This window comes from Mobula birostris, chromosome 7 (genome assembly GCF_030028105.1).
Source record: "Mobula birostris isolate sMobBir1 chromosome 7, sMobBir1.hap1, whole genome shotgun sequence".
NCBI lineage: Eukaryota > Metazoa > Chordata > Chondrichthyes > Myliobatiformes > Myliobatidae > Mobula > Mobula birostris.
In genome coordinates this window covers 179,205,894-179,277,982 of record NC_092376.1, presented here as the reverse complement: position 1 = coordinate 179,277,982, position 72,089 = coordinate 179,205,894, and the positions used below count along the sequence as shown (strand labels likewise).

Sequence of the window (72,089 nt, the reverse complement as noted above, 5' to 3'; positions counted from 1 at the left end):
ATGAAATCCGGAAACCATGCCGATTTTGTCCTATCTTGTCCAGTGTCACCAGGTACTCCATAACCTCATCCTTAACAATTGACTAACCTCTTCCCAAACGCTGAGGTCAGGCTAGCTGGTCTAGAGTTTCTGTTCAGCTGCCTTCCTCTTTTCTTAAAAAGTGGCGTGACATTTGTAGTTTTCCAATCCTCTGGCACCATGCTAGAGTCCAATGATTTTAGCAAGATCATTCGAATAAAGGGGCCACGGCACAGGCTCGGAAGAACCTGCAGATTTTTTTTTTAAACTCAGAGAGCTTCAGCGTGGGCAAAACCCTGTCAGCACCGAGGACGGCTTCAGAAGGTGATACCTCAGAAAGTCAGCATCCATCACTAAGAACCCCTATCACTCAGGCGTGTCCCTCTTCCCATTGCTATATATATATATATATTTGTTACTTCGTTTTATAGTTTAAAATATATTGTATTGCAATGTGCTACTGCCTCAAAACAAAAAAAAAATGACGACATATGCCAGTGATATTAAAATGGATTCTGATACCTATTTATTAATCACCTTCAGTCATTCGTCGATCGTTATTACTGCATATTGAAATATACGAAAACTACGCTCATGGTATCTACTGAGTTGTAATATACTGTATATATTTTAAGCCGTTCCTATGACTTTCCTTCATAATGACGTAACACGCACACAATGCTGGAGGAACTCAGCAGTCCAGGCAGCACCTATGTAAACGAATAGCCAGTCATCAAGACTGGAAAGGAAGGGGAAAAGTCGGAGCAAGAAGGTAGGGAGAGTGGAGGAAGAAGTACAAAGTGGCAGGTGAAATCGAGAGAGAAGACTGCAGCGTAAAAATTTGGGATGCTGATTAGTGAAAGAGATAATAGGCTGGAGAAGGGGGAATCTAATAGAAGACATTAGGGCATGGAAGAAATGGAAGGGGGAGGATCATCCTCCAAATGCCACCTGGAATGACTGGTTGGGGCCCTGAATGGTAGTGAGGTAGGAGGTGAAGGGGCAGATATGCCACTTATTCTGATTGCAATGATAATTACCGGTAGGGAGTGACAAGTGGACAAGCAAGTCGCATATGGATCGATCCCGGCTGGAAGTGGAATCTGCAGGGGAGGGAAAGATGGCCTTGTTGGTTAGAAGTGGCGCAAACTACTGCGAATTATGTGCTGACGCAGAAGCTAGTGGGGTGGAAGGTGAGGACAAGAGGAACCCTATCCTAGATGACTCTTCGGGAGGATGGGGCGTGGGCAGGTGTGCGCGAAGTAGAAAAGATGCCGATGAGGGTAGCGTTGATGCTGGAGGAAGAAAATTCCCTTCTTTGAAGAAAGAGCACATCTTAGTTGTTCTGGAATGTAAAGACTCATCCTGAGAGCAGATGCGGCGGAGACGGATGAAGTGAGAGAACGGGATGGCATTTTACAAGTGACAGGGCGGGAAAGTCCAGATAACTGTAAGAGTCAGTGGGTTTATAAAAAAAAAAACACATTAGTAGCTATTCTTTCTCCAAAGATGCTGATAAAGAGAGCTCAAGAAAGGGGAGAGAGGCATTGGAAATGGACGAAGTAAATTTGAGAGCAGTGTGGAAGGTGCAGGGAAAAATGATGAAATCGATGAGCTCAGCATGGTGCAGGAAGCAGCACCAATGCAGTTGTCGACGTAGCGTAGGAAAAGTTGTGGTTCGATGCCGATATAGGCTTGGAACATGGACCGTACCACATAGCAACGAAAGTGCAGGCATAGTTGAGACCTACAGGAATGCGTATGGCTGCACTTCTGGTTTGCAGGAAGTGGGAGGAGACAAAGGAGAAATTATTGAGGGTGAGGACCAGTACCACCAGACGGAGGAGGATGGTGGTGGAGAGGAGCTGTTTGGGTCTGTTGTCTGCAGAAAGATGCAGAGAGCTTTAGGACCTTCCTGACTGGGATGGAGGTGCATAGGGAATTAGACATCCATAGTGAAAATGAGACTACTTGTGCTAAAGAACGCACAGTCATTGAAAAGATCAAGAGCGTGTTAAGAGTCGCAGATGTCGGTAGGTATGGAGATGCAAGTTCAGTGCGGCTGGAGCAGGCAAGAGTAATGGTGGCAGACTCAATGTCGACATCATCCCAGATTTGACGGCAAGATTAGCTGTGGATCTCCTATTTCATTACAATCCCGTATTAATAGAACGGCCTGTCTCATCATGTGCTTGCAAGTACTCAGAAACCATATACTTAATAATCAACTTCAGTATGTTCCGAACCATTGAGTTCAGACTAACTGGCCTATAATTTTTTGTTTCTTTGTCTACCTTCTTGAAGAGTGGTGCGAAATTTGCAGTTTTCCAGACTTCTGGAACTAGTATAGAATCTAGGGATTCGTGAAAGATCATTATTTAGAACTTCACAATCCCTTCAGACACCTCTTTCAGAAACCTGGGGTGTCCCCCACTGGTTCAGGTGACCTACCTACCTTCATACCTTTCAGTTTCCCCCCCAATAAAATCTCTATAGTTATGGTAACTTCACACACTTCATGACCACTGACACCAGGAACCTCCTCCATACTGCTAGTGTCGTCCACGGTAAAAATTGATACAACATACTTATTCACTTCGTCCGCCATTTACTTGTCCCGCATTACTACCTCTCTACCATCGTTTTCCAGCGCATCGAAATCGACTCTCACCTCTCTTTTACACTTTATGCGTCTGAAGAATCTTTTGGTATCGTCTTTATTATTATCGGTTAGCTTACTTTCATATTCCTTCTTTACCTTTTTCTAAAATTGTTAGCTGCTTTCTGTTAATATGTAAAAGCTTCCTAAGGCACTAAATTCCCATTAATTCTTGCTCTATTATATGTCCTCTAATTGGCATTTATGTTGGCGCTGACTTCTCTTGATAGCCACGTTTATGTCATCTTATTTTTAGAATACCATTTCCCTCCTCAAGGTCGAAGGAAAAATCGTCTTCGCTGTTTTAGCAAGAAGGATGATATCATACATGGTAGAAAACCAATACATAGATATGGCAGTGCAAAAGGGAGGGATTCCTGGATTCTCAGGATGTGTGGAACACACAAGTGTTATATCCCGGCTGTTAAAGGAGGCCAAGGCAACCGAAGGGAACCTGACGGTTGTGTGGTTGGAATTAGCCAGTGCCTATCGTACAGTGCCGCACAAGCTCATTGAGACAGCACTGAAACACCACCATATCCCGAAGAAGGTCACCAGGATCCTGGGAAACTATTTCGCGGGATTCACCTAAGATTTAGCGTGCAGGACAACGGAACATCATGGCAGCGAGTACAGAAGGGTATTGTGACTGACTGCACTATATCAGTAGTCCGCTTCGTCATGGCCATGAATCTACTTATTGAGGCTGGGAAAAGAGAGACCAGAGGGCCAAGGACAGGCACGAAAATCAGACAGCAGCCAAGAGAGGATTTATGGATGACCTTACAATTACAACCACAACACATATCCAGGCCAGATAGGTACCCCAGGCAATGGACGAGACAGCCACATGTGCGCGAATGAAATTTAAACCTGCCAAATCAAGGTATTTGGTGATAAAGAAAGGCCAACTTACCCAGAAGTTCACCTTGGAGATCCAGGATGACGAAATCCGGTCTATCATAAGAAACCCGATCAAGTGCCTAGGGAAATGGTATGATGGCAGCCTGAAGGATGTCAACAACAGCAGAAGCCTGGAGCAACAAACAACAGAGAGTCTGGTAAAGATGGACAAATCAGGTTTACCAGGAAAGTTTAAGGCATAGATCTTACAACATGGGCTCCTACCCAGACTAATGTGGCCAGTGATGCTGTACGACATCGCCCTGTCGACGATCGAGGGCATCGAGAGGAAGATAAAACGGTATCTGAGAAGGTGGTTAGGAGTACCGCAGTGCTTCTCTTCCACAGGGCTATACAGCAAGTCAGCCAAGCTCCAGTTGTCTCTCTCCTCAGTTGTAGAGGAATTTCAGGCAGGGAAAGCACGTCTCATCATGACCTTCAAAGACTCCAAGGACGGCAAGGAAAGTGAAGCAGGAGTCAACATATAGACAGGGAGCAAATGGAAGGCCACAGAGGAGGTAGAAAATGCAGAGTCCCGACTTCGCCACAGAGACGTTGTCGGAATAGTGTTTAAGGGCAGACAAGTCCTAGTATGTGAGCCAACAATCAGGTGGAGGGAGGCCAACCCTAATGGCAGGCGGCACGTGGTCCAGCAGGAGATAAGGAAGAAAGAGGAGGAGGCTAGATATGTGCGAGCAGTGGAGATGGGGAGTCAAGTGACCTCGACAAAGTGGCAAACAAAACAGAGAGCGTTGACATGGGACGACATATGGAAATATACATCTTTCCAACTCCAGTTCTTACTGAGGGCTGCGTACGATGTATTAGCAACTGTAACAAACCTGCAGAACTGGGGAATAACAGAAGACCCAACGTGCCATCTGTGCCAGAAACCAGCCAACCTGGAACATATTCTTTCTTCATGGCAGGTTGCCCTTTCCCAGGGACGGTACAGATGGAGACACGACCAGGTTTTGAGAGCACTCGCCCACACTTTCGAGACAGAGAGGAAAACGGACCATAAAAAGGACAGCCAACCAAACTTCATCAACTTCATCAGGACCAGGGAACATGCTGCAGCGAAAAACAGGCGTAGAGACAGTATCCCGAGCATGGCAAGGGACTGGGAGATGAAGGTCGATCTTGAAAAGAAACTGGAGTTCCCACCAATAGTAGAGACCACACCTCGTCAAGACGTTCTACCCATGTCAGAGAGTGCAAAGAAGCTCGTGGTGACAGAGCTAACAGTACCATGGAAGACCCGATGCCAAGAGGCCCACGAGAGGAAGCTTGCGAGGTACGAAGACCTGGTGGCAGACTGCAGGCGGCAAGGCTAGCAGACGTGGAACTTCCCTGCCGAAGCTGGGACAAGAGGATTTCCCGCCATGTCATGCTGGAAGATGATGGCAGCTTTAAGGATACTAGGGAGAACCAGGAAGAGAGCTGTTAACACCATGGCCCAAGCAGCAGAGACAGCATCCAGTTGGCTTTGGCTGCAAAGGGACGATAGTAACTGGATGTCTGACCATCGGGGGTAGAAGAGTGATTACCTTCTGCTGTCCCACTATCCCGAGGATGTTCCGGTTTGGGGATGAAATGTCTGAAGATGGATGGACCCGGCTGATGACTCGACGGTCCAGCAGCGGAAACATCACAGCTGTTTAAGGTAATGCTTCCTTTGGTCACTATGTATATATTCTGTGCCTTCTGAATTGCCTCCAGAAATTCCAGCTGTTGCTGCTCTGCCGTCATCTCTGCCAGATTTGTTTTTCAATCAATTCTGGCAAGCTCCTCTCGTGTCTTCTTAATTCTGTTTACTCCACCACAATACTGATACATATGACTTTAGCTTCTTCTTCTCACGTTTCAGGGTCAATTCGATCATATTATGTCTACTTTTCCCTAAAGGTTGTTGGTCACGTGGCCAAGTGGTTAAGGCGTTCGTCTAGTGATCTGAGGGCCGCTAGTTTGAGCCGCAGCTGTGACAGCGTGTTTGTGTCTTTGAGCAAGTCACTTAACCACACATTACTCTAGTGGCTGTGCGAGGAGTGGCGCCCCACACAAATTTCTAATCTGCGCCTTGTAAGGCATTTAAATGCCCGACGCAGGCCTTTCATGGTCTGAGTCGACGTTCTCTCCCTCCCTTAAGGTTCTTTTACCTTAAGCTCTCAGATCAATTCTATTTCATTGCACAACGCCCAATCCAGAATAATTGATTCCCTAGTGGGCTCAACCACGAGCTGCTGGAGTCCGCCTCTTGGAATCCGGCATCAACCTGATTTTCCCAATCTACATGCATATGAAACATATCATTACTATTGTTACATTACCCTTTTGGCACACATTTTTTTTATCTCCAATTGGAAGTTGTAGACCACATCCTTACCACTGTTCGGGAGTCTCCATAAAAAAAAACAAAAAAAATTAACAACTCCCACTTAGGGCCTTTTTACCCTTTCACTCCTTGGCTCTATCCACAACGATTCAAAACCTTCCGATCCTCTGTCACATCTTTCTAATGATTTGGTTTCATGTTTTACCAACAGAGCAACACTGCCTACTCTGCCTTCCTGATCATCCATTTGATACAATTTGTATCTTTAGATGTGAAGCTCCCAGCTATAATCTTCGTTCAGCCGTGATTCAGTGATGCCTTCAAAGTCATACATGCCAATTCATTATTGAGCTGCAAGTCCTCGCTGTTTTCCGTATACTGCGTGCATTGAGATACGACACATTTGGTCCTATTTTTACTCTTTTCAAATGTGTCCGCCTTTCACGTTGCAATTCATCCAGTTAATAGTATTTTCCCCCATCATCAGCCTCTCATTGCTCGGAATCTCACTGCCTCTGTTGTTAAAGCAACTACCTCAGCTTCAGCACTGTCACACAATTCCAATTTCCCTGCCACGTAAGTTTATATGCACCCGAACAAATCTTGCTAATCTGCCCGCAGGGATGTTTTATCACCTCGGGTTCACGTGTAACCCATCCATTTTGTACAGGTTATATCTTCTCATGAAGAGATCCAAATGATCCCTAAATCTGAACCCCTGCTCCCCTGCACCAGTTCCTTATTCACGCATCCTCCTGTCAAATCATCCTTTTCATTACCTCACTGGTATGTGGCACGCACAGTAATTCAGAGATTACTACTCTGGAGGTCCTAATTCACAGCTTTCTATCCAGCTCCCTGACCTCTCTCTCTTCAGAATCTTCTCACCTTGTCTACCTATGCCATTCGTGCCAATACGTACGAGATTTCTGGCTGCTCATCGTCGCCCTTGATAATGTCATTGACACGATCGAGACATCACTGATCTTGACACCAGGGAGACAACAAACTATCCGAATGTCTCTGTCGCAGCAACAAAACCTCACCTCTGTTCATCTGACCAACGATTCACCTATCAAAGCTGCAATCCTCTTCACCTCTTTGCTCTTCTGAGCGACAGCACCAGACTCGGCGCCAGAGACCTGGTCAACGTGGCTCACCCATGGTCAATCGTCGCCTCAATATTATCTGAAGTTATATACTAATGATTGAGAGGAACCGTCTCAGCTGTACTCTACACTGGCTGTGCATTTCCCTTCCTTCTCCGAAGATGCACCCTGTTACATGTCTCGTGCAAGCTAGGTTGACTACTTCGTTGTAGTACATGTCTGTCGCCTCATTGTTCATCTCGTTTGAGTCGAAGGTTATCAAGCTGCAGCTCCAGTTCTTTAATACATTCTCTCAAGAGCTGCAACTCGGTGCACCTGGTGCAGAAGTGTTTATCTGGGAGACTGGACATCTCCCAGGCATCCCCCATCCCATACCGTCTACAAAACACTGCCTCTGAAGTCATTCTTGCTGAACTACTATGACATAAAAGATGAGAAATGATCAAACAAAAACGCAGAGACAGAGAGAGCGAGAGTGAGTCAGTGAGTGAGAGAGAGACAGATAGATAGATGGGGGAGAGAGAGAGAGGAGAGAGAGGGAGAGCGAGAGAGAGAGGGAGGAGAGAAAGAGAGAAAGAGAGAGATAATGAATCCTCTTGCTGTTTTGTCACTTCTGTTCTCAGAGAAACTGCCGCAAAACTCTGCCTTTAAAATCTCGATCGCCGTCCTAATTAAAATGTAACTCTTTTTACGCACCCCTGACGTGGGTTTTCCAGCTCAGGGACAATTAGCTCGAAGCACTGCTTTTGCAATCTTGACCGTGTATCTGTCTGAAAGTTAGCTCTTTTTACGCACTGCCTCTTGGTGACTGTTCGCTCACCAATTTAGAGAGACTGCCGCGAACCCTGCCTTGAAATTTACGGCTGCTATCCTGATTAAAATTTAGCTCATTTTATTCACCCTTGACGTGAGAGTATAGAAAGAGCTGTCAGCGCAGGCGTTGCATGCGAGTTTGATTTCAATATTAAAGAGAAGATTGGATATGTACATGGCAGCTAGGAGCAGGGAGGGCAATGGCCACTGTGCAAATCGACGAGAGTAGGCAGCTTAAATGGCTCGGCATGGATTAGGTCGGCTGGATTATGCTGACAGGTTTCCCCCGCCATACGAAGGTAGAGCGTTCCTATGAAACGGTTCGTAAGCTGAAATGTCGTAAAGCGAAGAAGCAATTGCCATTTATTTATATGGGAAAATTTTGTGAGCGTTCGCAGACCCAAAAATAACCTACCAAATCATGCCAAATAACACATAAAACCTAAAATAACAGTAACATATAGTAAAAGCAGGAATAATATGATAAATACACAGCCTATATAAAGTAGAAATACTTTTCCACAATCATTGCCGGCACTGTTCCCCGTCGCGAAAATCTCACGCAAGCGGCGTCGGCAAAAACACGGCGCAAGCGCTCTCCAGTAAACTTTAAGCTATGAAGCTGCCAAATCATACCACATAACACGTAAAAATACACAGCCTATATAAAGTAGAAATAATTTATGTACAGTGTAGTATCACTTACCGGAATTGGTTCAGTGCCGAGCACACTGATAATGGTGCGTTAGACTGAGTCGTCGCAAGTTGGGGTGGCGCAGTGGGCTTCACCCTCCAGGCCGCTGACCGATACATGGCCGCGAAGCATGCAGGGGTCCAGCGGTAGCCGAAAGGCACACAGCACATCTTTAAGAAAAAAGCCGAAAGAATATGCTAATTAATTAGGTGCCGCCCGACACGTAAGTGTCGGCCCAGATCAGTGCCGATTGCCGACTGCGTCGCCTATCATCTGGGCCGATATTTACGTGTGGGGCGGCACCTAATTAATTAGCATGATTATTTCGGCTTTTTTCTTAAAGATGTGCTGTGTGCCTCCCGGCTACCGCTGCATTCTCCGCGAATCGGTATCTGTCCGTGGCCCGGGGGGTTGGGGTGGTGGGACACTGGGGTGTCATCTCGTTGTCTGTTTCTATTAGACCAGGCAGCTCATCTTCTCCTATAACTGCTTGCCTCAATGTCGAAGGTCGAGGTTCGTCGTCTGCTTTGGCTGATGTGGAAGGCTTGCTTGACTGCTGAGCCTCGCACATTTTTCTATTATACAGTTCTTTGTAAGGACTCAAACCACCTTGCAAACATCCCCTAAACCTACGTACCCTTTCAAAATTAAAGTCGTACTTTATCATTGCAGCGAAAATCTCATGCAGTTGCTTTACGTTCAGTTCCTGGACGACTTCACTTTCGGTCTGTTCGCTACTACATTCGATTTCAATTGTTATCGTTTCCTCTTCCAATTGCATGAGCTCTTCATCTATCAGTTCTTGGTAATGGGATGCCAAAACCTCTTCAACATCATCTTCGTCAGCTTCCACAAGCCAAACTCACGTTGTCCGTACTTCGCTCACCACGACCAAAACGCTTAATTATGTTTAGTTTTACGATAAGTGTAACACCCTTACGAGCTCTTTCAGACTTTTCCGACATCTCAGAACTCATCTTGCAAACGGCTGCTCACAGGCACGTGTTTAAGCAATGCCGGCGAGAATCCGGGGGAGAGCGGCTGCTCAGGGTGCGCGCTGCCTTTTATCGCGCGCTGATTTTTTTTTTCGTAACAGTGAAAACACCTTCTGTTAGCGAAATCAGGGTACTAATGTAGGCCTTTCGTAACAGTGAGGTTTCGTAAAGCGAACGTTCGAAAAGCGGGAGACACCTGGTACAAGAATTTTGGTGATTTCATTGACGATGTTGGTCTTACGTGTTCTGGATCCAGTTGTGCACTGCTGTTGCTAAAATATAACGTAGTTTTACATTCCCTTTTCTCTTTCTAACATGCCAAAACCGGTTGTAACTTGTGATGTCCTATTCACAGTACAGATATTGTTATGGCCATATGTCTGGAACCCTTAACAAAATGGCCTCAGCGGCAGTATAACTTCCATTAGCTTCTTTAGTTTTCATAGACTTAGTTTCCTTTTCTGTATAAGAGAGTGTGTGTATTTTATTTAATGCGCCTTCCTCTGGCTTTCTCTCGAGTAACTTTTTGATTTCTTTCTTGCAGCAGTGCTCTTCCTTAATTTATTTTCATTTTATTAAACGCTCTTTTCCAGATTTATTTATGTTTAGACAGCAAAATTTATTTTAGATATTTTCTTTATCATATTTTGCTTAAAAATATTTTATCCGGAGGGAAGGCCCCAAAATCCCCAGCTTTGCCTGCTGCTGGCGACTGAGGTTGAGGTCGAAGCGTTCGGCAGAGATGGTGCTCGGTACTCGGTGTCGGAGTGCTGAAAAGACCTCGAAGTTTTCGGACGACTCAGAGTCGGACTGTGGTCGGGAATGGCAGGGAGAGTTTTCGTCCTTCTCCCGTCTGTGTGAGATGTGAGACTTCCGAGAGACTTTGAACTTTTTTACTGTGCCATAGTCTGTTCTTCATCAAGTTATGGTATTGTTCCACTGTTGTAACTATATGTTATAATTATGTGGTTTTTGTTAGTTTTTCAGTCTTGGTCTGTCCTGTGTTTCTGTGATATCACACCGGAGGAATATTGCATCATTTCTTAATGCATTCATTACTAAATGACAATAAAAGAGGACTGCGTGTCCTCATAATCTAATCTAAAAAGTTGACACCTCTCTTTTATCATGTGTACTCCAGTTCAAACGTCCCATCACAGTTTACATTGACAGCTTCGTGTACGTACAAGTATTTCTGTCCAAGAGCTCATGGCCATTTCCTTTGTATAAAAGGCTCTTATTTTACCAGAACGTATTACCGCGACATTGGTTGAGGCTAATATATAGCATATATTCGCTTTTTTTGCGTTAAATTCTGTACGGAAAGATAAAAATAGCGTTAAAATGATCCCAATGTAGGATGATCATTCTGCATATTGAAACGATATGTTTTCCATGCTGTTGCCAAAGGAAAAGAACGAAGATAGGTGAAATCCTTTGATGTATAATCATTTTAGTATTATACACCCGACGAAGATGCAACGTTTTTTGCTTCCTTGTCTTGGTATTTTCCAATGGCACCACTAGCTCCCTGACACTCAAAGCACGAAGCATTAACTTTGGATATAAAAGTCCGTCTTATTTTCCAACTTTACGCCAGAGTATATGCATGGTAAACAAAAAAATAATCTGCAGATGCTGGGATCAAAGCAACACTCAGAACTCGCTGGAAGACAGTCAGGCTTGTGGATCTTGGGGAGGGGGTAAAACCGAGCGGTACGGGGTGAGGGGAATTATGAGTTTAGTGGCTGAGGATGGAATAGGTCTGACGAACGGTTCCGGCCCGAAACGTCGACCGATCTTTTCCACGGATGCTGCCAGACCTGCTGAGTTCCTCCAGTGCGTTGTGTCCATATGCATGGGTTTTGAGAATCTGTTAAAAACTGAATGCCGAATTGAATTGACAGAGAAGTGCTCAATATCTGCAACTTTTTGTGCATATGTTTAAAAATTGTTAGTAACTGGTGCCGTTCTAATATAAACAATTGCAAATAATTATTAAATTAATTTTAAATATTATAGTTCATGTGAATACTGTTCAAGCTTTTAAGTTAACACGATGCACAAAAAAACTGTTAAAATTGCTCTGACAGTTTGATGGTGGGACAGTACTTGGTAGGCCTGAGGCACACACTTCGTGTGGACATCGAATTGTTTATTATGAAGCCATCTTAAGAGAAAGAAATAGAGCGGCATAGTGTGGGCACGTGCATAAGTGGCTAAGGCATTGGACTAGCGACCTGAAGGTCGTGAGTTCGAGCCCGAGCCGAGGCAACGTGTGTGTTGTGTCATTGAGCAAGGCACTTAATCGTACATTGCTCTGCGACGACACTGGTGCCAAGCTGTATGGGTCCTAATGCCCTTCCCTTGGACAACATTGGTGTCGTGGAGAGGGGAAACTTGCAGCATGGGCAATTGCTGGTCTTCCATATAACCTTGCCCAGGCCTGTGCCCTGGAGAGTGAAGACTTTCCAGGCGCAGATCCATAGTCTCGCAAGATTAACGGATGCCTTTCTTTCAGAGCGACGAGGAATACTTACATCAGGTGGACGCACCTGTTCAAGAATCTCCATCCATTCCAACAGTTCCAGGAACCTATACCAGATCCTGTTATATATCTGCCCCATCACAGAGATGTAGCTTATAACCTAAACGCATAACGCAAGTGATGATAGTGGCAAAATAACCCTGTCACTTTGCCGGGGTGTTCATCTAGTCTACTCTGAGAACCATTGCATTTAGTGTTTTGGAAAATTACTTGTAATGTTGAAAACATTTCACAAAATGAGACTGTTCTTATAAAAAAGTTAATTGGTGGAAAAAAGAAGAGTGGGGGGTAAGGCAGAGAGAGAGAGAGAGAGAGAGGGTCAAAACGATGCAAAGTTAGTCTGTTCTCTTAAGTTCAGCTTTGACTTTCTTAATCTCAGGAACTTGTATACGCCTTGCTATGGACAGATAGTCGGGCGTCACTCCTGACCTCAGTTGGATAAGAGTTTGTTAAGTGTGTCGAGGTCGAATTCCTGTCGCAGTATGTTGACAGGCCGACTAGGGGGCATGCCATACTAGATCTAGTATTAGGTAACGAATCGGGTCAGGTCACAGATCTCTCAGTGGGTGAGCATCTAGGGGACAGTGACCACCGCTCCCTGGCCTTCAACATTATCATGGAAAAGTATAGAATCTGAGACGACAGGAAAATGTTTAATTGGGGAAGGACAAATTATAAGGCTATAAGGCTAGAACTTGCGGGTGTGAATTGGGATAATGCTTTTTGCAGGGAAATGTACTATGAACATGTGGTCGATGTTTAGAGATCTCTTGCAGGATGTTAGGGATAAATTTGTCCCGGTGAGGAAGATAAAGAATGGTAGGGTGAAGGAACCATGGGTGACAAATGAAGTGGAAAATCTAGTCGGGTGGAAGAAGGCAGCATACATGACGTTTAGGAAGCAAGGATTAGATGGATCTATTGAGGAATATAGGGTAGCAAAAAAGGAGCTTAAGAAGGGCAACACACCATGGGGGTATCTCTAGCAGGCTCACAGAATCTCCTGTCCGTTCCCCTGACTATGGAATCCCCTATGACTACCGCATTCCTCTTCTCCCTCCTTCTCTCCTGCACAACAGCGCCAGAGACCCGGTCACCATGGACGTCCCCTGTCAGGTCATCCCCCTCAGCAGCATTTAGAACAAGATATTTGTTGCTGAGGGGAACAACCACAGGTGTGCTCTCCGCTATCCGGGCATTTCCCTTCCCTCTCTTAACACTGATCCAGTTTTCTGTCCCCTGTAGCCTAGGGATGACTACCTCCCTGTAGCTCCTGTCTATCACCTCTTCACTTTCCCTGATAAGCAGTAGGTCATCAAGCTGCAGCTCCAGATCCCTAACAGGGTCTCTGAGGAGCTGCATCTCGGTGCACCTAGCGTAGATGTGGCCATCAGGGAGGCTGAATCCCAGAATTCCCTCATCTGACACCCTGAACAAAGCACTAACCCTGCGGGCATGTTATCTAATTCAACAGGAATGAACCAGGAAAAATAAGTCTACTCACCCACTTACCTCGCCAAACACGCTAAACAGACGAACTTTTTAAACCGTTAGCTGCGAGAGCCCTGCTGTTCCTGTCTGTCCGGGCTGATTCGCGAAAGGGGGTGGGGGGAGAAAAAAAGAGTTGGTGCTTCGCTCTCGCCTCTTCCCGTTTACCGCCGAAGCCCGTTGAAGCCAAAGCCCTACACTCTGCTACCGCTCACTCCGCTGCCCACTCCGACAGCTGCCCGCTGTATAGGGCGGTCTCCTTTTTCAACTTTCCGCGCTGTCCTATTACGTCACGCGCCTGCGCAGTCTCGTCCTTCTTACACTCGAAGAAATTTAAAAAAAACGCCTTCCTTCAGAATTCAAGTCCCACGTCGCTCTGTAGTCCCGAGCCAAAAGAAAGTCGTTGGTAGCAAACTTCCTTTTTAAACTCTCCGTGCGGTCCTGTTACGTCACACACCTGCGCAATATCATCCTTCCTGCACTCGAAGAAGTTTTAAAAGAAAAACTGCCTTCCTTCAGAATTCAGCTCCCACGCCGCTCTGTAGTCCCGATCAAACTAATTAGAATGCTCATCATGGTAATTTCTCTCAATACAGCAAAACCTCGCCCTTTGTAATATGTATGGTGTTCATCAGCTCACTACTGTTTTGCTTCAGTTCTACAATTAGTGCGATCGTCTCTAGAGTGAAAAACAAATGAAAAAAAATGCAATATCCTCATCTTTTTCGGCCGATGCATAGATTACCACGCTGACAATAAAGAGGATCAAATTTTGTCCCTGGTTATCCTTCGGTTGTGAATATACCTATTGGAATTCCATGGAATTGTCATTATTCTTGCCTGTCAGAGTAAACTTATTCCTACTTTTAGCCCTCCATATATCCCTCCTACTGTCCTCTTTCACTTCCTATACTTCTCAAGCGTCTCCTTTTGCTGCTTCCTGCCTAATGCTGTTGTGAATGTCATTCACCTGCTTCACCAGGGCCTCAATACCCCTCGATGACAAAGGCTCCTTAAACCTCTCAGCCTGTTCATTTATTCTAACAGGAAGATACAAACTTTGCGCTCTCAATAGTTCACGTTTTCAGGTCTGCTACTTAACAACCAACCTTGGCCGGAAGGCAATCCTGTCCTAATTCACATCTGTCACAATTTCTGATGCAATCGAAATTAGACGCTCTCCAAACTAAAATCTCCATAAATATTTAAAATTGTCGTGATCCCGACTGAACAGCGGCAGGCCTCCAGGTCATGGCGCTCCAATTCTCCGGAGCATAGTAAGCTTCCCCTGTTCCTTTAAGACTCAGACTCTCAATTATTCCTTCATTGCAAATTGACCGTCCACGCACTCCGGAGCCGAAAGAGAGAAAAGAACTAAGGAGTTGTGCCGCATTTCATGTGGAGAGTCTGTACACTTTCGGACTTCATATTCTTGCCTGCCGGGCAATTTTCGGGACAATCCAGCGTAGGGGGATCTTTTTCGGTTGCTAGCCTCACTCCAAGTTCAGTTTCCTCTAGAGGTGTGCTCCCGGTGGCGTTTTCACGATGAGACCCAAAGCATTCCATAGACACCTTTATTGACTTAGCTGCATGCAGTGGGAGTTGTCTGGATCTCGGACTGGCCAGAAGGTTAAAAATCCATTTTTCGCTTCTCAACCAACGGCTCGTTGCCCCGGCCGTGTACAGGAGACCTTTGCTGTCGAGGACATAACGCACAAGACATCCCCGCTCAGAATCAGAATCAGAATCAGGTTTATTATCACCAGCATGTTCGTGAAATTTGTTAACTTAGCAGCAGCTGTTCAATGCTGTTCAGCAGAGAGAGAGAGAAAAACGATAAATAAAATAAAACATAATAAATAAACAAGTAAAACAGTTACGTATATTGAATATATTTTATAAAAATGTGCAAAAACAGAAATATTGTATATTAAAAAAAGTGAGGTAGTGTCTAAAGCTTCAATGTCCATTTAGGAATCGGATGGCAGGGAGGAAGAAGCTGTTCCTGAATCACTGAGTGTGTGCCTTCAAGCTTCTGTATCTCCTACCTGACGGTAAAAATGAGAAAAGAACATGCCCTGGGTGCTGGAGGTCCTTAATAATGGACGCTGCCTTTCTGAGACACTGTTCCCTAAAGATGTCCTGGGTACTTTGTAGACTAGTACCCAACATGGAGTTGACTAGATTTGCAACCTTCTGCAGCTTCTTCCGGTCCTGTGTAATAGCCCTTTCATACCAGAGAGTGATGCAGCCTGTCAAAATGCTCTCCACAGCACAGCTATAGAAGTTTTTGAGTGTATTTGTTGACACGACTCCAAAATTTCTACTATTTTTTAATGTTTCTTAATCGTACATATGATTTTGTTGTGTTCTATCGCAGAGCAGCAGTGAACCAACTGATTGGTCTATCAGAGTTCCCTTTGGGAACTAGGTGAGTTGATCAGCATTTCTGATCTGGCTATTGTTCACGATTGCGCTTATTAAAAATTGGCATATCTCTCCATCTCCTGATAAAGAACAGACGCAGTCTTGCCTTCTTTATGACTACATCAATATGTTGGGACCAGGTAAGAGCCTTAGAGATCTTAACGCTCAGGAACTTGAAGCTGCCACTCTCTCCACTTTTGCTCCCTTTATGAGGATTGGTATCTGTTCCTTCGTCTTACCTTTCCTGAAGTCCACAATCAGTTCTTTCGTCTTACTGACGTTGAGTGCCTGGTTGTTACTGCGGCGCCATTCCACTAGTTGCCATTTCTCACACATGTAATCTAATCTAATCTAATGTACGCCTTCTCGTCACCACCGAGATTCTACCAACAATGGTTGTATCATTAACAAATCTGTAGATTGTATTTGAGCTACGCCACCGATCTGCTATTGGATATTTATCCTCCACGAGGATCGCTTTAGTCTCTATCAGCCTCGGAGAGAAAGCCCATGGATGACGACATCCCTCTGGAGCTTTGGGGTGTGGATTTATTCAACCGCCGCATTCAACCACTGTTTTGCTTCATCACCAAGAAGGATGGTGGAGTAAGGCCCCACATTGTCTATGGGGTGATAAATAAGATCACTGAGAAAAAACTGGTACCCTCTCCCTCTCATGAACATGGCCATTGAGTTATCCGGGGAGCTATAACATTTACCAAATTTGACCTCCGTAGTGACTAAACCTAATTTTCATTCGTGAGGGCGACGAATGGAAAACAGCATTCAACACGGCTGGAGGACACTACGAATAATGGGTCTTGCCTTTTGGGTTGTCAGAAGCTCCAGCGGTTTGCCAATCCTTTATCAATAACATGCCCCAGGAAATGCTATACCATTTGGCTTTGTCTACCTAGACCAGAGGTTAACCACCTGCGGTCCACGGACCCCTTGCTTAATGGTATTGGTACATGACATAGAAAACGTAGACTACATGCTCATTTTCTCCCGGTCCATACAAGAACATATCCAACATGTCCTGCAGGTTCTACAACAGCTTCTCGGCCATCAACTAATCTACAAGCACCAGAAGAGCAAATTCCACGTATCAATAATTTCCCTTCTTGGGCCTGTTACATCTGTTATCTACTAATAAATGAACCCCGAAGCCACAAATAGAGCCGCTTTCCACCTCCGTGAAACAAATCCTGCGGCTTCTAGATTTGGCCAACCTTTACAGGTGGTTCATCTTCAGATCAGTGCCGCCGTCGCTCACCAACCTCAGCAAAAAGAAATTACTGGGCCTTCCTGTTGGAGCCCTGAACCGAGGCGACGTTTGCGGAGATAAAACAAAAGTTGACATTCACCGGATCAGGACTGAATTTCAGTGGTGGATATTGACGCGTCACACATGGGTGTAAGGACCATTGTGTCACAACGATCTGCCTCCGAACTCAAATTCAATCCCGGTTCCTTCTACACAAAATGGTTTTCTACCGCGGAGGCAAACTATCATATCAGGAATCGGGAACCGTTCGCCGCTGCACTGACGCTGGAGGAGTGAGGCACTGGTTAGAGAGAACGCCCGCTCTCAACAGTTCGAAGCACACAACGGGAACGAAGACGCTTCAGCTATAATTTCAGCTCTAGTGTGGTGGCGCCCAACCACTGGAACATAGCGTCGATAGTGAACTGAGTGAAATTGCAACACAGGGCAGATCCAGAAAATGGTTCTACCTGATGTATCTTTGTTCCCGAACCTGTTCGTTCAATGGTCCTCAACCGAGGCATACTTCTAACATGGCTGGACATCTAAGGGTCGCACGCACCCAAGAATTCGTCAGGAGATGTTACTGGTGACCAGGCATGACTAAAGATGTTTGGGAATAGATCTTAGCTTGTGATGTCTGCGCACGAAATATAGAACCCTGAGCACAACCTCAAGGTCTGCTTCCGCCTCCCCCACCCCACTACCCCATTCATGCTCGCCCTTGTTCCTACATCTCTATGGATTTTGTCACTGGTCTTACCGGATCTCAGGGTCACTCAGTAATCATAGTGGCCGTTGACCGATTCGCAAAGGTCTACCGCTTCGCAGAACTTCCCAAAGTCCCACGGGTTTCTGACACCGCCGAGCTCATGTTACAGCACGTTTTCAGGATTAATGGTTTCCTCCAAGACATCCTCTTCGATCATGGCCCAGTTTGCCTCTTCGATTTGGAAGGCCTTTTGTGAGCCCACTGGGGCCTCTGCCAGTCTGTCGCCCAGGTTCCAAGCGCAGACCAATGGGAAAATGGAGTAGATCAACAACGATCTAGGGAGAACACTCAGCTGTCTGGCATAGGGAAACCCTACCACGAAGGGTGCTAACCTGATCTTGGCCGAGATTGCGCACAACATACTTCAGTATTCTTCTATCCGATGGTCCGCTTTCCATTGCTTATTTGCGTACTGTCTTCCGCTGCTGCCGGAACAAGAATCAGAGCTGCAGATTCCATCAGCCGACCAACTGGTGGAGAGATGTCCCCGCAAAATGAGACCACGCCAACCGCAAGATAAAACATAGACCAGCAGGAAGACCAAACTCGTTCATGGTCAGTGCTTCTGTGTCTCAACCAGAGAAGTGCCAATGCGGTTTGAATCCAGAAAGCTGACCTTTCGTTACATCGGTCCGTTCAAAATCCTGCGACACGTCATCCCTGTTACCTATCGTCTCCAACTCACCGTGCTTATTCACCCCACATTCCATGTACCCTGCGTGAAGCTCCTGAGCACCAGCCCCTCCGTCTCCATCTCTCAAAATTGCTGAGGGACAACTCGCCTACACAGTTGGGAGACTTTTGGACACTAGCATTGATCGAAGTCAAAGGCATTACCTCATGGATTGTTTCACGTGATATTCTGGACCCTTTCTTGATAAGGGACTTTCAACAGAACTCTCCCGATCACCTTAGGCTGTAAGGGGCCGGCCGAAGCCAGGTGTGGGAACGGGTGGGTGTTCTGTCATGGTCCCGACTGAACAGCAGCAAGCATCCAAATTTCGGTGCAGCAGTTCACCGTATGGTTAGCTACTGCTGTCTCGTAAAGACATAGCCTGCCAATGATTACCTGACACATTTCTTCATTGAAAGTCTGTACTTAAAGGCTTCGTGCTGAGCACTCAGGGATCAATCGTTGAAGTTCTGTTTTTAGAACTACTGCTTCTGATTTCGCCTTTGGATTTCGTTTGTGTCGTCGTTTCGTTTCTTGTCTGAAGCTACTTTAATTCTAGACCTTGCTCTGCACTTGGGTTCATCAATAAGCATAGTTCTCTCTTTACAGAGCTAATGGAATTAGGATCATTAGATCCAAGGAGTTCTCCTGAACGTACTTCTGTCACACATCCTGTCTCCTTCCCCAATAGGTATCCAGTATCGCCTCTGCTCGCTTCCTGAACCGGGAAGAAAAATCCGGAAACTACTTGATATCGGCCTCAAGAGCAAGTACTATCCGGCTGTCGTAGTGGAAAAGGACATAGGCAGGGCTGACGGTATTGCAGCAATAGCTGGGATTTCTGGAGGCAATTCGGAAAGCAAAGAATATATACATCCCAAAGAGGAAGAAGCATCCTAAAGGCAAAATTACACAACCATGGAAAACAGGAGAAGAAAACGTCAATATAAAAGCAAAAGAAAGGGCATAGAATAGTGCAGAAACTATTAGGCAGTTATAGGATTGGGAAGCTTTTTAATGCCAACAGAAGGCAGCTATAAAGTCATTAGGAAGGTAAGGATGGAATATGAAAGTAAGCTAGCCAATAATATTAAAAAGAATATCAAAAGTTCTTTCAGAGAGGTAAATGGGAGATAAGAGTGGATATCAGACCGCTGGAAAACGATGAACAAGCAGCAATGGAATGAAGGAAATGTGGGACCAACTGAATAGGTATTTTGCACCAGTCTTCACTCTGGAAGGCAGGAGGAATTTGGTGGAAGTTCTACGTGCCAGCGGTCATGAAGTATGTGAAGTTGTCATACTGGGGAGAAATTTCCTGGGAAACTGAAAGGTCCGAATGTAGAAAAGTCACCTGGACGAGATGCTGTACATCCCAGTGTTCTGAAAGTAGTGGCCGACTGATTGTGGAGGCATCAGTGATGATCTTTTCAAGAATCTCCTGATTCTGGAATGGTTCCGGAAGACTGGAAGATTGCAAATATCACTGCACTACGCAAGAAGACAGAGAGGCATAAGAAAACATATTATAGGCTTGTTAGTCTAATCTCAGTGTTTAGGAAGATCTCGGAGTCGATTGTTTTGGATGTGATTTCCGGGTACTTGGAGGCATGTGATAAAATAAGCCGTAGTTAGCATGGTTTCCTCAAGGGAAATCTTGCCTAACATGTCTGTTGCAATTCTTTGAAGAAATAATAGGCAGGATAGACAAAGGAAATTCGGTTGATGTTGTGTACTTTGATTTTTTTGAAGCCCGTTGACAAGATGCCACACAAGAGAGTTCCTAACAAACTAGGAGCCCATGGTATTGCAGGAAAGAATCCAGCATGGATAAATCAGTGGTTGATTGGAAGGAAGCAAAGAGTTCAAATAAAATGGGCCTCTTTTGGATGACTGCCGATAACGCACACCCGTCACACCTCACACGGTCTTGATCTTTTCAAGGATTTCAGGTTCCCTGGCCCCCATCATTTTCTTCTTACCATGTGTATCCAGCCGGTATACACCTCCATCTCTCACCAGGAACGACTCAAAACTCTCCGCCTGTTTTTTTTCTGGACACCAGACCTAACCAGTTCCCCTCCGTCAAGCGGAACTTTTCCTGATTCAAAATAATTTCTCCTTTGGCTCCTCCCATTTTCATCAACAAAAGGGGTAGCCATGGGCACTGTCATTGGTCCCAGCTATGTCTGTCTGTTTGTCGGCTACGTGGAACAGTCTATGTTCCAAGCTTACACTGGTGACCTTGACACACTTTTCCTACGCTACATCGACGAGTGCATTGATAATGCTTCCCGTGCACTTTATCTCCAACTTCCTCCTCTCGATCTCACTGTCTTTATCTCCCGAGACAGCTTGTCCAACGATATGTATTGCAAACTCACGGACTCTCACAGCTACCGGGACTACACCTCGTCTCACCCTTCTACTTGAAAAAAAAACGCCACCCCTTTCTCTCAATTCCTTTGTCTGCACCGCATTTGCTCTCAGGATGAGGCTTTTCATTCTAAAATAAAGTTCTTACTCCATCCTCCCGCCACCCTACGACGGATGGGCTTCCTCTTATCCTCATCTACCACCCTACCAGCCTCCGCGTTCAAACAAAATTATCCGAAACTTTCGTCACATCCAACAGCCAAACATTTCTTTCCCTCCCATTATTTATTTCCCTTTCTGCATGGTTCGCTCCAGACGCGACTCCCTTGTCCATTCATCCCTGCGCACTGATCTCCCTCCTGGCACCTACCCTTGCAAGTGGAATAAGTGCTACACCTGCCCCTACTCTGTCTCCGTCACTACCATTCAGGGCCCTAAGCAGTCATTCCCGGACAGGCGACACTTCACCTGAGAGTTTGTTGGGGTCATATACTCTGTTTGGTCTTCCCGGTGTGTCCACCTGTATATCGGCGAGATCAAAAGTAAGTTGGGAGATCGCTTCGCCGTGTATCTACGCCCTGTTAGCCAGAAAAAGCGGATCTCCCAGTGGCCATCCATTTTAATTCCACTTCCCATTCCCATATGTACATCCATGGCCGCCTCACCTGCCGTGGTAAGGCTACTCTTAGGGTGGAAGAATGCCACCTTATATTCCGTTTGGGTAGCCTCAAACATCGATTTCTCAAACGTTCTTTAATGCCTCTCCACGCTCCTTCACCATTTCCCATCCCTTTTTCCCTCCCCCACCTCATCTCCTTGTCCACCCATCGCCTCACACTGGTGGTCCTCCCTCTTTTTCATTCCTCCATGGTACTGCGTCTCTTTCACTAGCTAACCTCCCAGCTCCTAACTTCATTAGTTTCACCCCCAAGTTTCATCTATCACCTGGTGTTTCTCTCTACCCTCCCCCGCCTTGTAAATCTACTTCTCAGCTTATTTTCTACTGTCCCGCCGAAGGGTTTCGGCTTGAAACGTCGACTGTACTTTTTTTTCCATAGATGTTGCCTGCCCTGCTGAGTTCCTCCAGCAGTTTTTTTTTGTGTATTGCTTGGATTTCCAACATCTGCAGATTTTCTCTTGTTTGCAAAAGGAAGATAGAATCAGAATCGCAATCAGATTTACTATCACCGATATACAATATGTTGTGGAGCAGGAGTGCGTTTTGGTGATTTTTCTTTGCAGCCCCCTCATCTGACTTTGGATTGTCCTGTTGCCTTCTATCATGTAGGAGATGTATATTATATAGATGCATGGATGAATGAACTTAGCCAAGCATGCCTTTAACAAATTCAACTAAACTGCTCATCAAATCTATTGGATGACGTTTGTTCTCCTCGTCAATATGCCTCCAAGATGTCGTTATCTGTTTTAGGTTCATTTCACGTCTTTTCTTGCATACACTGCTGCGGACGATTTACTGGCACTTTGACGAAAGAGCAAACAATGTACTGTACTCCTCTCCGTGATCACAGGTATTTTGATTTGATATTTATTTTTCAAAACAGCAATCGTTCGTACATTTGAGCATTTTGAAAACATTTATATCAGGATCTCTACTGCATACTTACTAATGAAACCCCTTTTTATTCGCCGTGCTGGAAATGCGGTTCGTTAATTCCTCACTAAGAACCACTGGACTCCAAAGCCAGAAACCCAACTTTCTCAGGATTCGTACGTCTCGGGTGTACAGGACTTTGGTCCCACCCAATCCCTGGTTTGTGTGAATGCTGTGTGATTTACTGCCCTCGGCCATCGCACGTCGGGCGATTGTACACTGCATACAATTATAAAGAAGTATATTTAAGAATGTTATCTTAAGCAAGCAGTAATTAAAAGAAAGAAAGGTATAATCCAAAAAAGGCCTATTATTCTTATACAGTCAAACGTGCACTTAAGTTGAAGCGCATCTTGCACTTGTCTGTCATTCACGCGCTGGACCCTCGGTCTTCGTGAAAGCATACATCCCCTTCCGAATGTCGCTCGAAACTTAAACGGGGCCTCCACGGGAGTATTGTTCCACCCTCCTTGAAGCCATTCATCTGCACAAAACACCTTGTGCAACAAGCACGGAATCCACAGCCATCTTCCCTCCTGACTTCTTCCAGCTCCAGCCAAAAAAAAACAAACCCTACCCATACCACTGTAAGAAGTATAGTACCAGAAAAACCTACAACACATTACAGGCCTTCGGTCCACAATGCTGTCCCGAACATGTACTTACTTTAGAAATTATCTAGGGTTGCCCATAGCCCTCTTAAGCTCTATGTCGCTCAGCAGGATTCTCCTCAAAGACCCTATCGTATCTGCCTCCATCAGCGTTGCCAGCAGCCCATTCCACCCACTCACCACTCTCTGCTTAAAACACTGGCCCCTGACATCTCCTCTGTACCTGCCTCCAAGCACCTTAAAACTGTGCCCTCTCGTGTTAGCCAGTTCAGTCCTGGGGAAAAAAAAGCCTCTGACTATCCACAGGATCAATGCCTTTCATCATCTTATACACTTTTATCAGGTCACTTCTCATCCTCCGCCGCCTCAAGAAGAAAAGGCCAAGTTCACTCAACCTATTCTCATCAGGCATACTTCCTAATCCGGGGAATATCCTTGTAAATCTCCTATGCACTCTGTGTGATTCCAGCATCCTTCCTGTAGTGAAGTGACCAGAACTGAGCGCAGTACTCCAAGTGGGGCCTGACCACGGTCCTATAGCTGTACATCACCTCTATGCTCTTAAACTCAATCCCACCGTTTATGACGGCCACCGCACCGTATGCCTTCTTAACAACAGAGTCAACCTGCGCTGCAGCTTTGATTGTCCCATGGATTCTAAACCCCAGATCCCTCTGATCCTCCACACTGCCAATCAATATTATATTCTGCCATTATATTTGACCTGCCAAAATAAGCCACATCACACGTACCTGGGTTGGACTCCCGCTGTAACCCCTGACAACCCTCCAAACTATCTACAACATCCTCAACCTTTGTGTTCTCCAGAACCTTCTCCCTTCCTTATTAGCTGACACCACATTCCAGATTAAACCCAAACAGGCTGAATGTAGAACAGACTGGTCTTATAGAACTGATAAAATGAAATGCCTACAGCATAACATTAACAATGTTTACCAGTGCGTTACATGAACAACATTACCTATCGTCTGGCCTTCTAGTTTTTCGTCCGTGAAAAAAGTAGACGCAAAGATGTCTCCTAATACACCAACATTTCCCCTTTGTTTCTGTTAGAAATTAACATAAGAGCGTATGGAATAGGAAGAACAGAAGTTCTCCTGGCCCGTTGAGCCAACTCCACCATTCAAAATGATTTTGGCTGATCTGGCTGTGGGCTCATCTCCATCTACCTGCATTTTCCACATAGCTGTTAATTGCTCTGCTATGCAAACATTTACCTGACTCTGTCTTTAATATATCTAGTGAGATAGCCTTAACTGTTTCCTTTGACAGGAAATTCCACAGAGAATTCACTACTCTTTCTGAAAAAGCAGTTTCTTCTACTTTTCGCCCTGAATCTGTATTCCTTCGAATATTGAGGCTATGTTCCTCAGTTCTATTCTCACTGACCGGTGAACAAAAAGGGATAACTCCGCTCACTGAGGACTCTGTTGTAATGTTATTTCATGCTCGTTATTCACCGCAATTTATTTATATCTGCAGTTGCATAGTTTGATTCCAGTTGACAGTTCCTAATGGTTAGAGTTTATAGGTACTGCTCTAGAGATTTGCTGTGTGTAACTACAGAAAAAGAATCTCAGGCTTGTATGTGGTGACATGTATGTACTCCGATAATAAATTTACTTTGGACTCTGAGTGTAACCAACTTTCCTGTCTTATCTATCCTTCCGTAGTTGTATTCGTTTCCATAATATCCCCTATTTTTGCTTTGAGTTCCAAGTGGTGTAGTCCCAGGGAACTCATTCCCTTTTCAAAGGCAAACACCCTCACCTCCGGAAACAATCTGGTGAAGGTCCTCTGCAACACCTACAAATGCAGTATATCTTTCCTGAAATAAGATTGGAACTGGTTCAGTACTCCAGGTGCGGCTTCTGTAATACTCTGTACAGCTGCAGCGTAAGTTCCTTGCTCTTAATTGGAATCCCTCTGGCAATGAAGTCCAACATTGCACTTACACGTTGTACCCGCAAAACAACCATGTGCCCATCATCCATAAGCACTCCCAAGTCTGTCTGCAGTCTTTCAGCATTTAACAATGTGCTACGGTAATACAGCGATTAGCCCGAAGCAATTACAGCTAGGGGCGTCGGAGCTCGGAGTTCAATCTCTGCGTTCTCTGTGCGTCCTTCCATGCAATCCAGGTCCTCTGGCTTCCGCTCGCAGTCCAAAGACCTACCAGTTAAGTGAATTGGTCATTGTAAATTGCCTTGTGAATAGTATAGCTTTAAATCAGTGTTGTCTGGGCTTGTTTAATAGTGCGGTCCGAAAAGCCAGAAGGGCTTATTCCTCACGGTATCCCTAAAATAATAAATACATAAATTTTAATAATAATCTGATTTTCTAAGTTGATGACCTCGCATTTACGGAAGAGATACTCTGCTCCTGCTCCTAATCCATACAAGGGGTGATTGATAAGTTCGTGGCCTATGGCAGACGGGGTAAATTTTAGAAAACCTAGCACATTCATTTTTCAACATGGTCTCCTCCTACATTTACACACTTAGCCCAGCGATCGTGGAGTTACGGATTTTGGACTCCAGAAAGTGGCCATAGCAGGGGTGATTGACAAGTTTGTGGGCTAAGGTAGAAGGAAATGAGTTATACAGCTCTCGTTATATGCACGTGCAGTTAATAACTCATCAGTTCATAACTCATCAGGCATGATTGATAAGTTCGTGGCCTAAGGAAGAAGGAGATGAGTTATTAAATTCAAACTTTCTGCATAATCACTCAAAGATTTGAACTGCATGTGCACGTAACGAGAGCTGTATTAATCTGCTCCTTCTTCCTTAGGCTACGAACAACAATCACCCCTGCTGTTGACACTTTCTGGAGGTTCAAGATCTGTATGCTCCACGGCCGCAGGACTAAGTGTGTAAATGTAGGAGGGGACTATGTTGAAAAATAAATAAACTAGGTTTTCTAAAATGGATTCCATCTATTTTAGGCCACGAAGTTATCAATCACACTTCATATGCTCTTAGTTCTATAAGGTCCCAGGGAGGAGGCTGGTAAACCCATCACAATACTTTGAAAATGAGACAACATATTAGCATATGGATATAATTCGGAAAATGTGTAGTTTCGGTGGTTGATGGTTGGATTGAGTTGTTATTCGATCTTGGCGATTTAATTAGATACGTTTCGTCACCATACGAGGAGACATAATCAGTGCGCTGTTAATTGTGATGTATTCTCCGAATTCTTGGCATTTATGAACTTATCAATCAGCTGATTGGTCGACGGTTAGAAAGCTCAGCGGTGATGTGTGGAGGAAATCTGATCGCTGATTAGTTGTGTGGCGCACTTCGCGCGTTGTGTTGCCCGCATAGGCTGATAAAGATGATTGAGGTCCAGATGATTGTTTAAAGAACTGTTCGCGGAATATCTCGCTTCTAAGAATTCTCTTGCATGCCGTGTATTTGCTTGTGCCATGACTCAACGGTTAACAGTTGAAAGGGACTCTAATGGGTTCGCCCATATAAGGGTCTATAGAGAAGGTAATCATGAAAAAGTTAGAAAAGACGATGCTGCTTAAAATTTAGGTCAGTTACGTTGGTGATACCGATATGAACCAATAGACTAATCAAGGAACAAGACAACAGATGCTGGAAATCCAAGCAACATATCCAAAATGCTGGAGGAACTCAGCAGACCAGGCAGCATCTATGAACAAGAGTACAGTCGATATTTCGGGACGAGACACTTCATCAGGATTGGGAAAAAAAAGATGAGGAGTCAGAATTAGAAGATGGGCGGGGCAGGAAGAAACACAAACTAATCAACAATATGTTCGACGATTTTAAGCTCACAATGGAAACTGAATCTGAAGGGAAACTAACATTCTTGGACATGCTTGCCAGCAGAAACACAGACGGCACTTTGGAATCTTCCGTTTATCGTAAAGGGAAACACAAAATCAGATCCTAAATTATCATAACAGCTACGGAAATGTACATGAGCAGTCATTTCAAAATTTGTTCTGAAGAGCAGGGCCACAATGCAGCGCGGCGGAAGTAGAGGAGTAAGAGGATAAACATCTCTTTAAAGTATTCGTTCGAAACGGATATTCGAGGAACTTCATATGAAGATACCTACGAAGTCGAGAACGCAGCAACCAAGAAGTGTCCAAACGGGTTGTCCTTTCATACATTCGAAATATCTCAGAAATTTCGCCTTCCCTGCTCCAAGAACATAGAAATTTGGTCGCGCGTAAGTCAGCACCAATGTTGAGGCGAGGGCTTTGCTGACCAAAAGAGCGATGCAGATGTTAGACAAGACCAACATGGTCTACAAAATCCAATGCGGGGGCTGCAGCAAATATTGTCATTGTCCGGTCCGTGAAGTCCGCATTCCAGTTCACGGTCCGATCCATCGATCCTTATTCCAGGTTTTCCGGTTTTCCCTTGTCCTGTTGTGTACCTTAATTGAGGCACATGATTCTGATTTTGGGCTGGCTACATAAATAGTTCCTGTGTTCAGCTTCATTTGCTGGACTATTCCCTCATCTTCCCCTTCCTTCTGAAGCCCTGCCTGCAGCCTTGCTTGCAACCTCGGCAGCCCGTAACGCCGTCAAGTTCAACCGCTGGAGCACAACCGGGGCCTTGTTGTGTCAAGATAAGGAACAGTCTGTCGTTTTTTGGAATTGTCTCTTTGTGTAGTAGACAGTGAGGAAGGTTTTCAGAGCCTGCAGAGGGACTTGGACCAGCTGGAAAAATGGGCTGAAAAATGGCAGATGGAGTTTAATACAGACAAGTGTGAGGTATTGCACGTTGGAAGGACAAACCAAGGTAGAATATATAGGGTTAATAGTAAGGCACTGAGGAGTGCAGTAGAACAGAGGGATCTGGGAATACAGATACAAAATTCCCTAAAAATGGTGTCACAAGTAGATAGGGTCGTAAAGAGAGCTTTTGGTACATTGGCCTTTATTAATCAAAGTATTGAGTATAAGAGCTGAAATGTTATGCTGAGGTTGTATAAGGTATTGCTGAGGCCGAATCTGGAGTATTGTGTTCTGTTTTGGTCACCAACTTACAGGAAGGATATAAATAAGGTTGAAAGAGTGCAGAGAAGGTTTACAAGGATGTTGCCGGGACTTGAGAAACTCAGTTACAGAGAAAGGTTGAATAGGTTAGGACTTTATTCCCTGGAGCGTAGAAGAATGAGGGGAGATTTGATAGAGGTATATAAAATTGTGATGGGTATTGATAGAGTGAATGCAAGCAGGCTTTTTCCACTGAGGCAAGGGGAGAAAAAAAACAGTGGACATGAGTTAAGGGTGAGGGGGGAAAACTTTAAGGCGAACATTAGGGGGGGGCTTCCTCACACAGAGAGTGGTGGGAGTATGGAATGAGCTGCCAGACGAGGTGGTAAATGCGGGTCTTTTTTAACATTTAAGAATAAATTGGACAGATACATGGATGGGAGGTGTGTGGAGGGATATGGTCCGTGTGCAGTTCTGTGGGACTAGGCAGAAAGTGGTTCGGCACAGCCAAGAAGGGCCAAAAGGCCTGTTTCTGTGCTGTAGTTTCTATGGTTTCTATGGTGTCCTCGTCCAGGTCCAGATTCCTAGTCTAGTCGTAGCCCAGGCCCTGTATCCTAGTCTCGTCTAGGGCCTGTGTCTTGTCCAGTGTCCTTTCTTCCCCACTTCCCTTGCCTTCTTGACACTCCTAGTCTTGTTCCTTGTCCTTCAGTGTCTGTGTCTTGCATTTGGGTCCGCTCTCAGCACCCCCCTTATGACAAATATTACGTCAGCCAAACTGGAAGAATACTATCCACAAGGATCCAGAGTCTCTACCTATGAGAGGCACAAATTATACTGGGGATCAGTGAAAGTCATGACGCAAGCAAATTCGTGGCATGCAAGAGAATTCGTAGAACCGTGGTTTTCCGCGAAGAATCTTGTAAACAAACTTGCTGACCTGGATCCTATTTAGCCAATGCGGGCAAAATTCCAGACCACAACGCTCCATGTTCGCCATGCAACCAACCCGGAACGATCTTTCTTCTCCACATCATAACTGAGTTTCTGAAATGGCGACCAATCAGCTTATTGATAAGTATATACACGCCAAACATTCGGATGACACACCTCAATTAACGGCAGAATGATGATGTCTCCTCTCATGGTGACAAAACGATTGCAAGTAAATTGCCAAGATCGAAGAACAACTCACCCGAAATTTATCGGCATATGTTTAAACCTGGTTATCAAGCAAAAGCAATGAGAGGCCATTTTCTGCTTCGCACGCAGTGAACAGCAGCATAGGGCAGAGATTACGGCGCGGGGTGGGGGGCTTCAGTTATTAAAATATATATTAATGATTTGGTTAACGGAATCGATATCCATAATTCCAACTCTGTTGATAATAACTCGGTCGGGTTGTAAATGGTGTGGAGGGTTTAATGTTAGGTATGGGAATATAGATAATAGAACTTAATGGGCAGGAACAAGACAGGTTTACTGGAGAATAAAACCGACAACTTTCTTTTTAATGACGGCAGATTGGGAAAAGGTGATTTTCCAAAGAAACAGTGAATCTAAACTATCACATTGGTTCAGCAAGCAATTAAGAACACAAATTGTAACTCTACTTTTATTGTATTAGAACTGTATTTGAATAAAGATGCCTGACAGCAATGGCAAATGGCCTTGACGAGACTGTAGGTGAAATTACTGGTGAGGTGCTGTAAGGTTTCACTGCTAATACAATGGTTTCTGTGTAGCAGCAATGTTTAGGTTATGATTAGACATAACAGGGCTTTTGAATGTGAGCTTATCCAATGAGAGAGATGTTGTTCTTTCTTGTGGGCGTGGGAGCAGGAATTTCGCGGTCTTTTGCCTGGAAGAGAAAAGGAGCGAAGACACGAATAGAGAGAGTTGGTAGACAGCCGGACAGAGAGGACTTGGAGCGAGGGTCCGACGGTCAGCGAAGGTCAGCCTTATCAGTGAACTCCAAAGTTGCGCATTAGACTGTTTCATGAGAATGGGCCCTTTTCCTTTTTTGAGTTTTTTTGCTAACCACATAGTCAATTTAAGAATTATAAAGCTCAATCCTTTAATCGCATATTGTGTACTGTTTGTTATTTCATGGTACTGATTTGTAACAGGGGACATTTCGCGCAGCTTCCATGCAAAAAAGATTTCTAAGGTTTGGCCGACCCAGGCTGCCTTCCCCTAGATTAAGCCACTAACCGAATCGAGAGTTACAATTGTTGGGGCTCGTCCGGGATTGATTTCGTTGGATGTTAAGTAATTACCCTGAGCATTGAACCAGTGGGGTAGATATTCGTACTCCAGATGAATTGTTAATTCGCCTGTTAAGTGTTGTTAAAGTTGCGATTTTGAGTGGAGGTTTGATAAAATGGCGAATGCCCATCTCGTTTAAATGCAGAGCAGCGCTGACATAGTGGTAACTGGGGGCGGAGATTTCAAATACAGGGTTTTGTCGTTTCTCAGGAGTGAGGGAAAGGAGTAGTCCGATTTGGAATGTCTAATTAGTCGACGTTCCGCAGTGAAAAGTGAGAATTCTGAGTTAGTATCCGCCCTTAACTCTCTGGCGTTGAAGTGGGCGGTGGTGGATAAGCTGAGTGACTACCTCTACGGGGCCAAGTTTGAGGTGAGAACAGACAACAATCCCCTAATTTATATGCTGGCTTCGGCGAATCCGGATGCACCAGGCCATCGGTGGTTGGCGGCTTTTTCTGTCTATAATTTTAGCCTGAAGTACCGGCCGGGAAGCAGGAACATTGATGCTGATGCTTTGTCTCGACGGACTTATGAGGGACTGGACAGCGTGCCTGCCCCGGTATTGAAGGCATGCGTCAGTTTGACATCACCGTGAAGGCAGAGGGAAAGGAGGGGCAAGATCCAGCGGTGGATCAATTGGGAGCTTCCGCTGACGGCATTCCGCAAGCTTACTGTACCCTGATTGCCTGAAGACAAACCAGCTGCCGGAATTGAATTCTGGGGAAGTGGCAGCTGCTCACTTTCCGGTCTCACGTACCCCGTGACGGGTTAAAGAACCAGCAGAGATGGAAAACACTTTGGAGTCCGGTATTGTTATTAACTATTGATATTTATTAGTATCTACGCAATACAGTAATATAAATGCAGATAAATCAAACAGGTTAGCAGTGGAATATACATGAAAACCAAGCTTCTTCAAGTCTAGGGGTAAATAGATAGCCTTACGATAATAAGTAAAGTTCAGTTCAGTTCGTGGTATTGAGTTGAGTAGTGATGGAGAGAGAGAGAGAGAGAGAGAGAGATTTGAGTCATCAGGTGAGCTGACGCCGTCGATCTCCCGTTGTCCTCCGAATTCCTTCAGAAGTCACCGATTGTGACCACAACAAAAGTGGACCGTTCTTCTGTGGTGGAGCTATCAACTCAGGCGAGGGTTGGACACAAACAACTCCCCACCGGTCACGCCCTGCTCACACTGCGAGAGCTACTGATCGATCCTCCAAAACCCACTTTTTCTGTGGGCACAAAAAGGCTCAATCAGTGTCCAGAATCATGTGTTGCAGGCCTATAGTCTGACCTTCTATTTATCTCCCCGTGCTGCGTACCAACTGTCTCTGAAATCAGCTCCTTCCTTTTCTCTCTGTGTAAGAATGTACGAGCAGGTCATATCCTTGTATTTATGTAAGCATGCTACTGAAAAATCATAACACCATCTCAAAGCAGTCTTCATCTCTCTCTCTCTTAAAAATAAGATGTCAGTGTTAAACAATTCTCTCTTTCTCTTTTTAACAAGGTGTCTGTTGTTGAGCACCTCTCTCTCTTTTCAAAAGCACAGTTCATCGGCGTAATCGAGCACAGCTCATAGCGGTAATTCAGGACAGTTCATAGGGATAAATCAGGACCCGTCACACCAGGCATCGATATCATTTGGTCAGTGGTTGAAACGGGATACATGGCTCAGGCACAGAAGACGAAATATGCAGCGGTGCCTCCATTACTGAGAGAATGGCCTCGGCTGGAGTTGCGGAACCAGATCCTATAGCGGATCACGTCACCCCCGGACCGACCTCGGCGTTGCCAACTGGTTTTGCGGGAGAAGTATCGGAAGATTGCGTTGAAATCACTTCATGATGATTCTGGACATTTGGGGGTTGAAAAGACCAATGGATTGCTCAGAGACCGGCTTTACTGGCCCCGAAAGAAGTCGGAGGTCGAAGAACACTGCAAGTCGTGCAAGTAATCTCCCTTGTCCCACTTACAGAGTATGGGGTCCCTGGACTCGATGTGTATGGATGTTCGATATGGATTTCCTAGCAACGAAAGGAACGTTTTAGTCATCCCGACCACTATAACAAGAACCAGAGGGCGTCCACGGTGGCCAAAGAGTTATGGGAGAAGTATTTCATTTATTATGGCCTTCCCAGGCGGATGCGTAGTGATCAGGGATGGGATTTCGAGAGCAGACTCATCCATGAGTTACTGGGCGTGCTTGGAGTCGAGCAGTCGACGACCACGCCCTATCATCCGTAGAGTGATCCACAGCCCGAGACGTTTAATCGGAAACACAAGGAAATCTGCAGATGCTGGAAATTGAAGCAACACACACAAAATGCTGGTGGAACGCAGCAGGCCACGCAACATCTATATGAAGAGGTACCGTCGATGTTTCGGGCCGAGACCCTTCGTCAAGACCTTGCTAGGTATGCTCGTGACCTTGGAGATAAGCAGAAAGAGCAGGTGGAGTCAACAATTTGGACATCTATTCCACAGTTATAACTGTACTCGAAATGAAGCTACCGGGTACTCACCATACTATCTGATGTTTGGGCGCGAGGCGAGGTTGTTTTGGGACTGACGAGGGTGACTTTACACCGAAGATTTATCTGAACTATGTGTCTCACATGAGAAGAGAGCCGAAAAGGACATATAAATTAGATGGGGTGGCGGCTGCCAAGAAGAATAAAGGAAATAAGTGGGGTTCTGATCAAAAGGCGAGGCTCGTTCTCACCTGCCGTGAGACCGGGTCCTCACAAGGAATTTGGGGCTACCTGCGGAACGTAAGTTGGCATAGAACTGGGCGGCTAAACCCTATGTGGTGGAGTGTCAAATGCCAAACCTACCAGTTTTCCGGGTGAAACCAATGGTTGGGAATGGGCCTGTGAAGATTATCCATCGGAACCACCCGCTTCCCCGGGGCAAGAGGTGCCCCTGGGATCTAGAGCCCGACTTGGAGACGACGTCTAGTAAGAGGACACTGCGGAAACGCCGGGCGACTGCAGGGCTCACTACAGGAGAGGTTAGGCCGGCCCCCACCCTGAGAGGGATACTGATTCGGACGATGAGGACCTGAATATGTGGTATATGCTGCCTTTTGCTAACTCCCCATTGATTGAGGAGGATTTGGGGAGGGGCTGTATCTGTAGACAGCCTTGGTTGCAGGAAGACCCTGCAAGTGATGAAGCGGTGATTGGCCACGGGACCGAAGGGTCCGAGTTGCAGGTGGGCACGAGTGATAGGTCGGGGGAGGACTCGCCAGTTAGACAGGAAGTATCCCCAGTAGTGTCTGAACGTGAAGAATTAGGTGAGGAGGTACGGAGGTTTTAGAGAATTAGGAGACCACCGGTTAAGTAGCATCAGGGGAACAGACTGTGACCCCTACCGTGTGGGGAGCAGTGCCACTGGATGTCACAGCTGGATTTGACTTCGTGTTTTGCAGGAGGTGTTGGCGAATTATCTCAACGTCATGAGGACATAACTAATTTTGGTGGGGGGAGAATGTAACGCGCTGTAAGGTTTCACTGCTACTGTAACGGTTTATCTGTAGCAGCAATATTTGGGTTATGACTAGAGACGGGGCTATGCAATATGGGGCTACCCAACGAGAGGGATGTTATTCTTTCTAGTGGGTGTGGGAGCAGGAATTTCGCGGTCTTTTGCCGAGGAGAAATGAGGAGAGAAGACGTGAATAGCGAGAGTTGGTAGACCGCTGGGCAGAGTGGATTTGGAGCGAGGGTCCGAAGATCAGCGACACTCGGAGGAGGTCTGTGGTGGACGAACGGACTTATCAGTGAGCTCCAACGTTGCGTATTAGACTGTTTCATGAGAATGGGCCCTTTTGTTTTTTTTTGTTACTTTACTAACCATATATTCAAATTCAGAATTATAAAACAGTATATTATCTGCACTGCTTTACACCAAACCTTGCTTGAATGAAAAAAAAAAATCCTTTTCTCGAAGAAATCTCGTCAGGCAAGGACAGTTTCAGGAAAATTTGACTGCTTGATTATACCATTAAAAATACCAGTGAATTATTACAGATTTATCTTAATCCTTAAAATTATCCATCCATCCTTATAAAGAGCAAACTGATTTTGCTAATCATAATCTAGATTCCTAACTACCTTTCTAGCAGTTTAAGTAGCATTTCCACAGAGGCGGTTATAGTGGGATGGGGAGGTGTAGGTTAGTTATAGCACTGTTATATATCTACACTCAATAGTTGTAGGTAAAGTTCCTGTTTAAGGAACTGAAGGAACATAGCGGACGTCAGGAATTTACTGAGCAAAAAGACTACGCCAGAAAACTTCCTAGAATTCTTTATTCCGGTGTTAGCTGTTTACTATACTGAATATTTGATTAAAAAGTTGGAATATCATTGATATTAAATGCTAGATTGTACAGTTGCGCTATAATGAAATTAAAATGAATTGCAAAGCTAAAATGAACAACCTTGCTTTTAAAGGGAAATGCAAAGACTTGTATAATGACAATAGACCCAACACTACCGTTTACATTGTAGAGGGTGAAGATGCAGAGGGATGCTAGCACGGTTCATTTGTTATGCAATATCTTGAACATGAACATTTAACAGCTTATTTTAACAACTTTCTCAATACTGTATAAAGTTTTTCTTTGCTATCTACAGGGTTATAGTTTTGTTCATCTGACTAGATTCAGTTCAAGCACCGAACACAGAATACGGAATAGTACAGCACAGTACAGGTCCTACGACCGACGATGTTGTGCCGAACTATACAAACCTACTTACTGCACTTTTCTCCAATGTAGCTCATAGCTTATCATTTTACGTACATCCATGTGCCGCAGAGTACTTTTAATGTTTCTACTGTATTAGCTACACCACCACCCCAGTAGTGCGTCCCATGTATTTATAACTCTGTGCAAATGTACATAATGATATTTCCTCCATACTTTATTCCAATGACTTTGAAAATGTACCTTCTCTATTAGACGTTGCTCCGGGTGGGGGACGTGCATTTCTTCTTCTGCTTTGTCGGGTTTTGTGGAGATGCTCACTGGGAAGGAACATCATTCCTCCTTCCTTACTGGGAATAATTATACCTGAGTTACTTTCTAGTTCAGAAATGCTGCTGCCTTCACAAAATAAACTGAAATATCTTTATGACATCAAGTAAAACGGACTAATTCAATGTTGTCTTTATCTGATATGGATTTTCCATCTTGCTTTATTTTCGCCAGACCTTTGGCTATTTACTGTTCAGTTTAATTTTTGCCTTCGCTAATTTTGGTTCGCCCGTAATCTGGGTTATGCGCATTGTCGTAATCTGCCAGGTTACACTCAAGGCAAGATAAAAGTTGGCATGCAGTACTTCCATTGTCGGCTTCTGAAGAATTTATGGATGTTCGATAATCAAGTCAGGAGTTAGATAACATTTCACATTTGAACGCGGCAAGCGGTGCTACAGATGACGAATATAATATAAATCTAGCTACTACAATGTGGTCAATAATCTATATTAAAATGGTAAGTATAAGAATCTGGAAGTAGGATTAAAGTGTAGGCTATTACCATTATTCCAATATCCCTCTCAAAGTCAAATTCTTAAGAGTTTACAATATTATAGCTGAGTTACTTCTGCCCACCAACTCCCTGAACATTCATACACATGTTCTATCCCTTGAAGATTCAGTCACAAGTCCAGATGCCTCTTAAATGGTATGAGGGTATCCGTCCTCATCTTCTCTAAAGGCAGCGTTTTCCGCATTCCACTCACCCTCATGTATTTCTTCCTGAGGGCCTGAAACTAATACCTATCAGATTACTTCTAAACTCCTATCTCTCACGTTTTTTTCCTTAAGTGTTCATTTCTTGGACATTTCTAACAAGGGCAACAGAAATCTTAGCATTCCCTAACATATCTATCACCATCAGTCGTTATATGCACATTTGCCAAGTGGCGGCTCAGCCTCTTTTGTCCTAGAAATGACAAATGTAACGCATTCAAAATGCACCCATAAAATAAATTCCTTTTTCCAAGTGAAGTCTTGGGCACACCCCAGCGCTGTAACGTCCTTCTTTAGAGTAATCAGAATTAAAGGCTTGTTATATTTCTATTGTCTTATTTCCCCCGAAACTGACGCATATGTTGCTATTTTCCACACTTGATGATTTATTTCCAGCCAATTTTGAAGCTTTGGTGTAGTTTTTAAAAAATTGCACAATGGTGCCAAACAGCTTTTGGCATTGTCTCCAGAATTACCTGAGACATTCCGTTCAGTATACATGCTGATTCTAGAGAATGACTATAGTAGTAGAGAATGAAGCCATCTTTTACTTTCAGAATAGCGGTCTAATTTATCTTCATTATATGTTCAATTATTGCTGAAGTAGAGCAGGAATCATTTTCCATTATATTTCAGTTTATTGAATCTAACAATTTGTTACTGAAAAACAAAACAAGTGCCCTCAATATCTTTTCTGAATCTCTGGGGACACAAAATAAATCAGAGAATTTCTAGTAAACATAGCAATACTTTTATATTTCTCTGCTTTGATTTTTGTACTATTTTCTTCTTACTTGGTCTAAGCAAGTACCTCTTCTGATATGCCATTATATGCTACTTCAAATAGGTATAAATAAATGACTTAACATTGAACATCCAAGAACAATTACTAAAACAATATGTTCTTTGCCATATTTCATTTCAGCTTCATTTAACATTCATCTACTCACAAAATTGTCTATTTTCAACAGTTTTTACTTTTTAAGGGAAAGTGCAATCATTCTTCAATGGAGCATACTTCAAAATAACAACATCATGTATACATAAGAACTTATTGCATAATAAACCCAACTACGCTACCCAAAACTAGGCTTTGGTTATTTTCCCCTCTCAGCTCGTCATTTAAAGTCGAATTAGGTACTTCATAAAAAGGATTATCTGGGTAAATTATCGCTGTAAGCTTACTTAAACATCCCCCAGCAGTCTTTCTCTAGAAAGCACAAGCTCTGGGTCGACATTTCAGGAAACTGTAGTGAGGAATGTATTTATCCATATGACAGGGATCTTACATATTTCTGTATAGATAGTTATGGAGACCAAGTCGTTCAATATACTTAATAAGGAGGCAAATTTCAAGCCACTGAAATCATTAAGAGGTATGGTGAGAAAGTGGAAATGCAATATTGAGGCTCTTCCATGATAAAAGCGAACTGGCTTGAAGGAGAGAATAGCCCACCATGTTTATATTCACTTCGTTTCCACCATCCTAACAAAATCACTCGAAAAATCTTCTCTGACTCTCCCGAAGCACAATGGCAACGTTGCTGTATGTTATATTAGAGACTTTTTTTTTCTTGGTGTTCACGCTTTAAAACAAAGTTTCGTCCATGATGGAATATACACTTTGCTATTATGAATAAACGTTTTGAAATTATAACTCGATCATTATTCTAGATGCCAGACATGCAGTCTGGAAGCCACGTAGGTATCATTCTTTTTAGGAAGGAAAGTAATGGATGAGAAATGGAACAATGGAAAATCAACATGAAGAATATCTGTAGCAAGACAAGACCTCTTCTGAATTACATTACATACTGTTAATCACTCGTTAAACACAGAGCAAAACTGCATTCCAATGCTCTATCTAACAACTAAATCATCAGCACTGATGTCATTCAATGGGCGTGTAGGCTGACAAGTCGATAGAAATAGAAAATCACTCTTGGATGATGCCGGTGATAATCGAACCGTATAATGATAAGGATCAGAATTAGTCAGCATTTGGCCAGCTTTATAATAATTTTGTAATTCATTTCCAACAGATCTTCTACTAACTACGGCGTTGGAAGCCCTCTGCATACAGCAACAACACGCTGCAGAGTTCTGATAAATAGAATTACTTCGATCTTGTTTGCATTTGAAGAAAACCAATAAAATGATTATAAGAAGAAAAACGAGGCTTGTCGATCCAAATACAAATATTAAATATAGATTAAGATCTGAAAAATATGTTACATTTTTCTGAGTATTTGCACGCTCTGAAGGGTTTCCACTGCTGTTCGCTGTGATCGATAAGCATATTGTAACTGAGCTTGAGAGACTTGGTTGACCACTGTCTTTCACCAGGACTACCAAGTTTTGTATGGTGCTGTCGTCAGCTATAAAAGATCGGGTTGTTCTGATTTCTCCAGTGTGAAGGCCCACAATGAAAAGACTAAGATCAGTAGCTTCAATTATCTCAAAGGAAAGCCGTGCATTTTGCCCCGAATCCTCATCATTTGCGATTACCTTCGTGACCAAGGAGTTGGAAGATATTGAATGCGGCACTATTGACAATGCTACTGAGCTGTTCCAAGCAGGTGGAGAAATTATTATTGGAGGATTGTCGTTTTGATCCAAGATTATAATTCTAACAATAGCAGTGTTGCTCAGTGACGGAGATCCAGCATCACGGGCTAAAATTATGATTTGAAAATTCTTTACTTGTTCATAGTCAAAGGAACGCAGAGCGAATATGCTCCCGCTTTTCGAACTTACCGCAAAGAAAGAAGGCTCAGGCAGTGCTTCTGGCTTGTTCTCCAGAATAGAGTAGGAGACGTCTCCATTGTTTTCCAAATCAGGATCCAACGCGGTAACAGAAAAAATAGATCGGCCTGGAAAATTGTTCTCCATCAGATAGACATCGTATGAGGACTGTAAAAACTGCGGAGCATTGTCATTTATATCGGAAACTGAAACGCTGATGGTTTCAATTGTAGTAAGAGAGGGCGATCCAGCATCCCATGCTGAAATTGATATGTTATACTGTGAGATTGCTTCACGATCAAGTTTCTTTCCAGTTATAATCTTGTAGCGATTCGACAAAATCATTTCAACCTTAAATGGAATATTTTCTGGAATCCGACAGTGAACGAGCCCATTTTCCCCAGAGTCTCTGTCTGTTACTTCAAATACAGCAATGACACTACCCAATGTTGCATTCTCTGAAATCAGGTTCTTTACTGAAGTCAGCTTTATGTCGGGAGCATTATCATTCGCGTCAACAACAGTAACCAAAACCTTAGCATGTCCCACATTTGGTAGGTTGTCCACAGCTTGTACATCAAGCTCATAATCGAATGTTTTTTCAAAATCTAGTAAGCCATTAACTATGATCTCTCCCGTTTCAGCGTCCAAAATGAACAACTCACGTACGTCTGGGGATGCGTAATTACTAAAAGAATATTTAAACTCAGCGTTTAAGCCTTCATCCAAATCATTTGCACGCAGTTTTATTAGCAGGGTGCCCACGGGTGAGTTTTCTAACACCTTGGCCTTATATATGTCTTGATCGAAGGCAGGTGCGTTATCATTTATGTCTGTAACAGTAATAACAATTTGAGCGGTACCTGACCTGTGTGGGTTCCCACCATCTACAGCCGTTAATACCAATTGAAAATACGGATTTGTTTCACGGTCTAAGTGTTTCTGTAGAACCAGTTCAGCGATTTTCCTCCCACCTTTCCTTGTCTGAACCTTAAGGCTGAAAAAATCATTAGGGCTAAGGTGGTAATTGGCGACCGAGTTTAAACCAACGTCCGGATCATGCGCGCTCTCGAGAGGAAAGCGCGCTCCTGGTGTGAGTAATTCAGGGAGCTGCAGAGAAATTACTTCCGTTGGGAAAATCGGCGAATTGTCGTTTTTATCTAATATCGTCACCTCAACGGGAAATATTTCGTCCGGATTTACCATCGCGAGATCAAACCGAATAGAACAAGTTGAAGCTTCCTTGCAGAGCTGTTCCCTGTCGATGCGTTCATTGACAAATAAAATTCCGCTTTGTGTATTTACCTCGAAATATTGGCTCTCCCCGCGAAGAACCAGTTGTAGTTTTCGGACTAATAACTCACGAACGTCCATCACCAGATCATTAGCAATATTTCCGACCACGGCACCAATCTCTAGGTCCTCCGAAATAGAGTAATTAATTTGTCCGAAAGCCACCTTGATAAGATTAAGTAAAATTATCAAATATGCTCCTGTACCATAAGCAGTCGCCATTGCTTGAATATACCGTGTATTTTTATTTTGTGTTGAATCTGAAGCACTTGATTCTTTCTCCCAGAGGAATATCTTGCATCAAAGTATCAACGCTGAATTCATGGAAACAAACCTCATTAATATTTATTATAACAGCTGCATGCTGCAAACGCAGTCACCGTCTATCTGCCGGATGTTCTAGTGTGTGCTTGGTATCTGTGGTGGGGGTAGATCCCTTGCAACGTCATGGGTTCTTATTGGCCGAGAGCGAAACAAAGAGAGGGCACCATGGTTTTCTTAAAGCAGACTTGTCTGAATTTTATTTCATCAGTATTTAAAACTGTTCAACGAAAAATCACAATGAAGTGCAATGATCTGATTTTTATAACTGCGTTTCCTCCCATATGCATGTTAATTAAAATAAATGGTGTAGTTCTTCCTTTAGTAACGGCCAGTGTGTAGTTTCTGCATATAAATTTCAACACATTTTCTTTTAATCCCGGCTATTGTTCGCACAATTATAACAATATTTAATTAGTCATAGTGATACTTTATAGATCCCGGGGGAAATTGGTTTTCGTTATAGTTGGACCATAAGTAATAAATAGTAATAAACCATAAATAGTTAAATAGTCAAAAGTAAATTATGCCAGTAAATAAGTCCATGACCAGCCGATTAGCTCAGGGTGTCTGACCCTCCAAGGGAGGAGTTGTAAAGTTTGATAGCCACAGGCAGGAATGACTTCTTATGACGCTCTGTGTTGCATCTCTGTGGAATTAAGGTAAAACTTTCAAAATGTTTCAAAAATTCCAACTGAGCACTACCTCGTCGTTTGATTAAAATCACAGGTTACACGCACAGGTATAAAATATCTGTTTCTTTTTACCTCTAGGTACAGATTAATTGTTCGCCTATAAATGAGGGAATGGCCTATAATCTGGGAAAAAATCTTATTAATTACACTGAAGGTGAAGAGAGTAGCTGTCATTATAAAAATGTGGTATTTCCTTAATTTAATACCTCAATTTTTATGATTTTTATTGTTTCTTCAGAATATGCAGTGCTGTAATGAGAGATCTGCAAAAGGATTCACTATTCTTTCCTTCTTTGGTTGAGATTGGAACGCACTTCGAATTTAGAACCGTGGGTAGGAAATGTGTGTGTGTGTGTGTGTCCGTGAAAATCTTATCACAGAACATAGATAGAATGCAGAAATATTACGATTGCGCCTTCATGCTACACAGAAACCACAAAGACAATCAGTGTTGGAAATAAAAATCTCGCATTGGATTCAGAGAATTCTTATTTAACGATTGCATCGGGGACAGAAACACTGTCTGGATTGAATGGAAATAGAAATAACACACTTTGATTTATAGCTATGATGGCAGTGCGTAGTTTTAGAAATCGTCGGTTTGATGGCTTCGTTACGCAGTATCATTTGTTTTCAGTGCTTTGTACTGAAGACAAATTGGCTCGGGAAAATCACAAATCTATGCAGACGGAGCTGCCCCCTGCTGGAAATGCAGACGTTTCGTTACTTTCTGCCTTTAAATGTCAATATTTGTAATCCGAAAGAGGACTTTTCCCAAAATAAAGAAAAAAATGCAGGACTTAATCCTTATAAATATCTATCTTTAACTTAAGAGCTGATTTCTATATGTTTTGGTAAATAAATATTACATGTCAATTACTTCACGGAAACACGAGGAAATCTGCAGATGCTGGAAATTCAAGCAACACACACAAAAAGTGCTGGTGAACGCAGCAGGCCAGACAGCGTCTATAGGAGGAGATACAGTCGACGTTTCGGGACGAGACCCTTCGTCAGGACTAACTGAAAGAAGATATAGTAAGGGATTTGAAAGTGAGAGGGGGAGGGGGCGATCCGACATGATAGGAGACGACAGGAGGAGGAGGAATGGAGCTAAGAGGTGGAACGTTGATTACCAAATGGGATGCAAGGCTGGAGACGGGAGAGGATCATGGGACGGGAGGACTAGGGGGAAAGAAAGTGGAGGTGGGGGTGGGGGGAAATCCTAGAGGATGGGCAAGGAGTTATAGTGAGCGGGATAGAGGGAGAAAAAAGAGAGGAGAAAAAAGGAAAAGAAATAATAATATTGTGCAGAGTACGTCCAAGTAGGTTTCATCCTCAAAGTGTAAGATGGTATGCATTTGAGGACAAGGAAGTGACGAATATATGCAGTAATTTACAGGACACGAAGGAATACTGATGAACAGATAGACGGCGGAATCATTGAAAATTTCTCTGATGGGGAAAAAAAAGGAATAGAGCACGCTCGGGGTTTATATCTTGGGCAAAATATAATACTTGGGAGGTTTTGTCAACTTTAAAAAATATGGTTTTTGACGAGCTTGGAGCATTTTGTGTTCTTCTGGCCGCCACACTGTAAGAAAAGTGTGATTGTGGTGCAAAAGGTGTAAAATTATTCGTGAGGATAATTCGTGTGGTTTCGAGACTTTAGTTATGAAGAGTTACTACGGCTGCACCTGTATTCTGTGGAGAAACGAAGGCTAAGGGTGACATAAACTAAACATAATATTATGATCGCAGAGGTAATAAAAGTGTTTAGGCATAGGCTTATCAAAATCAGGACGGTGTCGTTTTAAAGTAAGGTTTGAGTTTTAAAAAAATAAGGGGATTTTAAATTTACCTTTACATATAAGGCGATTGATACTTCGAATACCGACCAGACGAAATGATAGAATCACATACTTTTACTATTCTTAGAGATATACAGGCAGACACAACATAGAAGGCATAGAGAAATGCAATTGTAATCCAGGAGAAAGAGATTAAAGTGGGCGGGGTGGGGGGGGGGAGAAAGTTTTCTTTGTAGTTGGAGGCCCGACGGGTCCTTTCCTAATTTTTTTAAGTCTATGAACTTGAGACAATATAATAGCAACATCTCAGATCCTCATAGCCAAACTACCATGCTAAGTATCACCCACATCCTGAAATGCTTCCCGGATAAATTCTATGTCCCATTTCCGAAAGGTATCTGGATATCAGCAATAGATTCTGGCTTTGATATGGGCAGCATTATATGCAAATTTTTTATTCCTTGGTGTTTCCAAAGAACGAAATAATGGGCGCAACCCAGGGTCGCCACGTAAAGCAGGGATGTTGACAGTATTCAAAATTGAGGCATACAGACTATTCAGCCTATTGCGTTCGCGCCGACCATCAAGCACCCTTCCACACAAATCGCTATTTCCTCCTTGCATGACGGACAAAACATCCATCGTCACCTTAATTCGAAGGACTTTAGAGTGGCTGCCAACCATCTAGTTACTAGCATGCGAATGGAAACCAGAGCAGCCGGGCAGAAGCATGAATCACTTGGACAACTTGTGGGCATCAGCTGGACAGATCGTAAAGGGGAAGACTGAAATTGCTCGTATGGAGCTGTGCTACAACTTTGTTAACTGTTGCGCCGTTATACGGCCGAACTCGTTCTCGTGAGAAACTAAACAAGCTGAATACATCAAACAACGAACTTAAAGAGAAATTAGTTTCAATATTAATTATTTTATTGCAAGCAACATGGAAATAAGGAAATAAAATGTAGTATTATCTTTCCTACGAGCAAAGAAAATTGAATTGCAAATGTACTACTGATATATTGCTATTGGATAGACTACTTTATGTCGATTAACTAAAAGAAAATCACAAGGTATTCTTAAAAACGCAAACACGAGAAAATCTGCAGATGATAGAAGTTTAAGCAACGCACACAGAATGCTGGTGGAACGCAGCAGACCAGGCAGCATCTATAGGAAGCAGTACAGTCGACGTTTCGGGTCGAGACACTTCGTCAGGACTAACGGAAAAAAGAGATAGTAAGAGATTTGAAAGTGGCGGGGGGGGGGGGATCCGAAATGATAGGAAAAGGTAGGAGGGGGAGGGATGAAGCTAAGAGCTGGGGAGTTGATTGGCAAAAGAGATACAAGGCTGGAGAAGGGAGAGTATCTTAGGACGGAAGGCCTTGGAAGAAAGAAAGGGGGAGGGAGGCACCAGAGGCAGATGGAGAACAGGCAAGGAGTTATTGTGAGAGGGAAAGAGAGAAAAAAAATCGGGATAGGGTAAGAAGGGAAGGAAGGGCATCAACCGAAGTTAGAGAAATCAATGTTCGTGCCATCAGGGAGGCTACCCAGAAGAAATATAAGGCGTTGTTCCTCCAACCTGAGTGTGACTTCATCTAGACAGTAGAGGAGCCTATGGATTGACATATCGGAATGGGAATGGGATGTGGAATTAAAATGTATGGCCACTTAGAGATCTTGCTTCCTCTGGCGGACAGAACGTAGGTGTTCAGCGAAGCGATCTCCCAATCTGCGTCAGGTCTCCTCTACTGTTGAGATGAAGCCACACTCAGGTTGGAGTTATAACACCTTATATTCCGTCTGGGTAGCCTCCAATCTGATGGTATGGACACTGATTTCTCTAATTTCCATTAGTGCCTCTCCTCCGCTTCTTACTCCATCTCTAATGTTTAATTAATTTTCTCTCTCTGTCCCTCTCACAATAACTCCTTGTCTGCTCTCCATCTTCCTCTGGTGCTCCCCTCCCCATTTCATTCTTCCAAGCCCTTCCGTCCTATGATACTCGCCCTTCTCCAGCCTTGTATCCCTTTTACCAATCAACTTCTCAGCTCTTAGCTTCATCCCTCTCCCTCTTGTCTTCTCCTATCGTTTCGGGTCTCCCCATCCCCCTCTTACTTTCAAATTTCTTACTATCTCTTTTTTCCGTTAGCCTTGACGAAGGTTCTCGACCCAAAACGTCTACTGTACTTCTTCCTATAAATGCTGCCTGGCCTACTGCGTTCCACCAGCATTTTGTCTGTGTTACAAGGTATTCTTTTCAGTTTTTACTATCACAGATGATCCAATTTATATGAACAGAACAACTGTATGCGTCAATCAAAACATTTTCACCGGCATTCACCAATGTATCAATTTACCCTTACACTGAACTTACTGTGCTATAGGTTCGATTGATCTTACATATCAACTGAAGGAAAATGGCCTTTGAAGTATTTTTCCGATTCAAGAACGTTGAAATTCATCAAGAGGCAACGTAGGATGATGAGGTTTTAAGAGCAAGAAATCGCTATTCGATGAATCAGGTGAGAGTGTAACGGTGTAGTTATACGACTCCCGAATGGGCAACGTCTGTCCAGCACCAGCATAATTCAGAACTGCTTTCGGCACGGCTCTGCGATTAGAGTCGTCATTAGAATTGTGACAGCAGATTCTACAACTGTAACCGTAAATATTTTTATTTTGATTACACTTCATAATTACCAGCAAAACTATTATGAGAAGAAATATGCAGGAAGTTGACCCTAACAGTATTATCAATATCAAATTTAAGTCGGAAAAAAGCAGCTGATCTTTCGACTTATTTGTTAGTTCGGAAAAGTTTTCAGTAGCATTGTGCAAGAATGAAATCACAACTGTAACTGTACTGGAGAGACTCGGTTGTCCATTGTCTTTCACCAAGATTACTAGTCCATGGTCACGACGATCTTCATTCTGAAACCTTTGGGACACTCTGATTTCTCCTGAGTGAAGTCCTACAGTGAACAACGTACGATCTGTAGCTTCCAAAACTTGGTAGTAAAGACGTGCGTTCTGACCGGAATCGGCATCAGTTGCCATTATCTTGGAAACAACCATTCCTGGATATGGGGAGTGCGGCACAATCAGAGTCGCCGCTGCGTTTTTCCGTTTGGAAGGTGAAACTATCACTGGAGCATTGTCATTTTGGTCTAAAATCACCACATTCACTGTGGCGGTGCTGCTCATTGCAGGAGATCCAGAGTCAGACGCTTGAACTTTGAATTGGAAATTCTTCAGCTTTTCGTAGTCAAAAGAGCGCAGGGCGTAAATGCAACCACTGTCTGAGTTAACGGATACAGCGCCTGATGGAGAAGAATCTCCAATGGGACTCTCCACAAGTGAATACGATATCTTGCCATTCTTGTCAAAATCAGGATCCAAAGCTGTAACAGTAAATATAGATCCACCCGGTGCGTTGTTTTCCATGACAAACACCCGGTACGAAGATTGTGTAAACTTCGGTACGTTATCGTTAATATCTGAGACTGAAATGAATAAGGTTTTGTTTGCTGAAAGAGAGGGTAGCCCTGCATCCCAGGCGGTAATAGGGATGTCATACAGCGGAATGCTTTCGCGGTCCATAGCATCGTTAACTATCAACTTAAACTGGTTGTTCAGAGATTTTTGTAGTTTAAAGGGAACATTCGTGGGAATCCGACAACGTATTTGTCCATTCTCGCCAGAATCGCGATCTGTAACACTTATAATAGCGACGACAGTCCCGAGAGCATCATCTTCGCGCACATTGCTGGATATTGATGTCACCCGTATTTCCGGAGCGTTATCATTAACATCAGTTAAAACAACGATAATTTTAGCGCGTCCACTTAATGCCGGTACACCCTTGTCCACAGCCTGTACTTCAATTTCATAAACGTTTTCTGCTTCGTAGTCCAGTGGTCCATTCACATAAATCTGCCCGGATTCTGAGTCCAAAGTAAATAATTCTCGAACACTTTGAGAAACGTGTGTACTGAAAGAATACTTTATTTCACCATTTGCTCCTTCATCTAAATCAGCAGCCTTTATTTTCGTCACCAGGGTACCAGTGGGTGTGTTCTCTGTGATACTAACCCGATATGTATGACGTTCGAATGTGGGAGCGTTATCATTGGCATCCACGATAGATATAATGATTTCTGCTGTACCAGATCTCGGAGGAATCCCACCGTCAATGGCTGTCAGTATTACATGGAATTCTGACTGCTGTTCGCGGTCGAGAGGTTTTTGCAATATCAGTTCTGTAATTTTACTCCCATCATCTACTTCCTTTTCTTTCAGACCGAAGTGCTCATTTGAGTTGATCTTGTATGAAATACCTGCATTTGTTCCCATGTCGGCATCCTGGGCTCTATCGAGTGGAAAGAGTGCGCCTGTTGCGGTTAATTCAGATATCTGTATACTGTACTTGTTTTCCCTAAAACTTGGTGCATTATCATTTATATCTACTATCTCCACGTCAACGCGATGCAGTTCCAAAGGATTTTCTAAAGCTGCATCATACGAAACAGAGCAAGTCGGCATTTGCTTGCAGAGGGCATCCCTGTCGATTCGCTCTTTTACAACTAAAATACCGTTGTGCAAGTTTACCTTCAATAGCTGAAGCTTATCATCGGAGAGCAGTCTGAGTTTTCGATCGGTTATTTCTGGAATGCTTAGGCTTAAATCCTCAGCAATATTCCCAACGAATTCTCCGAGCTCCAGTTCTTCGGGAATCGAGTACCGAATTTGTCCACAGACGAGATGCAAGGCGCACACAAGATGAATGAAAGACAATCCGTGTTCTGTCGCCATGATTTTCCTAGAATGGATTAAGGAAATCGTTTGAATTTGCATCAATCGATTTGCTGAACTCGATCTTAGTAAAACTGCAAAATAGGACACATTGTCAGTATGATCTTATAAAAATTAAATATTCGTACCAAGATTTTCTTCTGAAGGACATACAGGAATTCAGCCCCGACGGCGTTCCCTATGCGTCTGTAGCGAGCGCAGTAATGTCGAAAAAGGGAGAGGTAGATCTCTCTCTCTCTGCGTCTAGGTTTCTATTGGTAGACAGCGACACAAAGAGTCCTTGCCCATTACTGCATCAAAAGTTTCTTAAAGCTGCACTGCCTTCAGTCAAATATCTGGATTTAATGGTGCGCAGTTAAATTTCTCCAGATTTCTGGAACGTATTTCTATTACATGTACCGGTTTATGTAAACATATTGATCAATGTAAACTATTATGCATAAAATAACCATAGGCTAATCTATAAATAAATTGACCTTTAGGTGATTTACCAAAAACATTACATTGCATGCTAGACTTTTACATAATTCATGTTGAAAAGGATTTTGGAACCATAAGCAACACACGCAAAATGTGGGAGAAGCTCAGCTAGTTATGTAGCATCTAAGCAAATGAATACACAGTCGACTTTTCCGGTGAGGTCCTTCTTCAGCACGGAGACGTAAGGGGAAAGACGCCAGAATATAAAGGCGAGGGAGGGGAATGAGGCGAGCTGAAAAGTCACTGAATTCTGTGAGGATGGAACAAAACACACTGATGTAGGTCGAGCAGTGGATGAGGTGTATATAGATTTCAGTAAGGCATTTGATAATGTTCCCCATGCAAGACTCCTCACTGAGTAAGGAGGCAGCCGATCTAAGGGGACCTTGCTTTGTGGATCCGGAATTGGCTTGCCTACTGAGAGCAAAGCGTGGTTTGAAGATGGTTCGTATTCTGCATGGAGGTTGGTGACTAGTGGATTTCTGCAGGGATATATTCTAGGACCCTTCCTCTTTGAGACTTTTATAGATGACCTGGATGAAGAAATAGAAGGGTGAGTTAGTACGTTTGCTGATGACACAAAGGTTGTGGTGTGGTGGATAGCCTAGAGGGTTCCCAAAGGTTACAGAGGGACATCGATAGGATGCAGAACTGGGCTGAGAAGTGTCAGATGGAGTTCAACGCAGATACGTGTGAAGTAGTTCATTATGGTACGTCGAATTGGAAGTCCGAATACAATGTAAATGGTAAGACTCTTGGTAGTGTGGAGGATCTGAGAAATCTTGGTGTCGGTGTCGATAGGAAACTCAAAGCTGCTGCGCAGTTTGACAGTGTTGTTATGAAAGCGTATGGTGTGCTGGCATTCATCACCGCGGGACTGAATTCAAGAGCTCTGAGGTAATGTTACAGCTACATTGGTCAGACCGCACATAGAGTACTCTGTTCAGTTCCGGTCACCTCACTACTGGAAGGATGTGGATACTATAGAGAGTGCAGAGAGATTTACAAGGATGTTCCCTGGATTGGAGGGAGTACATTATGAGAATAGGTTGAGTGTACTTGGCTTTTTCTCCTCGGAGCTATGGAGGATGAGAGGTAACCTGATAGGGGTGTATAAGATGATGAGGGGCATTGATCGCGTGGATAGCCAGAGGCTTTTTCCCAGGGCTGAAATGGGTAACACGAGGCGAGCATGGTTTTAAGGTGGTTGGAAATAGATACGAGCTGATGTCAGGTCTAAGCTTTCTCAAAGAGAGCGGTGGGTAAGTGGAAGGCAACACCGGAGGCGGCGTTGAAGCGGATACAATAGGGCCGTTTAAGAGCCTCTTAGATCGGTAAATGGGGCTTACAAAAATAGAGAGTAATGCGTTAGGGAATGTCTAGGCAGCTTCTAGGGTAGGCTACATGGTCGTCAGAGCATTGTGTGCCGAAAGACCTGTCATATGCTGTAAATTTCTGTTCTATGATAGGTGAAGCAAAGGTGGGTGGGAAAGGTCAAGGGCTGGAGAAGAAGGAAGTTCATAGGAGAGAAGAGTGGACCACAGGATAAAGGGATTTAGGAGGTGACCCAGGCGGAAGTGATAGCTCGGTGAGAAGAGGTGAAAAGTCACAATGGGGAAACAGGAGAAGAGGGGAGTGCTGGGATCTTTTTTTTCTCCCCATCGGAACGAGAAATCGATATTAATGCCCTGAGGTTGCAGGCGAGTTGTCATTTACAACCAACATCTTATACCTTACAGTTGACAACGCGTTAGATTTCAAAAAAGATTTATTCGTCGTGCTTCACAGAGGATTGAATAAATTGAAAATAAGCTGACTATTCCTTATAACTTCCTCACGACCATAAGGTGCTTCTCCTCTATTCTGATGGTGGCCTCACCTTGGCACAGAGCAGTCAATGGACCTACATGTCTGCACGGGAATAGGAATCTGAATTAAACTGTTTGGCTGCCGGGTAGTTAGCTGGTGGCGGATGGAACAAAGATGAATGAGGAAGATGTCCCCTATTTGATATCATACTGTGTTAATGATTCATAGGTCTACCAATTACACTTACGCTATGATTAGAAACCCATTTTCAGAACGGACTTAGACTTTTTATTATAATGCACTTTTCCGAACCTGCACGCCGATCTGTATCTGACTTCCTTCAGGTTTCTAACCGTTGGGTTAGTCGTGATGTTGGAGAGTAGGTCTGCGTGATCTGACTAATAGCGTCTTTTAGCAAGTGGTGTGCAGTCTGAAAAGTTAACTGCTTTTCTTTAGACAGACACGAATTGACACGTAAGTTCTACAGTAATTACATTTTTTCCCCTTTTCTTTCAAGTAACATAATGTGCGGCACTCGCCAAAAGCCGATACTTGGCCACATCATTAACAAATACAGATGCACCCAAAAAGTAGAATTCTATCTAATACACCCAAGAAGATTGTTGTTTAAAATGCGTATTACTATTGTTTTCATGGGAAAACTATAGTTATTAAATGAAATGTCATGCTGATGTAATAGCCATCCCGTTCATGGGAATAGTTACACGATCTTACGTCACGATCTTATGAGAAACCGGAATTGAATACTAAAATCATTTAAGTTAACTTGAATTTTTAAGGTGACACGAACCGTGGTTTCTTGTTTTCACCAGAACTGCAACCCATAAGACTTACTGTAGAAACCAAAATTGGGAAATGAACAACTATTTGCATTTCATAAACAGATTCTGCAGATGGTTGTAGATGGGTCATATTCTGCATGGAGGTCGGTGACCAGTGGTGTACCTCAGGGATCTGTCCTGGAAACCCTACTCTTCGTGGTATTTATAAATGAGCTGAATGAGAAAGAGGAGGGATGGGTTAGTAAATCTACTGATGGCACAAAGGTTGGTGGTTTGTGGATAGTGTGGAGGGCTGTCAGAGGTTACAGAGGGACATCGATAGGATGCAAAACTGAATTGAGAAGTGGCAGATGGAGTTCAACCCAGATAAGTGTGAGGTGGTTCATTTTCATAGGGCAAATATGATGGCGGAATATAGCGGTACTGGTAAGACTGTTGGCAGTGTGGAGGATCAGAGAATTTTTGGGGTCCGAGTCCATAGGACATTCAAAACTGCTACACAGGTTGACTCTGTAGTTAAGAAGGCGTATGGTGCATTGGCCTTCATCAAACATGAGGTAGAATTTAAGAGTCGAGAGGCAATGTCGCAGCTATATAGGACCCTGGTCAGACCCCACTTGGAGTACTGTGCTCAGTTCTGGTCGCCTCACTTCAAGAAGAATGAGGAAACCATAGAAATGGTGCAGAGGAGACTTACAAGAATGTTGCCTAGATTGGGGAGCATGTCTTATGAAAATAGCTTGAGTGAACTCGGCCTTTATTCCTTGGAACGCGGAGGATGAGAGGTGACCTGAGAGGGGTGTACAAAATGATGAGAGGCATGGATTGTGTGAATAATCAGAGGCTTTTTCCCCCCAGGGCTGAAATGGCTAGCACGAGAGGGCACAGTTTTAAGGTGCTTGGAAGCAAGTATAGAAGAGTTGTCAGGAATATTTTTTTTTACACAGAGAGTTGTGAGTGCGTTGAATGGCATGCCGGCGACCGTGGTGGAGGCGGATACGATAGGATCTCTTAAAGGACTACTGGACAGGGATATGGAGCTCCGAAAAATAGAGGGCTAGGGTAACCTTACGTAATTTCTCAGGTAAGGACATGTTCGGCACAGCTTTGCGGGCCGAAGGGCCTGTATTGTGCTGTAGGTTTTCTATGCTTCTGTATGTTTCTATGTAGGTAATCGAGAGCAATGCACACAAAATGCTCTAGGTACTCAGCTGGTCAAGTACCTCCTTTTTATTCATTTCCATAAATGCCATCCGACCTGATCATTTGTTCCAGCATTTTGTGATTGCAAACATTGCATTGCTCACTGCAGAGTTATTATCGTCAATATTCATTGTTTCAGCAATTACTTTGAAACCTCCAAATAGATCTGGAACTGCATTGCCCAATGTCCATCCATAAGCAATTCTTCGAATCAGCATCACCTTTGAACTCCTCATGATGTTCTATTTATCCAGTATATATTATATATACGCAATCTTAGAAATTTGTCTTTACTCTTACCGCTTCCTTTGTATGTTCTTCGAAAGGGTTCATACTAAAGCGAGCACTTGATTTCATTTCATAGTGGCTATGTGTATTAGAATATCCCTCTGAATTTTGCCTTCAGAAAGGAGAAATATGCTACGAAAAAAAGGAGCAGATAATACATGAACATTGGCGAGTTGACATTTACATCCAGCATCTTGTACCATACAGGTGCCAGCTATCTACCATATACCGTAAGTGCCTCAAAAAGATGGAATAAATCGCGAATAAATTGGCTCTTCCTTATATTTTCCTCACGGCTGCCACTCACAGCCACTCAGCAATCATATTCTCATAAAGGAAGGCGGACAGTCTTTGCGAGTGACAAATTCTGTAACAAATTGGCCTTCCTTTTCTAACCCTCTCACCGAACTCGTATACAGACTTGGCTCGTTTGCTAATTCCGCTCACAGCCACGTGACTCAGCGGTCAGAAGGCCTCCTTTCATACACAGTATACGTCTAGGGTCTGTATGATTTGGGAGAATCAACTAAACAGGAATGTCGTGTTGTGCTGATTAAAGAACCTTTGATTTGAGCGAATGATCTGTAAGTATTGCTATACCCGTCGGCAAGAAATAACAGATCGCACACCGTATAAAATTATAAAGAACGCATATTTACCAATTTCAGCATTATCAAACGGTTACTAAAAGAAAGGAAGGAATGGAAAAAAGTGCCCATTACAGTTAAACTAATCTAAATGAGTACATGACCATTGGAGCTCGTCTATTCCAAAGCCTGGTGCAACCATCACTCACGACGCCAAACTTAGGGTCCGCGTGAAAGCACCTGTCACGAATCGAAATTCCCTGGAAGTCCAACTGGAACAAACCGGTTCTCTTTCAGGAGTATTTCCCCTGCTCCTTGGCGCCATTCATCTGCTCAACACACTTCTTGATTTCTGTTACGCTCCAAATGTTGAATTTTTTAAGCATCTCTTTACATCCCTTCCTAATTTAAATCATTATATGTTGATAATGGGTGGAGATTTTAACTGTTGTTTAAATCCCTCGATGGATAGATGTATGTCTAATCAGATACTCCGAACAAATCGGCTACTCTTATCAACTCTTTTATGGTTGACTCTGGAGTATCAGAAATTTGGAGATTTTTAAATCCCAAGGATAAAGAGTTTTCATTCTTTTCCCATGTATATCATCATTATTCTAGAATTGATTATTTCCTTATTGATTCACGTTTAATTCCATTTATGATTGACTGTAACTAAGATTCCATTGCTATTTCCGATCATGCGCCATTGAGATTATCTATTATGTCAACGGATACATCTTCTAGTGCTAGACTATAGCGGTTCGTACCACTCTGCTTCAGGACTCGGACTATCTCAGCTTTATTGAGGAGCAGATTGACTTTTTCTTTTCAAAAAAAAAATTGGAAGAAATTTTCAGCGGAGTATTATGGGATACTTCTAAAGCATATATCCGTGGACAAATTATTTCATATTCTGCTGGACTGAAAAAGCGAATTAATAATGAAATACTTATGTTGGTTGACAAGATTAAAGAAATTGACAGAAAGTATTCTATTGCTCCGAATAATGAGCTTTATAAAGAGAGAGTTGAACTTCAAATGGAGCATAGTCTATTACTATCATCCTCGATCGAAAATCAATTAATTAAAACTAGGAGTCAGTTTTATATACATGGTGATCAAACTGTGAAATAACTGGCTATTCAATAGAAAACTGCTTCGGTTAAATGCCAGGTCATTAAGATACGTAGAAGAGATGGTACTCTGACGGTTGATCATGATGAGATAATCAAATCCTTTCAAGAATTTTATACTTCTTTATACCAATCAGAATTTCCTGATGACCCCACTATGATGTCTGAATTGTTAAGGAAATTGAAAGTTCTGAAATTTCCATCCAATGAACGTTTAAAATTAGATACACCTTTTATGGAAGAAGAAATTAAGGATGCTATTTCCTCGATGAATTCAGGTAAAGCACCTGGTCCAGATGGCTATACATATAGTCGATCTTTTAAACTCCTTTTCTACTATACCTGCCCTTTGGTTATGTACAGTTTTTCAGGATGCAGTATTTATAGGTAAAATACCACAATCTTTTCATCGAGCTTCTATTTCCCTAATTCTTATAAAAGACAAGGATCCTACTGAATGTGCATTATATAGGCCTATATCCTTGCTAAATGTGAATTCCAAGATTTTTTTCTAAAATACTGGCAACTAGACTGGAGAAAGCATTGCCTCAAATTATCTCTGTTGACCAGACTGGATATATTAAAAATCGCTATTCCTTCTTTAATATTCGGAGATTAATGAATATTGTTTATACTTCTTCATCTAGAACTCCAGAATGTGTCATTTCACTGGATGCTGAGAAAGCTAGTGACAGAGTCGAATGGACTTATTTGTTTAATGCGCTTGAGAAATTCAATTTTAGTCCGACATTTGTATCTTGGATTAAATTGATATACCATACCGCTTCGGCTTCGGTATCTACCAATAATCAAAGATCTCCCTTTTTTCAGTTATTTCGCAGTAATAGGCTGGGTTACCCTCTTAGTACAAATCCCATTTCCAGAAAAGTTGGGATATTTTCCAAAATGCAATAAAAACAAAAATCTGTGATATGTTAATGCACGCGAACCTCTATTTAACTGACAAAAGTACAAAGAAAAGATTTTCAATAGTTTTACTGGCCAACTTAATTGTATTTTGTAAACATACACAAATTTAGAATTTGATGGCTGCAACACACAACAAAAGTTGGGACAGAGGCATGTTTACCATTGTGTTACATCATCTTTCCTTTTAATGACACTTTTCAATCGTTTTGGAACTGAGGATACTAATTGTAGTAGATTTGCAATTGGAAATTTTGTCCATTCTTGCTTGATATGGGACTTCAGCTGCTCAACAGTCCGTGGCCTCCGTTGTCTGATTCTCCTCTTCATGATGCGCCATACATTTTCAATAGGAGATAGATCTGGACTGGCAGCAGGCCAGTCAGGCACACGCACTCTGTGTCTACAAAGCCACGCTGTTGTAGCCCGTGCAGAATGTGGTCTGGCATTGTGCTGCTGAAATAAGCATGGACGTCCGAGGAACAGACGTCGCCTTAATGGCAACATATGTCTCTCTAAAATCCTAATATACGCCTCAGAGTCAATTATACCTTCACATACATGCAACTCACCCATGCCGTGGGCATTGATACACCCCCATACCATCACAAATGCCGGCTTTTGCACCTTTCACTGATAACAATCTGGATGGTCGCTTTCATCTTTGGCACAGAGAACTCGACGTCCGTTTTTTGCGAAAACTAGCTGAAATGTGGACTCATCTGACCACAGCACACGGTTCCACAGTTTTTTAGTCCATCTGAGAAAAGCTCAGGCCCAGAGAACTCGCCGCCGTTTCTGCATTGAGTTGATGTATGGCTTCCTCCTTGCGTAATACAGTTTCAAGTTGCATTTCTGGATGCAGCGACGGACTGTGTTGAGTGACAATGGTTTTCCGAAGTACTCCCGAGCCCCGGTGGCTATAATTGTCACAGTAGCATGACGGTTTCTTAGGCAGTGCCGCCTGAGGGCTTCAAGATCACGCACATTCAACAGTGGTTTCCGACCTTGCCCTTTACGCACTGAGATGTCTCTGAATTATCTGAATCTTTTCACAATATTATGTACTGTAGATGTTGAAAGACCTAAATTCGCTGTAATCTTGCGTTGACAAATGTTCCTTTTGAACTGACTAAAAATTCTCTCATGAATTTTCTCACAAAGGGGTGAGCCACGACCCATCCTTACTTACAAAGACTGAGACTTTGATGGACGCTACTTTTATACCCAGTCATGATACCTCACTTGCTACCAATTAGCCTGCTTAATGTGGAGACTTCCAAAACGGTGTTACTTGAATATTCTGTGCACTTCTCAATCTTATTTTAACTCTGTCCCAACTTTTGTTGAGTGTGCTGCAGCCATCAAATTCTAAATTTGTGTATGTTTACAAAATAAAATTAAGTTGGTCAGTAAAACTATTGAAAATCTTTTCTTTGTACTTTTGTCAGTTAAATAAAGGTTCACGTGAATTAAAATATGGCAGATTTTTGTTTTTATTGCATTTTGGAAAATATCCCAACTTTTCTGGAAATGGGGTTTATACATTATTATTCGATATTGCCCTGGAACTTTTAGCTATTGCTATTCGTGACTCACCTAATATATTTGGCATTACCCGCGGGAATGCAATACACAAGCTATCAATATATGCAGATGATTCATTATTATATATTTCTAACCCTGAGAAATTCATTCCGGCAGTTTTAACTCTGCCTGCTCAGTTTCGTAACTTTACTGGTTACAAATTCAATCTTAGTAAGAGTGAACTTTTCTCATTAAATATGTAGCTTCCCATTTATAGACGTTCACCATTCAGATTGATTACTGATTATTTTACTTATCCGGGTGTTAAAATTACTAAGAAGCATAAGGACTTCTTTAAGTTTATTTTTTTTTATCGTTAATTAATCAGGTTAAACAATTGTTTACTACATGGTCCCCATTATCTTTGTCACTGATTGGCCGAATCAGTGCTATTAAAATGATTATTCTACCTAAATTTGTATATCTATTTCAAGCGGTACCAATATTTATTCCTAAATCCTTTTTTGATACTGTTGATTTTAAAATTTCCTCATATATGGCAGAATAAAAATCCCAGATTAAGTAAAAAATACTTACAGAAGCCCAAAGAAAACCGTAGTTTGGCATTCGCCGAATTTAAGATTTTATTACTGGGCAATTAAAATTGGATATTTAATATTTTGGACACAAGATTAGGATATAATCCCAAGTCCACAATGGGTAAACCTTGAATGTTACTCTGTACAAAGGTTTTCGTTGGTCTCTATTTTAGGAACTTCTCTTCCCTTTGTTCTCTCTATATAGAATAAACTAATGGTTAATCCAATAGTTAAACATACACTACGAATATGGTTTCAATTTCCTAAATTTTTTGGTTTGAACAAATTTATTTTATCAAGCTCTATTATATCTATTTTTTTTTCCAATCTTCTGTTATGGATCAAGCCTTTTTGACATGGAAAGTGAAGGGTATAATATGCTTTCGTGATTTATTCTTGGATTTGGATAACTGTTTCATGTCTTTTGAACAGTTATCCAATAAATATAAGTTGCCCAGATTCCATTTTTTTGGATATTTACAAATAGGAAACTTTTAAAATATTACGCTACTTGCATTTCCGACTTCATACTCAACTGACATAACGGGAAAAAATAGGTTTAAATCTTTACTAGAAGGGGTTAAACAATTATTTATGATATAATTATGAAAATGCAGCCAGGTGTATCGGATAAAATTAAAAATGAATGGGAAAGGGAACTTCAACTTCACTTACCTATAGAGAAATGGGAGAACATTTTGCAATTAGTTAGCTCTTCCTTTATTTGTGCTAAACATACGTTGATGCAATTTAAGGTGGTATATAAGGCTCATATGTCTAAAGACAAACTAGCTCGTTTTTACTCCCAGATAAATCCTGTTTGTGACAGATGTCACTCTGAAGTAGCTTCTTTGACTCATATGTTCTGGTCTTGCCCTCTTTTGGAAAAATTTTATAAAAATATTTTTAATATTATTTCAACAGTTTTGAGCATTGATTTACAACCTCACTCTATTACGTACTGCAATTTTCGGTTTACCAATGATGGATAAGAGCTCTTCATCCTCTTTAGCCTGTCGGATGATTGCATTTGTCACATTAATGGCTAGAAGATCCATCTAATTGAATTGGAAAGACTCCAATCCCCTTACTACATTTCAATGGTTTTCCCAAGCCATATCATGTTTAAACTTAGAAAAAAAAATAGAAGTGTAATTTTTCATGCTTCAGATAAATTTGAAGAGACCTGGAAGCTATTTATTCAACACTTTCATTTGATGTAGCTTGACCTTTTCCGAATCATTTTAATTAACCTAGAAAATATGTATAGAGGAGCGGAGTTGACGATATTAATGATTGTATTCAATGTAATATATTAGCCCAGCCTTGTTTTGCTTTGTTTCTATCAGTTTTTGGTTTAGTTTAGTTTAGTTTTTTTTGTTACTTCGGTTTTTTTTCCTTCTTGTGATCTTTTTTTAAATTTTTTCCCCTTTTATCATGATTAACTATATCGAGAGTTTGGGGTTATCTACAGTTTTACTTGCATATGTCTATTAACAATAATGTAATTCCAATCTCTTTGTATTACTATTGTTACTATGTTTCTGAACTTGAAAATCAATAAAAAGATTATAAAAGAAAGATTATTTCTGAGCCATGGCATCCCACGGCATCCTCTCATCTATCCCGCCTGCAGCTGCCGTCAAAAATATACCAAACTTTCGTCAAAGATCTACCTCCGCCCCACTCTCTCTAGAACTTTCTCTAGAACCCACCATCTTCATTGGCCGACACAACATTCCAAACCTGCACTGCAGTTCTCCACTCTTCAGCCGAAACCAAAGTATTCTCACATCAGAACACACCGCTTTTGCAGAAAACTGCTCCAATAAAATACATACAGCACAACTATAGAAATCTTAACCAGGACAGTACATAATCTTGGATGTATTCCTCTGGAAAACACTATAACATAATCTTTCAGAAGTCGATCATCTATTTTCGACCCCAGAAGCTAGCACACGGGTGTATGTGATGAACTTTGGAACTGTGTGCGATCATTTATTGGACTACTCGTCAGGTTTGCTCTAGATCACAAAATTACAAGACAAAGGAACAGAAGTAGGTCATTCGGCCCATCGAGTCCTCTCCACCACTCCACCATGAGCTAAAGTATTCTCCCACCTAGTTCCAATTTCCGGCTTTTCCCCCCACATCCCTTGATACCCTGACTAATTGGATACCTATCAATCTCCTCCTTAAACACCCTCAATAATCGGGCTTCCACAGCTGTATGTGACAACGAATTCCATATATCCACGACCGTCTCACTAAAAAAAAAATCTCCTCATCTTTGTTTTAAATGGGTACTCTCTAATTCTAAGACTGTAGCCTCTTGTCCTGGCCTCACCCACCAAGGGAAACAACCTTTCCACATCTACTCTGTCCAACCCTTTCTGCATTCGAAATGTTTCTATGAGATCCCCTCTCATTCTTCTATACTACAATGAATACAGTCCAAGAACCGACAAACGATCCTTATATGTTAGCCCCTGCATTCCAGGAATCACCCTTGTAAATCTTCTCTGAACTCCCTCCAACATCAGGACATCCCTTCAAAGATAGGGGGCCCAAAACAGCACACAGTATTCCAAATGATGTCTCACCAGTGCCTAATAGAGCCCAATAAACACCTCCTTACTCTTATACACTATTCCTCTTGAAATAGATTACAACATTGCATTCGCTTTCCTTACTGCCGATCCAAGCTGGTGGGTAAGCTTTAAGGTATCCTGCACGAGGACCCCCAAGTCCCTTTGCACTTCGATTTTTGAATTTTCTCCCCATTTAAATAATAATTTGCTCGTTTATTTACTCTTCCAAAATGTATATTTCTCAACATTGTATCTCATCTGCCATTTATTTGCCAACTCTCCCAAACTGACCAAGCCTGTCTGCAACCTTTCCGTTTCTTCAACACTTCCTGCTCCTCCACCTATCTTGGTGTCATCCGCAAACTTAGACACAAAACCATTTAATCTATAATCTAAATCATCGATGTACATTGTAAAGAGAAGTGGCTCCAACACCGACCCCTGCAGAATACCACTAGTAACCTGCAGCCAATCAGAATTGGATCCCTTTATTCCCACCCTTTGCTTTCTGCCTATCAGCCAATGTTCCACCCGTTCCAATATCTTTCCAGTAATTCCATGGGGTCTCATCTCATGAAGCAGCCTCTTATATGGCACCTTATCGAAGGTCTTTCGAAAATACAAATACGCAACATGCACAGCCTCTCCCTTATCAATCTTATTTGAGACCTCAAAAAATTCGAATAGGATGGTGAGGCAGGATCTTCCTTTCATGGAACCATGCTGGCTTGGGCCTATTTTGTCACGCACCTCGATGGATATCATAAGCTCGTCCTTGAGGATCGACTCCAGTATCTTTCCAACTACCGACCTCACACTAATAAGTTTGAAATTTTCTTTTTGCTGCCTCTTGCCTTTGTTAAACAGTGGAACTACATTTGCGACCTTCCAGTCCTCCGGAACCATGCCAGAGTCTATTGATTCCTGGAAGATCATTTACAATACCTCCACAATCTCCAAAACCACCTCCTTCAGAACCCGTCTGTGCACCTCATCAGGTCCGGGAGACTTATCTATTCTTAGTCCATTTAGCTTCCCAAGCACTTTCTCTCTAGTAATCTTGACTGTACCTAATTCTATTCCTTGAGACCTCTCGCTGTCAGGTATGTTGCTAATGTCTTCCACTCTGAAGACTGATGAAAAATGCTCATTTAGTTCCTCTGCCATCTCTTTGTACCCATTATAATTTCTCCAGTATCGTTTTCAATCGATCCCATATCTACCGGTGTTACTCTTTTACTCTTCATATATTAAAAAAAAGCTCTTAGTATCCTTTTTAATGTTAATTGCCAAGTTCCTTTCATAATTGATCTTTTCTTTCCTAACGACTTTCTTTCGCTTCTGAGAAAAATTGTTGAAAGCGAACAGATTAAAGGAGCGGGCGACGGATTAGTGGGAGACAGAGTAGGAAGGCTTTGGCTCGAGAGGTTTCGGCGAGCAGAGGCTGAGGATGAACTTGCTCCCATTGAGGTAAGGCCGGGTCTGCGCAGGCGCGTGACCTTAGCGTGCGGAATGCTTAAAAAGAACACTGCCATATCTAGTGGGCAGCGGAGTGAGAGGGTGCAGAGTGATAGGGCTTAGGCGGAAACGTGAAGAGGCTTCCTGCGACCGTTGAGTCTCATAGTAAAGAAGTAAGTTATGGGTTTATTTATTTAGTAGTAACAGTAGCATTAGAGGTATGCATCTAGGATTAGTGTTGTCCTTGAAGTGCCAGATATGGGGACCCTGAGGGACTCCCAGCCTCTCCAAAGATTACATGTGCACCAGGTGCATTTTGATGAGACTCTTTAAGGACCGTGTTAGGGATCTGGAAATGCAACTTGATGACCTTCTGCTGGTATCAGGTGTATCGATTTTTCAGTGGAACAAAGAAAACAGATCCTTTATTTGTTCTCTCTATATTCAGCTCCACATATATCAAAATACACTATATGCCTGACATGTCGAAAATATCACTCTTAAATATCTAAATACAAAATCATGAACTGAGTAATTGGTTGGAACATTATTCTATTGTCTACAGGAAACCAGGTTTTTACGACATTTAGTTGCTAATAGAATCAAATAAACATATAGTGCGGATATAGGGCCTATGGCCCCACGAGTCTATGCTAACTTGGTGCACATCCATCTCGTTCCAATTTCATGCGTTTGGTGCATAGTCCTCTTAGTCAGACCTTTCTACCTCCTTTCATAAATTATACTATTGTACTTGCCTCAAACATTTACCATAGGATCCCACTACATATACAGACACGCACTGCATGAAAAAAGTTAGCTCTCTTTTTTCCATCTCCGACACCTATGCCCCTTCCATGATAGTATAAACCTCTATAAGGTTAACTGCTCATTCCTAAATTCTCCATGGAAAAAATAACATACTTGGCAAACTCTTCCCTTTCCCTCAGGCCCTCTCGTCCTGGCAACAACATCAAACATATTTTCTGCACTCTTTGCAGTTCGCCTACGTCTTTCCTGGGTAACAATGACTGTATACTATACTCCAAGTGCGGCCTCACCTGGAAATTATACAATTTAGATTAGATTATGAGGGCACGCAGTCCTTTTTATTGGCATTTAGTATTGCATGCATCAAGAAATGATACAATGTTTCTCCAGAATGATATCACAGAAACACAAGACAAACCGACTGAAAAACTGACAAAAATACATAATTATAGCATATAGTTACAACAATGCAGAGCAATACCATAATTTGATGAAGAACAGGCCATAGGCACGGTAAAAAAAAAGTCTCAAAGTCTCTCGAAAGTCCCATCATCTCACGCAGACGGTAGAAGGAAGAAAAAAAATAACTCTTCCTACCATGAGCTTCCAGCGCCGAAAACTTGCAAACTTGCCGATGCAGCATCCTGGAAGCACCCGACCACAGCTGACTCTTGAGTCCGTCCGAAAACTTCGAGCCGCCGACTAACCCTCCGACACCGAGCACCGAGCACCATCTCTGCCGACCCCTGCCCCGGCAACAGGCAATAGGCAATGCGGAGGATTTGGGGCCTTCCCCTCCGGCGATTCTCGATTGTACAGTAGCAGCGGCAGCGAAGTAGGCATTTCAGAAGTTTCTCCAGGTGTTCCTCCGTGCTTCTCACGACTGTCTCCATCATGTCAGGATTGTGCACGGCCCCTAGTTAACACATACGATATCATTTCGGAAAAGCCACGCGGGCTAGCAATTGTAGAATGATGTCCTAACTCCAATACTCAATGCAATAAATGAAAAAGGCAAACACGAGGAATTCTGCAGATACTGGAAGTTCAAGCAAAACACACAAAATGCTGGTGGAACGCAGCAGGCTAGACAGCATCCAGAGGAAGAAGCACAGTCGATTTTCGGGCCGAGACCCTTCGTCAGGAAGAACTGAACGAAGAGAAATTAGAAAGGCCGTCGCGTTAAAGCCATTTTAGTAACCTGTCAACCTATACGACTGCTTTCGACAAGCTATGCATTTTAATTCCTTAGCTCCTATGCGCTACTACTGAGCCCTACTATTCATCGTACAATTCATCGGCTGGTTTGATATTATAAAACGCATCATATCACATTTATCTGTCTTGAAATCCATCTGCCACTTCCCCAACTGATTGAAGATCCCGTGTCCTGTTAGATAACCTTCTTTACTAAAAACAATCCGCAGATTTACCAACCTTCTGCATTCACATCCAAATCGTCTCAGACATAACGAATAACTGTCCCAAAAGGCGTCCTGCAGTACGCCACTAACAACAGCCTCCATTCCGAGAATCAACCTTTAATTACCAACCGCTGTCGATCACTATGGTAAAAGACATGATTGAAGGGTTGTAAAGGGTTAAGTTTGTATGTCACAGATTTAATCGATTTGGGGCGGTCTGCGGGGAGTCGCTTTGTTCTTCAACGTTTGTTCTACCGATTAGCAAAGAGCAACGCAATGATTCCGTATGTACTTAGCAGTAGTTAAATTAGCAGTAGATTGTCTAGCTAATCAATGCATAATGTTATCCAGTCAAAGTTTGACCAAGATCCGTTAAGAAGTGGTGGTTTAATACAAGAGATAAGCAACTCCTGAACTTACCACTTGCTTCTCACGAACATTAATAGATAGAGCAGTGTCACAGATGCCAATCATACAACTTTTCCTCCTCCATAACGTCCACGGTAAGTAAAAATCTCGTCATAAATGAGCAATTCAAAACTCGTAAACGCACTTAGAGGACAACGCATAAATAAATACATTAAGTCACAGTTTTCTGCCCTTACGACCAGGATAATAGTTTTGCCTCAAGTAGTTGTAGATCAAAGAGAACTTACCTCTCAATGAAACACCTTTATGTTCAACACATGACGGAAGAATCTAATTATATTGTGCAGTAAACCGTTTGGACAAATTTGATTGCTTCTTGAGCGAGATGTAATGTCTACTGTGCTGTAGTTCCAAAGTTTGCGTAGACATTGGGACATCATTCATGTATGCGCACCTTCTCTTCTGAAGACAGCTCACTCAGAAGTCTGCGAATTTGTAGCTCTACAATCCTGCTCAAGTTCTTATTACATTGAAGTGCGGAGCTGACAAAATAAAAGTGTCGGGGCGCTGGAGCAGGGATTCAATCGCAGACCCAGTACTGTGCACAAAGTGATATTTATTGAATAACAAAGCTCGAGATGCAAATAATGTCCGTGTAAAAGTTGAGGCAGAGATCAAAACATCCAGACAAATCCAAAATACCGGAATCGGGGAAAATTGAGACGGATATTGAGACGGACACAGTACGGATACGAATGCTGGAAACGCGCAAGAAAATTCACTGGCACAATCTGGCAACAAAAAGTTTAAAACACAGGACTAAAATACACTGAGCAGTACACAGAGAGGCAAATGATAGGTGGAGCACAATGAGACACAGGTAACAGCAATACAGATGAGAGACGGAGTACTCAGTAATACGGCAGCTGGAGTAGAGCAGGAGCGGGAACAGGAGCACATGGCAATACAAAACCACAGACTGACAACTAGGGAGAGACACACAAAAAGACAGAGTTCGATTGGAGGTACTGACAGTACCCACACCCCGCACCCCACGGACGCTTCCTGGCGTAACGGCAGGTAAAGTTGGGTGCTGGCGGTGAAAGTTCTTGAGAGAGGGGTCCAGGATGTTACGGGCTGGGACCCAGCAGCTCTCCTCTGTACGGTAGCCCTCCCAGTCCACAAGGTACTGTAGGCCACGGCCCTGGCGACGAACGTCCAGCAGTTGACGCACCGTGACGGCCTCTGACATATCGATGAGCCGTGGGGGACGGGTGTTTGTGGAAAGGACACAGGGGGTGGATCATGAAAGGCCTGATGCGGGACACATGGAAAGTGGGATGAATGCGGCGGAGAGTGGAGGGGAGCTTGAGATGGACGGCAGCAGAGCTGATGACTTCAGCAATGGGAAAGGGGCCGATGAAGCGTGGGGGGGGGGGGGTGAGCGAGTTTGCGCAAATCCAACTTGAATTGCAGGTCTCGGGTTGACAGCCACATACGCTGTCCCTGGCGGTAACGTTGGGCCTAGGAGCGATGGCGGTGAGCTTGACGCTTGATCCTAGTAGAGGCACAGAGAAGGGCAGAGCGACGGCGCCTCCACGTCCGCTAACAACGGCGGATGAATGCCTCGGTAGATGGAAACTTCTCCTCCTGGGCAGGAAACAGTGGAGGTTGGTAGCCAAGGCAGCACTCGAAGGGGTCAGACCAGGAATGAGAATGGATGAGAGTTTACAACGGATTCGGCCCATAGTAGCTGCTGGCTCCACGCAGAGGGTTTCTGGGCCACCGGAAACCACAATAATATCTCTAGCTGTTGGTTGGCCCGCTCGAAATGGCCATTGTTCTGTGGGTGGAATCCTGAAGACAGATTCACAGAAGCAATCAGAAGATTATACAATGCCCTCCAGAAGTTGAATGTCAATTGGGAGCCCCTCACTGACATAACATCTGCAGGTTAACCACGTAATTTAAAAACATGCATTACTAGTAATTTGGCTGTTACATTGGCAGACGGGAGTTTAGGTAAAGGAATGAAGTGTACAGACTTGGAGAAACGATCAACTACTGTGAGAATGGTGGTGTTACCATCGGATGGGGAAAGACCGGTGACAAAATCCAGGGCATTGTGGGGCCAGCATCCTCTTGGGGATAGACAGGGGTTGTAACAGACCAGCGTGAGACCGCTTAGAGTTCTTGTCTTTAGCACAGACCTAGCAGGCTGAAACGAAGTTGCGGATGTCATCTCCCATGGAGGGCCACCAGAACCACCGACTGATGAAGGCCTGAGTACGCTTGGTTCCAGGGTGACAGGATAACCGGAAAGAATGACCCCACTGCAATATCTCTGAACGGACAGAGCTAGGAACAAAAACACGGTTAGTGGGGCATTGACTAGAGGATGCCTCGCTCTGTTGAGCAGCTTGCACAATGAATTCAATGACCCATTGCGATCGCCCAGGAGACAGTGAGCAGGGAGGATAATATAGGGGACCTCAGGGGTCTCAGAGGAGGGAAATCTACCGGATAGGGCATCTGGTTTTCTGTCTTTGAACCGGGGTGGAAGGACAGGTTAAAATTGAATTTTGAGAGCAACAGGGACCAACGAGCATGAGGGAAGTTGTGACGCTTGGCCGTACGGATATATTCCAGATTCTTGTGGTCAGTCCATGCTAAGAATGGCACCTTGGCTCCCTCCAGCCAATGCCGCCACTCCTCCAGAGCTACTTCACACCCAGCAGCTCCCGGTTTCCGATATCGTAATTTCTCTCCGTGGGACTGAGGCAATGAGAGAATGCGGCGCAGAGGTATACATTTTCATGCTTGACCGAGCGCTGAGAGAGAACAGCTCCTACGCTAATGTCAGACGCATCCACCTCTACAATGAACTGCCGATCGATGTCGGGTTGAATCAGTATTGGGGCAGAGGTAAAACGTTCTTTCAGGTCAGAGAATGCTTTTTCGGCAGTAGTGAACCAGGTGAACCTGACAGCAGATGAGGTGAGAGCAGTGAGTGGTGCAGCCAGGGTACTGTAATTTCTGATGAAGCGGCGATACAAGTTAGAAAAGCCCAGGAAACGTTGCAACTCCCGAGAAGTCGAAGGTTGGGGCCACTCGACCACCGCCTTGACGTTTTGCTAGTCCATCTGAATGGAACCACCTGAAATTACATTTCTCAGCCTTCACAAAGAGCCAGTTCTCCAGAAATCGCTGGGGGAACTCTATGGACGTCACCTGTGTGTTCAGCAAGGACTTTGAAAAAAATCAAAATGTCGTCGAGATACGCAAAAACAAATTGGTTCGTCATGTCCGAGAACGTCATTTACCAAGGATTGGAAGACGGCAGGGGTATTGGTGAGACCGGATGGCATGGCCAGGCACTCGTAATGGCCTGAGGTGGTGTTGAAGTCCGTCTTCCGCTCATCCCCTTCGCGGATGCGGACAAGATGCGAGACGTTACGGAGATCAAGTTTGATGAAAACTGCGGCTCCTTGCAGTAGCTCAAATGAGGGGGTCATGAGCGGAAGAGGTTAACGGTTCTTCACAGTGACTTCATTCAGCTCCCGGTAATCAATGCATAGAGGTAAGGAGCCGTCGTTCTTTTCAACAAAGAAAAAAAAACGGCACCAGCAGAGAAGGAAGACGGCAGGATGATGCTTGCAGCCAGAAACTCTGGAATGTATTTACTCATGGCTTCTGTTTCACGTACGGACAGAGAGTACAGGCGCCCCTTGGGGGAGATGTTCCGGGCAAGTGGTCACTGGCGCAAACCTATGGACGATAAGACGGTAGGGAAGTGGCCCGGGAATTGTTAAGCACAGCCTCGAAGTCCATGTATTCGGAAGGGATGGCACTAAGGTCCGGAAATTCCTCGGGGGGATCTGGGCTTGGAGACAAGGGGATCTGAGCATAGCGGAGGCAGTGGGAGAGACAGAATGGGGTCCTGCCTACAATCTTGCGACTGAGCCCGTCAGTTTGGGAGTTGTGCTTAACTGACCAGGGATGACCCAGGACAATGGGAGCTTGAGGAGAGTCAGTAACATAAAGGGTTAACTGTTCATAATGGTTGCCAGATAAACTGAGACTCACCGGGGCCGTGACATGGGTGATGTTAGCCAGTCTCTGACGGTTCAAGGCATTGGCCATTAATAGTGACGAGAGCAGACGTGGGTAGTCCCCACTGGACAGCCAAGCCGGAATCCATAAAACAATCCTCCACACCAGAATCGATCAAGACGAGACTGCTCGCCGTTGGACGCTCCACTCCAGAGAAGCAGGTATGAGAGTCAGTGCCGGCGAGGAGGGCCTGGTCAGGGGTCACGCTCACCAAACTCCGTGTCCTGCTGGTGTGCGCTTGACTTTTACCGGGCAGGTGGAGATAAAGTGGTCTGGTTGGCCACAGTACAGGCAGGAAAGTCGGCGTCAGGAAGGTAAAGTCAACCTTCATAGCTTCGGGCTCTGGAACGGGAGTTCTAGATGGGGGCAAACGGCAGGTTAATATAGAAGGACGAGGAGCTTGAAACTCACCCAATGCCCCCGGGGACCCTCTGGAACCCCTCCCTCTGTGGCGCTGCTGAAGGTGAACATAAATACGGATGGCCAAATTTACCAGGGCTTCAAAGGTGGCAGAAAGGTCCTGGGTGACCAGTTCATCTTTGATGTCTTCGGAGAGGCCATTCAGGAAGGTGTCGTACTGTGTCTCCAAGTTCCAGCCGCTGGAGTTGGCTAGGGTCCGGAACTCTATGGCGTAATCAGACACAGATCTGCGCCCCTGGTGTGTGTGCAGTCTTTCACGGGAAGCCTCTCTCCTATGTTTGGAGCGATCAAACTCTTTCCTCATCTCCTCAAAAAATACCTGAAGACTACTGCAGAATGGGGAGCCTGCCTCCCAGACAACTGTTCCCCATTCTCTCCTCCGACCGGACAGTTGGGTGATGACATAGGCTACCTTGGCTCGATCAGTCGGAAATGTTCGTTGCAATTCAAATATAAGGGCGCACTGGGAAAGAAAAGAGCGGCAGGTACCGGGCTCAGCTGAGTACTTTTCCGGAGCAGGCAGACGGGGCTCTTGGGCGGGACGAACATGCAAGAACGCGAAGGGCAGGGCGGAAGATGCAGTCACAGAATGTTGATGGGTGCTCTGGGACAGCTGCAGTGACTGAGTCTGGGCCACAAGGTCGGCTGCATTTGCAGAAAGCGACTCCACTGCCCTGAACACGGAGTCCAGCTGGTTCTGTTGTCTCCCCAGCATCACTCCCTGTTGTTCCAAGGCAGCTGTCAGTCGATCGGGGTCTGCTTGATCAATTCTGGAGAGATTGTACTGTCAGGGCGCTAGAGCAGGGATCCAATCGCAGACCCACTACTGCGCACACAGTGATATTAATTAAAGTAACAGATCCGGAAGTGCAGACAAAGACGGCGTCAAAGTTCAGGCAGAGATCGAAACATCCTGAGAAATCCAAAAACCAGAATCGGGATATAGGCAGAGTCAATATTCAGACGGATAGAGTACAGAGACGAATGCTGGAAAGGCTCAGAAAAATTCACTGGCACAATCTGGCAACAAAAACGGTGAAAGCACAGGACTAAAATACGCTGAGCGGCAAACAGATGGGTAGATGATAAGTGGAGCACAGTGAGACACAGTTGGCAGCAATATAGGTAATAATGAGAAACAGATGAGAGACGGAGTTCTCAGTAATGCGGGAGCCGGAGTAGAGCAGGAGCGGGAACAGGAGTAGATGGCAAAACAGATTGACAGCTAAGGGGAAACACACAAAAGGACAGAGTTCAGCTGGAGGTACTGACAAAAAGAATGAGCAGGAATAACATCCTTACTTCCTCGCTGCAAAGTAGTGAGAATTTGGCATTCACAGGTGTTACATGCCTCAAGGAGATCTGTGATTTTTTTTTGTGATAACGACGTAATGGACTTTTGGAGGTCACCTGATGTAATTTTCCCGCCGATGTGAGGTCACGTGATGATATGTGCACCGCCGGAATAAAACGGGAAGATCTCAGATGACGCAGTTAGTTTTTAGTTTTTAGATTTCCAGCTAGAACGTACTGTGTCTCCGTTGCCGTTGCGTATTTGTTTATGTGACGCAGTTTCATTTTTAAAACGGCTGTACGTTCTGTTGCAAGATACAATATTATTGGACTGGAAATTTTTGGCTAGATGTGCTGATTTACCCTATTCCAGCAGGAGAAGGGAGAGTAAAGGCTTTATCGAAGTACAGGACCAAAGCATTGAGAGGAGTCGGTATCTTTCGGCAGTTTAAAAAAGGACCGACCTTATTGAGTCTTCGTTGAAGGAGTACCGACCTGCATTAAGGATAACTCTTGCCAAAAGATTGCGAGTTCATGCAAGGGTTTACTCTCTCTAAAAGAATTTAAAGTCAGTTGTTTTAAACTGTTTATTTATTGCATCGTGAATCCTTTGGACAGAACCAGCAGGAAAGTCGCGTCTACGAAGAAATCCTTCTCCAGAGAAGTCTCTCCCAGTTGAACATATAATTCCGTTGGACTTTCGAATTTGCCATTTTAAGATCTATATCTGACTTTATCGCTTTAAGAATTGTTTTCGCATTTAACGCTTTAAGAACCAGTGTCGAGTGACGATTTGTTGAATGGCTGCATAACGGTTAACTTCCGGTTAAAGTTTTCGTTTGTTTTTTTAAATCGTTTATCCGTGTTTAATAAATGTCTGGTCGTTTTTATATAGCCTGTCTCGTTGATATTCATTGTTGCCGGTTACGTAACACAGGAACTCAGCATTTTACATTCCATAAACACGAGGAATTCTGCAGATGCTGGAACTTCAAGCAACACACATCAAAGTTGCTGGTGAACGCAACAGGCCAGGCAACATCTCTAGGAAGAGGTACAGTCGACGTTTCCGGCCGAGACGTCCTGACGAAAGGTCTTCGCCTGAAACGTCGCCTTTACCTCTTCCTAGAGACGCTGTCTGGCCTGCTGCGTTCACCAGCAAATTTGATGATGTTACATTCCATAATTATTAATATGTAGGAGGCAGGAACAAGGAATATATAAACGGGAAATTGGCACTAGTAGTGGGTAAGGAGGGAGCTGTTCCATTGAGACGGGCGTCACCTGAACCGTGATGGGGCCTGAATCCTGGCGAATCCTATAACTAGTGTTGTGGATACGGCATTAAACTAAACAGCAGGGCAGGAGGGGGGTATATTCAACGGATAGGAGAAATATGGATAAAGGGAAACGATAAAATTGTGGATAAAGGTAAAGTAAAATCAAAAGTGAAAAAAAATAGAAAAGTAAGGGTGGACTGCAGAAAAGCCAAGCACATCAGAGGCAAACATTACTAGGTTTTAAGGGCATAATCAGTGTACAGACGCTTTATCTGAATGCCCGTAGTCTTCGAAAAAGGTCAGTAAACTTATGGCACAATTCTATACAAAGGGGCATGATTTAATGGACATTACATGAACGTGGTGGTATTGTGGAGAGGATTGGGAATTGAATATCCAGGGATAGCAGATAATACGGAAGGATCGGCAGGAAAGTAAACGAGGTGGGGTAACGCTCATATTTAAGAAAGAAATCAGGCCGATAGTGGGAGACGTTAAAAGATTTAAGGAGCAGAATGTTGAATCTATCTGTTTAGAGATTAGGAATAATAAAGGGAAACACCGCTGGTAGGAGTTGTATATAGGCCACCGAATAATAACATCACAGTGCCACAGACAATTCACCGAGGAAATATCTAAAGGCATGTAAGGATGGAACAGCAGTTATTGTGGTGGACTTAAACTTGTACACAGATTAGGTGAATCAATTTAGTCGACGCAGTCTTGAATGTATACATGGTAGCGTTCTTGAACAGCATGTTACTGAACTTTCAAGGGAACATGTTGTCTTGAGTCTGGTGCTGTGCAATGAGAAAGGTATAAGTAGCTATCTTGTAGTTAGGAATCCTTTTGGAAAGTGTGATCACAGTATGACTGAGATTTTCATACAAATGGAGAGTGCAATATTTCGATCTACAACCTGTGTATTATGCCCAAATAATGGAGACTACAATTGAATGAGGGAATAATTGGATAGGATATACTGGGAA

General features: G+C 43.5%; 2 protein-coding genes across 2 annotated transcripts; both read right to left on the bottom strand.

Moving 5' to 3' along the window:
- Nucleotides 1–37,045: 37,045 nt before the first annotated feature.
- LOC140200915 (protocadherin alpha-C2-like) lies at nt 37,046–40,705 on the bottom strand. Its single transcript, XM_072264565.1, has one exon. The coding sequence runs from the start codon at nt 40,597–40,599 to the stop codon at nt 38,200–38,202; it is 2,400 nt and encodes a 799-aa protein (XP_072120666.1). The 5' UTR covers nt 40,600–40,705; the 3' UTR covers nt 37,046–38,199.
- Nucleotides 40,706–45,429: 4,724 nt separating this feature from the next.
- Nucleotides 45,430–48,211, bottom strand: LOC140200914 (protocadherin alpha-C2-like). The gene is made up of 2 exons (XM_072264564.1): nt 48,148–48,211; nt 45,430–48,026 (listed from the first exon to the last, which is right to left on the bottom strand). Exons 1-2 carry the CDS (start codon nt 48,168–48,170, stop codon nt 45,650–45,652), a joined length of 2,400 nt encoding a protein of 799 aa, XP_072120665.1. The 5' UTR covers nt 48,171–48,211; the 3' UTR covers nt 45,430–45,649.
- Nucleotides 48,212–72,089: the final 23,878 nt, after the last annotated feature.

Bases quoted from the DNA above. Each gene is read 5' to 3' on its own strand.
- LOC140200914 (XM_072264564.1), bottom strand. From the start codon at position 48,170: ATGTCCTTCAGAAGAAAATCTTG. The intron at 48,027-48,147 runs GTACGAATATTT...AATCCATTCTAG, and splicing joins TCCTTCAGAAGAAAATCTTG to GAAAATCATGGCGACAGAAC.
- LOC140200915 (XM_072264565.1), bottom strand. From the start codon at position 40,599: ATGGCGACTGCTTATGGTACAGGAGCATATTTGATAATTTTACTTAAT.